The sequence below is a fragment of the Lactuca serriola genome, chromosome 7 (assembly GCF_051521515.1).
Source record: "Lactuca serriola cultivar US96UC23 chromosome 7, Lser_US96UC23_V15, whole genome shotgun sequence".
Lineage (NCBI taxonomy): Eukaryota > Viridiplantae > Streptophyta > Magnoliopsida > Asterales > Asteraceae > Lactuca > Lactuca serriola.
In genome coordinates this window covers 194,444,862-194,516,950 of record NC_136414.1, presented here as the reverse complement: position 1 = coordinate 194,516,950, position 72,089 = coordinate 194,444,862, and the positions used below count along the sequence as shown (strand labels likewise).

The 72,089-nt window shown below is 37.7% G+C and overlaps 2 protein-coding genes and 1 long non-coding RNA gene across 3 annotated transcripts; 2 read left to right on the top strand and 1 right to left on the bottom strand.

Annotated features, from left to right (window-relative positions):
• Positions 1-15,606: 15,606 nt before the first annotated feature.
• LOC145062652 (uncharacterized) lies at positions 15,607-17,351 on the top strand. The gene is made up of 3 exons (XR_013687649.1): positions 15,607-16,000; positions 16,083-16,851; positions 16,964-17,351. It is a non-coding gene; the product is annotated as an uncharacterized LOC145062652 (long non-coding RNA).
• On the top strand, positions 17,352-19,665 carry LOC145064684 (uncharacterized). The gene is made up of 7 exons (XM_079012086.1): positions 17,352-17,614; positions 17,694-17,817; positions 17,904-18,128; positions 18,239-18,364; positions 18,448-18,588; positions 18,678-18,902; positions 19,426-19,665. Exons 1-7 carry the CDS (start codon positions 17,352-17,354, stop codon positions 19,600-19,602), a joined length of 1,281 nt encoding a protein of 426 aa, XP_078868212.1. The 3' UTR covers positions 19,603-19,665.
• Positions 19,666-22,910: 3,245 nt separating this feature from the next.
• On the bottom strand, positions 22,911-24,760 carry LOC145065034 (thiamine thiazole synthase, chloroplastic-like). Its single transcript, XM_079012377.1, has 3 exons — positions 24,353-24,760; positions 23,346-23,906; positions 22,911-23,250 (listed from the first exon to the last, which is right to left on the bottom strand). The coding sequence occupies exons 1-3, from the start codon at positions 24,695-24,697 to the stop codon at positions 23,089-23,091; spliced, it is 1,068 nt and encodes a 355-aa protein (XP_078868503.1). The 5' UTR covers positions 24,698-24,760; the 3' UTR covers positions 22,911-23,088.
• Positions 24,761-72,089: the final 47,329 nt, after the last annotated feature.

Genomic DNA, 72,089 nt, shown 5'->3' with positions numbered 1-72,089 from the left:
TGACCTGAAACATATTCCAAATGATAGTTGTGGGTTCAAAATAAAAAACTTAAACTGTAAGGCTTTAAAGGCCACGAGGATCAACTGGCATGCATAGTTTTCACTGATTCTATGTTATTTGTCTATAGACACAGCAAAGTGTATCTCCCATGTTTATCTTTTTTTTTAATCTTTTGATATGTCGAAAAAAATACAGTAATGTCTTCTGATTGTTCTTTGTGCTTACAGAAGGTTATTTGAAACCTGCTTCTGGTGTACCGCCCGTTCATGGATGTGATTTCTTGGTTTCTTCCATAAATTGCTTGTGATAGTTGTCAGTTAAGTTGAATTTTATTATCTCATATAAATTTATGTTTTTTTTGTCTCATTTGCTGAACTTCCATGTAATCTACACCTATTTTTTACTCTCAGATTATAATCAAATCATGGGTTGTAATAACAGTTGAAGTCGTTAATTAGTATCATCTTCGATTACTTCAACAATATGATAGTTTTAGGGAAGACTGAAGATATCAGACTTTGGTTGCTTTGGCTGCTCTGTTAGGTCAAAAGACAAGAGACATATTGTTTTTTTTCTTCTCCTCCTTGCACTATAAATTAGACTGACAGTGGATGCTCTCTACTTCTTTACCAGCTTTCTGTATATATCATTTTGCATGTTCATTTTAGATTAGCCATTTCCTTTAATGATGTACAACCAATAAATTAGCTTGGAGTATATGCTATAGCATTGTACTTTGCTTTGTTTTTCGGAAATAGTGGAATGCCGATCCAACCCCACAACGCGGGGATACTTCACTAGTTTTATTCTAATTCTTATGACTTATGATTACATTCATTATTAAAATACAATTGAAAGGTCATTAGAGTTTCATATACATGTTCAACTATTTTGACATCAATTATGAAACTAAGAAAACAATACAAATACGTTTTAAGCTTTTAAAATTTTACTATCATATCCACATTTAGTTATTCTGACGTATTTTATCATTCAGAACTTTTCTTTCAATGTGTGTAACGAAGCATGGAATAATATTTTTATATAGGAAAAATATTTCAATTAATCATGTAATTATTTAGCATAAGTTGAAAATATGAGAGTTTCAAATGTGTGTGTGTGTGTGTGTATATATATATATATATATATATATATATATAAAAGTTATAATGTGGATGAACAACTATTGTGCAGACATATGAACAATGTAATTCTATGAGATTTACTAAGAGAATAAGTTGTTTAGTAATGTGAATACGTTCAACCTCACACAACTATTGTTATTTTAATGCATTCTCACCAATTCTTATTCATTTTTGTTCTCACGCATCGTTTTTCACTTATTTTCATTCTTATAGAATACGATTCAATAAACATTCTGACAGAATGTGAATAATTAAAAAAAGTCTATAGTAACCTTATAGACGATTTAATTAGTGAGAATGCGTGATAATGACAATAGTTATATAAGAATTGAACGTATTCATATTATCAAACAACATATTTTATTTTTTATTTTTATAAAATAGCACTGCCAACAGGTCCGCAGAATAGATGCATGTTAATCCACATTTGACCTTAGCTCTCTCTCTCTCTCTCTCTCTCTATATATATATATATATATATATATATATATATATATATATATATATATATATATATATATACCATGAAAACCAACAATTTAAAGAATTAAACTATGATATTGTATTGAAATATGTAACAATATTTATAGTTTAATGCATAAACCATGTTAATGTATTCACATTTAATAAAGGACTAATGGTCGTGGACCCGACCAAACCGAATATTTGTAAAATAGAAAACGAACCGTTTTGTATATTCGATTTGGTTTTTCCGTTCAATTTACTTACATTTATCTGAAATCGAACCAAACCTAGACCAAACCGAATTGGAAAGAAACCAAAAACTTGTGAAATAGAAAACCAAAAACCAAATTATTTTCTTGCACCAGTTATAAAGACATAATATATATATATATATATATATATATATATATATATATATATATCTAAATATTACTAAAACAGAATCCTTAATTCATCAATGAAGCAATTAGAACCCTTGAATGCATTTCAATCTTATGTTTTCCACCATTAGATTAGATTGATGACATCATCTTCTTCAAATAAAAATCAAACACAATTACATTTAATTATAGGATCTTTAATAACTATAGAATCTTTAAATTCAATAATTACATCATCAATTATACCATATTATTCTATTTATATATGAGATATTAGTTTCTCTAATTAATATTGTTTTTAATTTAACTCTCTTATTTATAGCTTCTGGTTTCAAAATTCAAACCCATTTAATTTTTTTTTTTTTTTTTTGAAAAAACTTATTAAATAAGCATATCAATAATTTGGTCATTAACCTATAAAATCTAATCTAATCCTATTAAATTAGCGAAATATTTAAGAGTAAAAAATAAAGTCTATATTATTTATAGTTTATCTCCCAGTATACCCACATAAAATGAATCAATTTGAGATAATGGTTTTGAATTTAAAACTCATTAATTAAGCAAGTCAATTAATTTGAAATTTTGATTCAATATAAATGATATCATTTTTTTCTAGATGAATAACCGAAAATCTCCAAGATAATATTTTAGGGTTCCATTTTTTTGGAAGATAATGATTTCCTTATTGAAAAACAACCTATATATACGATTACATTGAAGTTGTTCTTCTTACGATTTTGAATTGAATCGTATGATTTACAGTGCTCTTCTTTAACGGTCTTATTCTATAATTTTTTTTATAGGTTCTTTCTTTACTCTTTTCTCCTTCTTCTACAATTTCTTATATTTACTTTATTTTTATTATCTGTTATTACTATATTCCTGTTGAGAGGTCATGAAAAAATTAATCAATATACTTTTAGTATATTAGTTTCATTCATTTAGTTATAGAAATAGAAATATATCCTTTATATTAATTTTTTTTTAATATGCTGACACATGTTTGTCAAGAGAAAGCCATAAAAGTCATTTTAACATATGATAACAAAACTCGTGGAACGGACCAAAAGCAAGATGAATAAGTTTTTTGTTGTTACACTTCAACTTGCATAAACAAATACATATATCTTGTTCTAAGTTTTTTAATAATTCTTTTATACATATTATTATACTCTTTAGTTAAATTTTCTAATTTTATATTACTGTATTTGTTTATATCAATGGCTTTAGTTTTGAAATCGACATTCAAGTACAAGACTTTACCTGTGTGGTGTCACTTATATTATTTGATCGTGAAACAAAGAAACTTCTAGAAAAACTGCACAAGAGTTGCTTCAAAAGTTTAATGAGGTTATCGATATTAACTTCATTTATATAAAACTAATTTTTTACCTTTTGTCTATCTATTTTTATAACCATTTTTTTAATTTTTAGGAGGGTAATATGGAGATTTATCCATTTGCTTTGAATGTATTTTTCGATAAATAGTTGGTGTTTAAATTCAATTTTCACATTATAATTTGATGAACAAAGTTGATGATTATACGATCTCAAACTTCATTGTTGATAATACAATCAGTGTTGAATTGAAAAAAAAAATTAACATCGAACATGAAACATTCTTTTACGAAGAATACTACAAACATTACACTTATTAAATTTTGTTTTTTATATTTCAGTTGACCAACTAACATATTTCTATGTACTACAAATGTAGGCGCCAAAATCCAATTTGTTTAATGTTTTATTGGCAAAAGTCGGATCTCAAGACACATTAAATTCGAAGGTTTCAAAATATAATATAACTAAATCTAATATTTTAAAAACCTTAAAATATTATTAACTTTTAGATTGACATATGAATTTATTTTCTACATTTAGGATGTTGTTTCGTTTACTGGTGATAACGTCACGCCCGCTTCGAATCTTGATAAAAACACTACAACAAGTCCATTAACTAAGTGGACATCCTTTAAAAAAATGTATGGACATGAAGAATTAAAACGCAACTGGTAAGATGTTTACGATGTTGATAATTTGACAACCATGTCCTCAAACAAATGACCATCAACATCAATGACAAATCGTACTTCTAGAGAAGGCAAACCAAAAATGTTAATTCCAAAGCAAGATAAATAATATCTTATTTTCATGATTTTGTTTGAGTAGTTGAGTGATTTGAATATTATTCATTTCATATTTTGTTTACATACTATTTGGTTCTGGGGTTTGATTTTTGATGACTTTATTTCATACTATTCGTTTTTTGGTTAGAATTTTGATCAGTTGAATATATTTTGGGTTTTATGAAATGCTGAATTATTCATCTATTTTCCTTTTAGGTTTAAACTCAAATGAATTGAGAAATTTAATCATATTTTACTCTATTATTTCGTTTGAATGTGAATATTTCAGCATTGTTACAATGTTATTCATTACAACCTCAATATAAATATTAGAAAACTACCACTTTTTAGAAAATTGTAAACTTTTATAAATCTTTTAACCGTTATAAAACAATTATTTATATTTCTTGTGAAATTATTTATAAATTTATTAGTAATATTTACCATTGAAATATAATTATTTTTAGATATTAATGATATCATACAATTTTATAGAATTAAATAATAAAACTCATTACAATGATGCTAGAGAGAGACAAACACTAAAATGTTTATATTTACTAAATAGAAGATTGACATCTATGTTTAAAAGAGAAACTTTATTCCATCATCTAAAACAATAAAGATTTTTGATTGTGTTTTACTTATACATTTTCCACCTTTAGATCAAATTGCTTATGTCATATTGACCAATGTTTGGTCAAACACGTTGTCTATTAACGTTTCCGCTCAAACCTTCACCAATTTCCTCTATCCCTAAAATAAAATTCAAAATTCAAATCCTCTCCAAATTTAAAGTCGTAATTTATGCACTGACCATCCTATATGTTTGCAAATCAACATGATATATCTTCATAATTATTCTATTTTCATTTTCAATGTAGATCGATGGTACCAATATTCATCAAGGGAAAAACACTCATCTTGAATTTAAATCTTATTAATATAGTAAATACCTCAAGTTTTGAAAGTAATAATCGGTTTGATATATGTTAAATTACAATTGCTCGATTTCCAACTATCTAACTCAATAATTGTATGTATTTATTCTTAAATTACCCTTTTTATAATGTTATTGATTATATTTACTATATTTAAGTTTAAATTGCAGAGAATTTTACTTGAAAATGATAAGCATTAGTTGATGTTTGTATTGAAGCTTGAGGAGGATGCAAAACTCTAAATACCTTAGTAGTAATATCCTACATACTTAATAATTGAGTATTTTGAAAAAAAAATTCCATTAACTTTGATAAAAAATTTGTTGAATTAAGCATATTTTTATGCTTATAAATTTGTTTTCTCTACTCACTTGTACTTATCATCTTGAAGATGAGAAAACATTAACTATGACTATATTGAAAAGTGCCAAAAAGATCATATTGGTCATACCTTTCTGACATGATCTTCAAATGTTCTTTGCTCAATTCTTTGTTTTTTATTTATATCGTTTTTGTGTATTTGATTTGTTTATTCAAGAAACTCGGTTTTCTACTAATTTTGATAAAAAAAAATTATTGAATTAAGCATACTTTTATGACTATAAATTTTTCAATTTTCTATTAATAAATCAAGTGTAAATGAATTTGAACAATTGTTAAATTTCATATTCTATAGTAATCAATGCACTAATGAATCAAATAATAATACATGTCCAAGTGGTTGGGTACCTCTAGGACAATAAACAAACATGAAAATTATAAGCAATTTCACAATATTGTATTTTTTACTAGCTTTAAATTAACAATTACTTCTTTCATTTGCTTAAGATTATTGATTACTTATGTAGGTTTGTAATAAAATAAAATTTTGATAAATTGAAAAAGTTGTTCAACAAAACCTAATTGGTTATATATCAATTTAGGTTTCTTTTGTGTTGTCATGTTTGTTGATTTGACTATGTAGGATTAATTTGAAGTTCTATTTCTCTACAGGAATGTTAATGTTCACATTCAAGTAGAAACAATCACAATTGGTAAGTATTCCAAATGATTTTTCATTTACATTAATCAAATCTGTTACTTTAAATGGTGCGTTCTCATAGAAGTCATACCGGTTGTCACTATATAGATCTTCTAGCGGTCTATAGAAGAATCCTAGCGTCTCTATAAATAATTCTGCCGCGTCTTCAAGGAATGATCACTCTATCAACATTCGTTCTCTAAAGTTCTTTCTCTTATTTTTGATATACATGTGTGTCACAACAATAAGGCAGAAAGAGGTGTTAGTAACCATTAAAGATGAAAAGGTAAGATATAATTTAAGAATATTATATAAAGTATAAATTGTGGATTTGTGATATTTATTTGTATGAAAAATATGTTGTTTGATTGCTAGGTTATATTTCAGGGTTTTTTTTTTGTAATTTGATTTTGACAAGTTTGATCTAAATGTAATAATTGAAGCAGGTATGAAAAATATGTGCTAACGATTTTGAATTTGTATTGCCCTCCAGAAACCATTTGTAGCCTCATAGACCGTTCCTTCATATCTTGGTAGGTCTTAGCATTCCCCCAAATTTGGCTACAAAAAGTCATGGATGCACTTCTTGAATCAATCATCTAAACTGAATTTCATTTGTTAGTTGGATGCAGTGATCAAAATGCAAAATTTGTGAAAAGCCATTATTATTTATTAGTGTTAACATTTGGTAAATTATGAAACTAATATTATATTTTTATTCATAACATGTTTTTTTTTGTAATAATTTCTTTGATTAGAAGATATGTATATGTGATCGGGTGTAGCCTGAAAAATCATATTTTAATTCTTATAAGGAAAAAGTACTTTATAAATTTACCAAATTAAAATATTTGAATTTGATGTTTATGGTTTTGAAAATGCACTTAAACTGTAATCTTTATCGAAATTCTTTGCAGAATTTAATGTTGCTGGTACATATAATAACTTATTGTTGCTTTTGGTTTTACAGGGTCAATATGAAAAGAGTCATGTAAGCCTCCATGGAAGTTGGTACACCTGACAAAGTCAATTCATAACGCTACTACACAATATGTTTTAATCAAGAAGTCACATCATGTTGTGATAAAACAAAGATCACGTGGATCATTTATGTTAAAAATTATTGTATTAAAAAACTAAATTACTCTAATATAAATATTAAATATTTTTATTTAATAAGTTTGGTTCAAAAAGTCTAAAAATAATCTAACATTTTTTATTAAAATTTCACCTAAGACAATGTCACCTATTGATGTAATATGTGTTGGAATCCTAAAGTCGATGAGGACTTGGAGACCAAGCAATCTAATTTATGGAAAGTTTAGTTTATGACAAGTTGGTCATAAGTTTCCTAGTCTAATACAAGTGGGTATGTTAGGCTATATATACATGTTCATAATCGAGTTTATGATTATGAGAACAGATTGTAAAAACATTGGTTTTGAGTGATTTTCCAATTAATCAAAGAGATATTTTGGTTATTTGTTTTGCATTCTTGTTTTCAAAACTTTAATTGGTATCAGAGCTTGAGTCAAGAAGCTGTGAGATCAAATTCCTTACCTGTTGACAACATGACAGATACAGGGGGAGAAGGAGAAGCTCCGGTAAGGGTAAAGGAGGTTGGTACAACCTCAGTCTCCTGTCCGATGCTTACATCCACAAATTACACTGTATGGGCAATGCGTATGAAAGTCGTCCTGCAAATCCACAAATCCTGGACTGTGATTGATCCAGGAACCGAGGACAATGAAGAGAAAGACTGTCTCGCTGTGGGTCTACTGTACCAAGCCCTACCAGAAAACCTCATAATGCAAATCGGAGAACAGGATTCGGCCAAGAAGCTATGGGAAGCGATTAGAACACGAAATATGGGTGCTGATAGAGTTAAAGAAGCCAGATTACAAACCTTAATGTTGGAATTCGATCGATTGAAGATGCTGGAATCAGAGACAATCGACAGCTTTGCCGGAAAGCTGTCCGGAATCGCATCAAAATCAGCGGCGCTGGGAGAATCGATTGAGGAATCGAAGTTAGTCAAGAAATTTCTGAAATCGGTGCCAAGGAACTTCATCCATATTGTCGCTTCCTTGGAACAAGTACTTGACCTGAAGACAATCGGGTTCGAGGATATTGTGGGAAGACTTAAGGCATACGAGGAGAGAATTAGGGAGGACGAGACCGGCAGTGAAGGTCAGACGAGGGCCCTTTTCGTCGACCATAGTGGAAACTCGAATCGGAAGAATATAGCGTCGAAGGGCAAATGGAAAGGGGCTGGAGGATCGGGTGGGTACAATCAGCATGAAGGATCCGGGTCTGGGTCTGCTGGATCACAAAACTCAAATGGGCCAAAATTCAAAAAAAACCCACACGGAATTAACCAAAATAAAACAACACAAGCCCAAAGAGGAAAGCCCAATTCTAATTTTGAAACGAACCGCAAACCTAAAAAGGACCGCTCCAATATTATTTGTTACCGGTGCGATAAACCGGGCCATTTTGCGTCTCAATGCCCGGACCGAATCAAAAAATTACAAGAAAGTAATTTTGTTGAATATGACGATACCGACGAGGCTGTATTTTTACACGAGACCATGTTTTTGAATGAAGAGAAGGTGATACCGTCTCGATACGATCCACAAGAAAACGATGTGTGGTATTTGGATAATGGGGCGAGCAATCACATGATGGGGAACCGGTCATTTTTCTCCGAGCTTGACGAAAGCATAACCGGGAGGGTTAAATTTGGAGATAATTCGTGTGTAAAAATCAAGGGAAAAGGTGCTATAATTTTCCAAGGCAAGAAAGGTCAACAAAGGCTGATGACAGAGATTTACTACATACCGGATCTCAAGAACAACATTATAAGTCTCGGACAAGCAACTGAAGCCGGGTGTAATATTCGAATGAAAGACAACTTTTTAACCATGCACGATGCCGATAATTGCTTATTAATGAAAGTACAAAGAACTTCAAACCGCCTTTATAAAATAAAATTACAGATTGGAGTTCCTATTTGCCTACATTCAAGACTAAGTGAAGATGCGTGGCGATGGCATGCAAGACTTGGGCACATCAATTTCGAGTCAATGAAAAAGATGTCCAAAAAGGGTTTAGTCAAAGGGTTACCGAAATTAGATCATGAGAATCAATTATGTGAATCATGCTTAGTCGGCAAGCAAACGAGAAAGTCCTTCCCAACCATGACGACATACAAAGCGAAACAACCATTGGAGCTTGTTCACGGAGATTTATGCGGTCCGATCACGCCGGCAACCAAGGGTCAAAATAGGTACATTTTTACACTAATTGATGATTTTTCACGATTTATGTGGATTTATCTCATAAAAGAAAAAAGTGAGGCGTTTACACACTTCAAAAAATTCAAAGCTTTGGTGGAAAATGAAATTGGAAAGCCTTTGAAAGTGTTTAGAAGTGATCGAGGAGGTGAGTTTACCTCTCTCGAGTTTAATTCTTTTTGTGAGCAAAACGGAGTTAAACGCAATCTCACCGCCCCATACTCTCCACAACAAAACGGAATTGTGGAACGAAGAAACCGAACTCTTATGGACATGACACGAAGTATAATGAAGGCAATGCATGTTCCAAACTACTTATGGGGAGAAGCGGTAAATCACTCAACAAATCTAATCAATCGAGTTTACACAAGAGTCCTTGGTGATACAACTCCATACGAAAAGTTGTATAAAAGAAAACCGAATTTAGAAAATGTTCGTATATTTGGGTGTCTAGCACATGCAAAAGTTGAACCGGTTAATCAAAATAAGTTGGATGCAAGATCAAGACCACTAGTACATGTTGGTTCCGAACCGGGTACGAAAGCTTACCGGTTATTTAACCCGGTAACACAAAAAATAATCGTGAGTCGAGATGTTATTTTTGATGAAACCAAAGGGTGGGATTGGATTAAAGAAGCAGGAATCACCAATGAAGAACCGGGTTCATTCATAATTCCATGGGACTATCCAAGAGAAGATGTGAACAACAACCAAGGAAACGATGTAAACAATGATCCAATTGAATCGGATCAAGAGATTGGAGATGGAGCGGATGTACAAGATAATCAACAATCAAGTCCGGTAAATAATAATGTTCAACAAGGAGCTACAAGTCAAAGACCCTCGAGAGCAAGAGTACCTCCAAGACGATTTCAAGATTATGAGCTTGATCTTGACAATCTCGAAGAACTCCTTCTAACAACCAATGACGAGTCGGTATCGGTTGAAGAAGCGAAGAAAGAACCAGAATGGGTCAAGGCCATGGATGCGGAAATCAAGTCAATAAACAAAAATAATACTTGGACTCTTGTGAACAAACCTATGGGGGTGAAGCCAATTGGACTCAAGTGGGTGTTCAAATTAAAGAAAAATGCAGATGGCACCATTAATAAATACAAGGCAAGGTTGGTTGCTAAAGGTTACGTGTAACAACCCGGTATTGATTTTCAGGAAGTGTTTGCCCCGGTAGCTCGAATTGAAACTATTCGATTTCTTATAGCCTTAGCAGCTACTCATGGGTGGGAGCTTCACCACTTAGATGTAAAAACAGCATTCTTACATGGAGAATTAAAAGAAACTGTTTATGTGTCACAACCGGAAGGCTATATAAAGAAGGGCAACGAGCATAAAGTATATCGCCTTACAAAAGCACTATATGGTCTAAGACAAGCACCTCGAGCATGGAACACGAAGCTTGATGGGATTTTGAAGAATATGAAATTTCAAAAGTGCATGAAAGAACCATCGGTGTACCGGAAATGTGAAGGATCTAACTTGCTAGTTTTAGCAATTTATGTTGATGACTTATTTGTCACAGGTACAAACTTGAGCATGATCAAGAGGTTCAAATTAGAAATGTCCAAGAACTTTGAGATGTCGGATCTTGGAAGATTAACTTATTACCTTGGCATTGAAGTTAAGCAAGAAGAATCGGGGATTACTATAAACCAAGAAGCATATGTTCAACGCATTTTAAAAGAATCCGGTTTACATGATTGCAATCCGACCCACATACCGATGGAACCGGGAAATAAATTGTCGAAGGCCGAAGATGAACCCGAAATCGACCTAACACAATATCGAAAGGTGGTAGGATTTCTTAGATACCTCTTGCAAACAAGACCCGATATGACATATGCGGTTGGAGTTGTTAGCCGATATATGCAAAGTCCAAGAGAATCACATGGTGGTGCAATCAAACACATTCTAAGGTACTTACGAGGAACAACGGGATACAGAATCAAGTACGAGAGAATGGGACAAAAGCGGCTTATTGGTTATAGTGATAGTAGTCACAATGTTGACCCGGATGACGGAAGAAGCACAACCGGTCACATTTTCTACCATGGGTCATCACCAATTACATGGTGTTCACAAAAGCAAGACACCGTTGCTTTATCATCTTGTGAGGCTGAGTTCATGGCAGCCACAACGAGTGCATGTCAAGCAATATGGCTTCAAGATTTGCTTGGGGAAATAATGAACAAAGCACAAGAGAAAGTTATTCTTAGAGTTGATAACAAGTCGGCTATCGAACTAACTAAGAATCCTGTTTTTCATGGAAGGAGTAAACACATTCACACGAGGTTTCACTTCATTCGTAATTGTGTCGAAAGGGAACAAGTGGAGGTGGAAAACATTCCCGGTGGAGAACAAAGGGCGGATATTCTTACGAAACCATTAGCTCGAACCAAGTTCAAGGAAATGCGGAGCTTGATCGGGGTCGAAGAATTCTCTAGAAGGACTTAGAGATTCGGGGGTGATTGTTGGAATCCTAAAGTCGATGAGGACTTGGAGACCAAGCAATCTAATTTATGGAAAGTTTAGTTTATGGCAAGTTGGTCATAAGTTTCCTAGTCTAATACAAGTGGGTATGTTAGGCTATATATACATGTTCATAATCGAGTTTATGATTATGAGAACAGATTGTAAAAACATTGGTTTTGAGTGATTTTCCAATTAATCAAAGAGATATTTTGGTTATTTGTTTTGCATTCTTGTTTTCAAAACTTTAATATGTATTTAATTTATGTTCTCCGCGTTTAACGCGGGTCATTATATATATATATATATATATATATATATATATATATATATATATATATATATATATATATATATATATATATATCACTACTAGAAAACTAAGGGTTTTGCCACAGAAAAATAACTACGGAATATTTCTGTAGGTAATTACTTACATAATACCAACGGAATTCCTACAGAATGGGATGCCCTAAGTTAGTAACGGAATAGCTACAGAATACCTACGGAATAACAACGGACGCGCATCCGTAGGTATTCCGTTGGTAATTACCTACAGAATACCTACGGAATAACAACGGACGCACATCCGTAAGTATTCCGTTGGTAATTAGCTACAGAATAGTTACGGAATAGCGACGAAAGTAAGCTTGTAAGTATTTCGTAGGTAATTAGCTACAGAATTGCTACAAACAACCAACAGAAGAAAATAGCTACAAAATAACTACGAAATACCAACAACTTTATATTATTATTATTATTATTATTATTATTATTATTATTATTATTTCCATTATTATTGCCATTATTATTATTATTATTATTATTATTATTATTATTATTATTATTATTATTATTATTATTATTATTATGTTAATTATGGCTTAAGAACAAACATAGGTAATTTTATGTATATTATATATATAGTAATATGTTCTAATGATGCATAAGTTTGTATTTAAGTTTATGTTATATAAAAATCAGTAAAAACAAAGCAATCAAAATATTATTATTTTGTGAAAAAAATAAAACGAAAAAAACAACATTCGACCCTTGAAAAATAATAAAATAAAAAAACGGACAGTAGGTATTACCTACGGTCTTTTTTTATTTTTTTATTTTTTAAGAGTCTAATGTCGTTTTTTTCGTTTAATTTTTCACAACATAATTATACTTTAATTTGCTTGTTTTCAACAAGTTATACATAACGTAAACTTACATACAAACATATGCATTGTTAGAACCCATTACAGATTTAGAACTTTTTCTATATAAATCTAAGGTATTTTCTATACACAAATACAAATTAGTACACACATTAACATACACACCATATGTATATATTATGTTTAGTATATCATGACATTTTTTTAATGATGTTAATTGTGGCTTAGCAACAAACATAGATAGCTTTTTGTATATATATATATATATATATATATATATATATATATATATATATATATATATATATATATATATATATATATATATATATACAGTAATTGGTTCTAATGATGCATATGTTTGTATGTAAGTTTGTGTTATGTATAACTCAGTGAAAACAAAGCAATAGAAGTATAATCAAGTTGTGAAAAAAATTAAATGAAAAAAAATGATATTTGACCCTTGAAAAATAAAAAAATAAAAAAAAGATTGTAGATAATCTGTAGGTAAATACCTACGGATTACCTACAGATAAAGGTTATCTGTAGGTAATCCGTAGGTATTTACCTACAGATTATCTACGATTCTATTTTTATTTTTCTATTTTTCAATAGTTAAATGTCGTTTTTTTGTTTTATTTTTTTCACTACACAATTATACTTTGATTGGTTCATTTTCACAAAGTTATTACATACAAACGTATGTATATATTATGTTTAGAATATAATGTATTTGTTTAATAATGTTAATGTGCCTTAAGAATAAACATAAATAGCTTTTGTATACTATATATACAATAATTGGTTCTAATGATGCATATGTTTTTATGTAAGTTTGTGTTACGTATAACTTGGTGAAAACAAAGCAATCAAAATATTATTATTTGTGAAAAAATAAACGAAAAAAACGACATTAGACCCTTAAAAATAGAAAAATAAAAAAAAGACCGTAGGTAATCTGTAGGTAAATACCTACGGATTACCTACCGATTAAAGTAATCGGTAGTTAATCCGTAGGTATTACCTACAGATTACCTACAGTCTTTTTTTTTATTTTTCCATTTTTTAAGGGTCTAATGTCGTTTTTTTCGTTTAGTTTTTTCACAACATAATTATACTTTAATTTGCTTGTTTTCAACAAGTTATACATAACATAAACTTACATACAAACATATGCACTGTTAGAACCCATTACAGATTTAGAACTTTTTATATATAAATCAAAGGTATTTTCTATACACAAATATAAATTAGTACACACATTAACATATACACCATATGTATGTATTATGTTTAGTATATCATGACATTTTTTTAATGATGTTAATTGTGGCTTAGCAACAAACATAGATAGTTTTTTGTATATTATATATATACAGTACTTGGTTCTAATGATGCATATGTTTGTATGTAAGTTTGTGTTATGTATAACTTGGTGAAAACAAAGCAATAGAAGTATAATAAAGTTGTGAAAAAAATTAACTGAAAAAAAAATGATATTTGACCCTTGAAAAATAGGAAAATAAAAAAAGATTGTAGGTAATATGTAGGTAAATACCTACGGATAAAGGTAATCGGTAGGTAATCCGTAGGTATTTACCTACAGATTACCTACGGTTCTATTTTTATTTTTCTATTTTTCAATAGTTAAACGTCGTTTTTTTGTTTTATTTTTTTCACAACACAATTATACTTTGATTGCTTCATTTTCACAAAGTTATTACATACAAACGTATGTATATATTATGTTTAGAATATAATGTATTTGTTTAATAATGTTAGTGTGCCTTAAGAATAAACATAAATAGCTTTTGTATACTATATATACAATAATTGGTTCTAATGATGCATATGTTTGTATGTAAGTTTGTGTTACGTATAACTTGGTGAAAACAAAACAATCAAAATATTATTATTTGTGAAAAAATAAACGAAAAAAACGACATTAGACCCTTAAAAAATAGAAAAATAAAAAAAAAAGACCGTAGGTAATCTGTAGGTAATACCTACGGATTAACTACCGAAAACGACATTAGACCCTTAAAAATAGAAAAATAAAAAAAAGACTGTAGGTAATCTGTAGATAAATACCTACGGATTACCTACCGATTAAAGTAATCGGTAGTTAATCCGTAGGTATTACCTACAGATTACCTACGGTCGTTTTTTTAATTTTCTATTTTTTAAGGGTCTAATGTCGTTTTTTTCGTTTAGTTTTTCACAACATAATTATACTTTAATTTGCTTGTTTTCAACAAGTTATACATAACATAAACTTACATACAAACATATGCACTGTTAGAACCCATTACAGATTTAGAACTTTTTATATATAAATCAAAGGTATTTTCCATACACAAATACAAATTAGTACATACATTAACATACACACCATATGTATGTATTATGTTTAGTATATCATGACATTTTTTTAATGATGTTAATTGTGGCTTAGCAACAAACATAGATAGTTTTTTTGTATATTATATATATACAATACTTGGTTCTAATGATGCATATGTTTGTTAATGATGCATATGTTTGTATGTAAGGGTTGAAGGTTGGGCATAATAAAAAGAAGAATTAGGAACAAAGCAAGGGTTGAAGGTTCAATCGTCAATGAACATCTAGTGAATGAAATCGCTACCTATTGTTCTTTATATTTTGCCCCCACGGTTGAGACACACCATAATCAAGAGCCACGAAATTTTGCACCACAACATGACAACTCTTCAAGTGGAGATATATTAAGCGTATTTGCCTTTCCATCAAGAAGATTACATGAAAAGGGTGGAAAGAAAATACTCTTGAAACATGAAGAACTTCACAAAGCACACACTTACATCCTACTAAGCTGTGCAGAAGTTGCCCCTTTCATCCCAGAATTTGATCGAGCAGCCCAAGCATCATATCAAAATGAACCAATTTCAGTACTTAGAGATAAATACTTTGCAGAATGGTTTAAATACAAAGTAAGTAAAACCAATTCAATCATACTTGTTAATTTTTGTGTTTTTTTCAAGAAACATTTTGCATATATGCTCTTTAATGTAGGTAACGAGGGACTCAACTGATGGAAGTGCTAAACATTTAGAACCTTTAGCAAATGGCCCCTCGAACAATGCTCGGTCTTACAACGGCTACTTTGTAAATGGTTATAAGTTCCACACACAAGAATATGGTAAAGGACGTGCAACAAATAACTATGGACTATGCGTGAGGGGGGAGATATATAATGGCGAAGAGTCAGACTACTACGGATTATTGGATGAGATCCTAGAGATTGACTATTATCGCATTGGGCGCTCGACTGTTGTGCTATTCAAATGCACTTAGTTTGATAATATCCGCGGTGTAGTAGTTAACAAGAATAAATTGGTTGATGTTAAACCTACGTCTCGTATTCAAACTAATGACCCTTTTTGTTTGGCATCACAAGCGGAACAAGTATTTTATACACCATATCCTGCGGTGACAGATGAATTAAAAGATCTTTGGGCGGTTGTCAAGACAAAACCAAGAGGGGTATATGAAGTCACCGAAGCTGAAACGGAAGTTGCGCTTGATGGAAGCACTGAATCAAATGGAGTCTTTCATCTTGATGAACGGTTTGAGTTACCGAATGAAGTAAATGTTAGTGAACGTTTGAGCCTAGCGTCAAATAGAACTAACTTTGAGAAAATATCTTCCGATGAGAGTGAGGGTTCTGAAGCGGAAAACCAAGAAGATGATACAGATGAAGATGATAGAGACGAACCAGTTTATTTTAACTACTATGATCCAGATGAGGACGAATGTTAGGAAGTTTGTTTTATGTTATATGGTATATACACTTTAATATATTTGTTATCTTGTTTTACTTTTAATTTATAATATGGTATGTTATTTTTCATTATCATCTAACATATTTGACTATTTTTGTTATATAAATGCAGCATGTCGGATAAAAGCCTAGCACGTAACCTTTTTCCGGTTCGTCCTTCGTCGGGTGGTAGGCCATCGTCTTTGCCTGACCGTAGTGGCCTTCAACGCATCCCTCTTACAGGTGGTTCTCTACCAGGAGCCAGGTCATCACCTTTGCCTGATCCTAGTGGCCTTCCACGCATCCATCTCACAGGTGGTTCTGTACCAGGAGCCAACTCATCACCTTTTCCTGATCCTAGTGGCCTTCCACGCGGTGGTTTTGTATCGGGAGCCAGGTCATCGCCCAGCCCTAATGGCCTTCCACGCATCCCTTTGTCGAGTGGCCTTTCACGCACTTCAGTTAGGACAACAAGGTCAGGATTCTCAGGGAGTAGTAGCATGGGTGACATAAATACCAACATGGGCTTGACTGATGCTATAGCAGATACAAGGGTTGTACAGAATGTTGGGAATGGTATTGCATATGGTTATGAGATGACAGGCAACAATGAAGACCCTGCTAGTGATTTTTTCTATAATGGGCCTGAGCATGGGCATGTGTCTATGCATGAGCCTGAATCACCAATGGTTCAGACGCCCCATTATTCGGGTACACATGGTGGATCAAATGATGTAGATTCGAATGGCTCTCATAGGCCATTTATCACACGAAAGGGGTACAAGTAAGTCTTTTTTTAATTATTATAAATTTACTATTTTTGATGTTATAATTATCCTTATATGGTTATTTCAATATTGTAGGTTTGGGAGACAAAGTATTCATCGAGCGATCGTAAAGATATTTTGGCAGTCTATAAATGAACCTTGGATTACTTATAAAAAAATTCCGAAGGAAGTTGTCACTCAAATGTTTGAGCGTTTTAGGGTAATATATCAATTATTTATTTTTATTATCTATTTCTCATTCACTGTTATTTTGCATTTTAAACTTTTACTTTTTATTTTTTACAGACTCAATACCGGTGGGATCCAAATGAAGAAGGGTTAATTCGTGAAGGTTTTGAGAATACAGTGAAAGATCGCTACAGGGGTAGAATGAGGGATGCTAGGGAAGCATCGGTAAATTCTGCAAGAAAAGCTGGCCACGTTATCGCAGAGATTAATGATAACTTTGAGATTCTTGCAAATTACAATCCTCCTGAAATACATATAGATATTTGGCGACGTTTGTGCAGGGCAAGGAATCTAATACATTATTGCTTATTTTGTTGTTTTTTATTTTGTATTCTAATTATATATATATATATATATATATATATATATATATATATATATATATATTACAGAAATGGGACACGGATGAGTGGAAAAAGTTGTCCAAAAGCGGAAAAAACAACCGTAACACTGATTCTGGGGGGGCAGCCAGACATACGGGTGGTAGCATTGGATGTGAGGAGCATCGTCTTAAATTGGTAAATAATTCTAATTATTGATTTTAGTGATACATTTTTCTTTCAACACTAATTATATCAATTATATTGTGTCGTTTATATAGAAACAGTTGACAGGTGAAGACCCCTCATTCATTGATCTTTATTATAAGACACATCTTACCGCCGAATCAAAGAAAATATATTTTGGGGGCGATAAAGAGGCACAAGTGGATTTTGTGAATGAGACATCTAGAGTGGCAATCGTAAGTTGTCTTTATCTTTTTATATATTTACTAATATTAGTTTTTACTTTTTAGTACAATAACAAAAACTTTCTTTTGGTATGTTGTAGGAATCATATAACACAGCCCTATCTCAAAAATATGGTGATGATACGACTCAACATAATGTGAATGATCCTGAATTGTGGACCCAAACACAATTGCTTAGGAAAGGCGGGAAACAAAAAGGTCCTATCTATGGGGCAGGATACTCGGATCTTCACTTTCTGATGACGGGTGCATATTCTTATGAGTCAACTTCAGCTTCTGCTGACTTTGCAAAGTCACAACAGGAGGTACTATTATTTACATAATATATTATAGAGAAAAAAATCAAGTAAAGAGGTACTTAATATGGCTGAAAAATATATGTTCATATTGGTAAGGTACATTGTTGTCACGGGTGAAAATTAAAATATGTTGTCATTATTAATATTAGGTAAAGTGCATTGTTATTATGGTTAAAAATGATACTTTTTTGCTATTATTAAATTAGGTAAAACAAAATACTATAATGGGTGAAAATTATAGTATGTTGCTATTATTGATATTTGGTAAAGTAAATTGTTGTTATTGATAATAATTTAAATATATTGATATAATGGATTGGAAATGTAAAGTACAATGGTATAATGGATAAAAATATAGTATGTTATTAATATGCATATAAAAAGTTATTATTATGGATGTTAAAAACAATGTATATTTTTATTACTAATAGTGTGTTTTTATATTGCATTAAAAGTAAAGTACATTGCTATCATGGTTTAAAGTTTAATTACATTTACTAACTGCATGTGTTTGTCTTGCTATATTTAGGTAAATGAGTTGCGACAAAAAATGTCAAACATGGAACAAGCCATGGAAGAAAAGCAAAGTGAAATGAATTTGCAAATGCAACAAATGCGAAATGAAATGGAATTGCAAGTGCAACGACAATTGACGGCCTTTATGAAACAAATTAATCCTTCCGATAATCCACCAAGTAGTTCTTAGTTTTTGTTTTAGAACTCTAAATTAATGTTATGTTATTGACTTCTTAGTTTTTGTAATGGTATTTTGAGTATTTGAATGTATGAATGACATGTTAGTGACTATTTTAATGGTAATGAATGTAATGGTATTTGACTATTATTTTAATTATTTATTTGGTTTTTTTAGCAGAAAATTTGGATATTTTTTAAATTATAATTCTGTACGAATTATAAATTTAATATAGCAATAAAAACTGGTAAAAAGCTCATAGAAAATCTGTAGGAAATAAATATTCAGGAAATAAAATCCAATAAAATCTGTAGGTATTCTGTAGGTAAAGTAGTTGGTAGGTATTCTGTAGGAAAATTAGTTTGTAGGTAATCCGTAGGTAAAGTAGTTGGTAGGTATTCTGTAGGAAAATCAGTTTGTAGGTAATCCGTAGGTAAAGTAGTTTGTAGGTATTCTGTAGGAAAATTATTCCGTAGGTAAAGTAGTTGGTAGGTATTCTGTAGGAAAATTATTTCGTAGGTAATCCGTAGGAAAATAATCCGTATGTATTTTGTAGGAGTTCCGTAGCTAAATAACCCGTAGGTAATCTGTAAGTATTCCGTAGTTAATGAATTCTGTAGGTATTCCGTAGTTAAATTTGTAACAGAATATTCCGTAGGAAATCCGTAGGAACGTGTGTAGCTAATTTGTAGGAAAAAATTACCCACGGGGTTTTTCCCTACAACCCGTTTTTTGTAGGAAATCTGTAGATAATGCCTTTTTCCTACGGATTTCCTACCAATTCTGCTGTAGGTAATTACTTAGTTTTCTAGTAGTATATATATATATATATATATATATATATATATATATATATATATATATATATATATATATATATATATATATATATATATATATATATATATAATGCATACACCTGCATATACACACTAAACATAAAGTTGTTAAATTGTTTTATAATTTCTATTTTTGTAGGAAAAACTCGATGCTTTTTAGTCCTTTGTCTAGATATCGGAATGACGTATATTCTTGATTTTTTAATGCATCCTAGTCATACAAATAACCATCCCCTTACCTTTATTATTAGTATTTTCCGAAGAAATATACATGGACAAATGCAATAGTATGATTTATATATCAATTTATTTTATGGTGGTTAAAATAATTAATTGTGAATTAATTGAAGTGCGACAAACAAAAAGAGCTGTGAATGTGGTTTTATAGTTATTATTAAACATATGCTTGAGTTTTTTGAGACCATTCAACAGAAATTTGAAACTATAATAAGTGTTTTGAATATATTTTAAATATCAACCTTCTGTTTTGTATGTATACATTTATGTAATTTGTTTATTTTGTTTTCAATTTTGGAGTATGAATAAGTTTGCTTCAACTGATCAAATTGAAAATACGGTCATAAAACTACTTTCGACTTTAATTAGCAAAGAGTTAGAGAAACAACCATAACTCAGTAATAGACTAATTTTAATATCAATTTCTTGTGTTACATCCTATTACAACATTGTACTTTAAGAATTATTGTAGTGAATTATTTTGGATGTTGTTTAAGCAAATGCACTTATAAAAGCATAAACAGGAGTGTAGAACAACATGGATGTATGTGATGATATCTTCAACTAAAATGTATACCTGTAAATTGTAAATTGGAACAAATATACTATAAATTCTATAATTTTTTGTTATTTGTATGATGGTGTGGTTTATTTTAAACTGTGAATTTTTGTTTAATAGTGCGATTTTATGTAATGGTTATTTTTGTTTAATAGTGTGTAACTATTTAATGGTGCTAATACTTTAATGATGCGTTAAAGGTTTAATGGTGCGAAGTCAATTAATGTGCATTTTTTGTTTAATAGTACGTAATTATTTAATTGTGCGAAATATTTTTGACGTGGGTTAGTCTTAATTGGTGCGGTGTATAGATCTTCAAAAAGGTGTTTATTGGTGTGGTTATTTTATGTTTTGGTATGGTTAAAGAAACCGCATCATTGAATAATTTAATGATGCGTAATTAAACAATTTAACCTGTAGTAGTAGTGAGATATGCCACTTCAATTCTAGTTTTTCTGTTCTATTTGCTCTCCCTAATTTAATATTGTAAATGGATGGTTCTCACTATTCTTTTTTGGGGTTGATATTTGAACCATTTATAAAATCTCATTGTAACTATAAACCATTCCGAAATTAAATAAACAGATTTTTAGTGTGAATGTAGACATAATATTCAATACTAGTAGTATATTCGTATGAACCACAGAATCTGTATGTTCTTTATTTCTGGTTACATTATTACATATATGTATTTGCCGTTCAAAATCCTAACAAATTCATGAAAATTGCGTAAGGTAAACTTTGCTTACCATTTTATTCTTATTCTTGTTTAAATCATTAGAAAAAAAAAGGAGCTGATTCTTTCACTGATTTTTTTTATTCATCCACATAATTTGTTACCTAATGGACGGTTATACCCTTTATTTAAATAGATAGTGTGTTTTAGATTTTAATTATTACACGTCTTCTTTTATGCGCCTCAACCAATTAACACTCCTTCTTCCTCATGACGTTCCTTCCTACTTTGGTACTTCAATCTTCAGCCAACGTATACGTTTTGCAATCTTCGTCCCTGTAAATGTGTTGAAGGACCAAAATGCAGTGATCAGAGAGTCCACGTTTCTTAACACGACTGGTTAGTAACATATTCCCGTCACCGGTCACTCGACTATAAGGTTTACATTTACCGGGAAGACAGCCGTCCAGAACCGCATCATCAGAGCTCCGGAATGCTGTCACGTAAACTTCACAAATAACTTCTCGTCCGACTTGGTAATTTCACACACTTTTGGTTCGAGAAAGTCGGGTTCCTTCAAGACCAGTGTACTGGTAATGGATCTGAGAACATGGAGAAAAGGAAAAGTCCGCTGGAAAATTGAAAACTGAATGGAAATCACGAGGAAACGGAGGATATACGAATTGGGTTCATAGGAGCAACATGGGTTCGGAGGGGAAAAAGTGACGAGCAGTTGCCGGCTGTATTCCGTTCCGATGAGTTTATCACATTGCAGCTTTGAAGGAGGAAGATTGAGCTCTTTGTGGTTGTGCGTCGTGTTTGGAAAGAGAATCAAAACAACTCCCAAAAAACCCTTGGAATATTTAATACATTGTATAATTAAGTTAGGGGCATAATGGTCAATTACTAGCAAAAGTATGTGGATCGATAAAAAAAAGCAGTGGATTTATCAGCTCCCAAAAAAAAAAGACGGGTATACTTGTAAGCAAAACGAGTAAGAAACTAAGAATCAAAAGAAAAATAGAAACTTCCATTCATTCACAATCACATAAAAAACTCCAAACTCCAAAGTCCCTCTGACAACATACCAACAACCAAACCACCACATCCCAGTACCATTCACAAACCTCTCTCCTTATTTATTCAAACCCTAATTAAACTTCTCCCTAAATTATATACCTCATGACTTAGGCATCCACAGTCTCACCAGAATCAACAGCAGCAAGAATCATCTCTGGATGAACACTTCCCACACTTGTCCCATCCAAAGCATTCGGAAGCCCTAAAGCCCTCAAAGCCAGATGAGCAGCCTTCTGTCCAGATATCATCATAGCCCCAAACGTCGGCCCCTGTTCACATACACCATTTCCACAATCATTTTCAAGAAAAAAAAAAAGATGGATTATATTTTATAAATTATAAGTAATCGATTTTAATTAATTACCATTCTTGGAGATCCATCGATCTCTGCAACTTCCATTCCTGTAACAATCATACCAGGAACAATCTCTCTAGTCAACTTCACAATCGCATCTTCAGCAGCGTTCATGTCAAGAGCCTTCATCCCAGGAACACTCTCAATCAATCCAACGCTTCTGAGCCTTTTCACTCCTGTAGCACCCATGGGTCCATCGTGTCCACATGAACTCACAACCACTTTAGCCTCCATTACATTCGGGTCCATGCAGGATTGTGTGTCGTGGTTCATTGCGACTAAAGCCCAGTTAGTTACAACGCCACTGACTCTACCTCCCTTGATGATTAAGTCCTCGGCTGCTACTGCGTTGAAGAGCTTCACGTTTGGCCTGGCTAAGAGCTTGCTCATGATGGTGGAGGTGAAGAGAGCCGCGTGTTTGATGACTACGTAGTCTTCTTGCTCGTCGTACTCGATTTCAAGCTCGTCGAGGAAGAGGTGTGCGGGCTTGCGGACGACCATGGCGGAGAAGAGTTGACCTCCGAGCCATGCTCCACCTCCTGGGCTCACAGATTGCTCGATGATGGCGACCTGTAATTATTCAGAGTTGTAGTATAATTTTATATACGATCGTATCGTAATTAACAAATTAAATAACTTTGATACGCAGATCTTATTTTAGGAAGAAATAATGACATGATGATAAAGACATCCATGTAACCTTCGAAAATCAGAGCATCAGGTATATATACCTCGAAGCAATAAACAACAAAAAAATCATCCAGAAGAAAACAAAAAAAAATTGCTTCAAATTAAACTATGAATCGGTTGAATCGGAGTTGAATATATGATCATTTGATATGGATAGCATCAGATCGAGCATAAATATCAACAAACGGAATGGAAATGAACTTTTGTTGAATCCATAAAAATCGGAACAAAATAACACCGAATCTGCTAGAAAAAGGAACAGCATGTAATAGATCAAACATGCAGATGTTAAATATAGAGAAACAACTGTAAAAAAGATAAGGTACCTGAACGTCAGGGTTTTTGCTAAGCTCATAAGCACAGGAGAGACCAGCGGAGCCAGCGCCGACTACAACGACATCGGTATCGGCGTAGGTAATCATATCAGTCATGTACCTTCTCGTCATTTCACGAGACACGATCGCTTCCTTGATCGGACTAAAGGTGAACGATCCGAGATCATACGGGGTAGCAGACATGGTGATCGGTGTGTTCTTGCTTTGGTTCGATTTGATTGGTTGGATCCGCGTCGGAGAAGCCACCGGAACGCCATGGAACGATGATTGGTCCAGGAAAGAGGTCCTGGTCTTGGTGGAGAGAGACGAGGCAAAGGTGGTAGCCATGGACGCCATTGTTTAAGAGCTTGAAAGGTTTGTATGAAGAAGGTGAGTGAAGTGTGTCTTAAGCGGTGGTTGAGTACTTGACTTATATAGCAATAGAAAGGTAGTGAAATACTGAAATATCTCGAGAGGCACGTGAGGGTGTGGAGGAGGGATAGGGTGTGAAGGGTCTAGAATTAGTTATGGTGGGGCTCTTTCCTGCAATGTGTGGGCCATGGTGTCTTTTCTTAAAAATTTCAACTTTCATATATTAGAGGGCTGGACCACTAAATTTTCTTTTTTGAGCACTAAGTTGCCCAACTTTTAAATGGGCCCTTTTTAAATAGTTTTATCATTGTCAAACACTTTATTACAAAAATAAAATATATTATTTTAAAGGGCACTATTTTAAATTCAAAATATCTAACAACATTATGTAAGTTGTGTCTGGACCAGTTGACTGATTTGGTTGACCCAGACCCGAGAACCCAGACCCGTTAATGGAAAACCCAATTTTAAAGGGGCTGGTCCTGTTCGATTACATTAGGCCCGGTTTTGGTAAAAAAAAACCCGTCATTAGTCATCTTTTGTTTCTTTGTGAAAATTGAATATTTTTAATCTACGATATATGGTCATTTGATTCCTATTTTGACCATTTTACCTCTATGTTATGTAGAGAGTTGTTTTGGTTTAACACACCTCAAAAAGCACACTTTAAAATTGTATTCTTGACAAATTTCATGATCTTATATTTCATGTTTCATATACTTGAATCTCACATTTGTAAACTTGTCCAAATTTGTTCAACAAATTTTCATATTCTCGGTTTTCTTATCAGTCGACCATCTTATCCAAGTATTGTCATGTGACCACATAAACTACTTCGGCAGGAGTGGCACTCGCTTTTAAAAACAATTTGGTTCATGGATGGATGAAAATTCATGATTTGTGAAGTAGTGTTGTAAATAAACCGAACGTTTGGTGAACCATACAACTAGATTTCCATTTATTCAATATAAGAACTAACAAGAACAAAATTGGGTTGGTTCAGTTAAACGAACGAACATAAAAGAAATCTTGTTTGCTCACATATGTTCTTGAACCTTCGATTATGTTCGTTTATTAGCGGTTGTTTATGCTTGATCATATATGTTCGTTTATGTTCGCTCGCTTATGTTTATTTATAAAGGATACTTTTGTAAATATGTATTAGCACAATGCAATAAAACGCCAAAAGGTTAAAAGTTAAAACATTCACCGGAAGTGTAGGTTAGAATGCCTCAATGGCTCAAACTTATGAACCATTTATCAGTGTTTGGATGTTTATGTTTATTTATATTCGTTTAACATTTTCACGAATGAACATTAACAGACATTAACAAAATAATCTTTTAAATAAGGAATGTGAACAAAAAACCCCGTTTGTTTATATGTTCATGTTTCTTCTTTTGTTTGGTTAAGCTTAAATGAACGAACATGAATAAACCGTTGTTTGTGTTTGTGTTCATTTGGTTAATTTATAGTTTTACCAAGAAGAGTTGTCATTCGACCACTTTTATAATCTACCATTGACATAACTAATCAAATAAAAACATCAATTACTATATTAACAAGTCGTTCTACCATTAGACGAAGTGTTATGAAAAATAAGGAATTTGACAAACCCTTATATGCAAAGCCACAATTGGACATTAATGGTGTATACATGTCGGTTATCAAATAACGAAGGGATATCGGCCTGGCAAACATACACCGAGTAGTAACAAGAACCACAATAAGAGGCCCATCTTAAGAGAAATGACCATATCGACACAGATGTATCCAACCCGATTCATGAAGGAATAACTAACAACTATCAAAAGTAAACCCAAGAGATAATCCTAAGGTACAACGTATAAAAAGCAACATGCAAGGCATATCCCATTTTCAGGAAAAAGCAATATCTTTGGCAATAAAATAACAATTCGTGTGAGGAACAGAAAGCTATCTTTACCTAAATATTACCAAACAACCAGGTATAACCTCGTACCTAAGGATAAGGGAGAGCCTATAAACGCCTTTCCATATCAAAGAAGAAGGTAAGCATTCAAAAACCCTATCAAAACTCTTACCAATTTTGATACACCCTATGTAACTTCTAATTTAGGCATCGAAGAGCAATACTGGGGTCCAAACCTCAGTATGGCTTTCTAACCTAGTCGTTGCTCATTTATGCAGTGTACCTTTTGGGCTACTCGTTAGGAGCAAATGAGGAATTAGATCTCAACCATGTAGGAAAGAAGGGACGTAGCAACATTGGCGTCATCCGTATTGAAAAGAAATATAACACCAGTTTCCAAGTATTTGCATTGTTAGCATTGCTTTGTATTAACTTTGCATATTGGTCCCAAACGTCAGGCATTGGGAATGGAATGCTAGGCATAAGTTTGTGGACGTCATGTGATCGTACGCAAAAAACAACCCCTAATGTTTAGGGTTTGCACCCTATTTAAAGGCCATTACAGCCTCAAAACGTTTCTTATCTCCAACCTTCGTCCTTTATAGCCCTCATTTCGAAACCCTAAGTGTGTGTGAGTATTTTGAAGCCTTGTAGTAGCATTTTGGTATCATTTTAGTGTTCTTGGTGGAGAAGGAAGATCTTTGGAGTGTTAGTGTTGCTCTCTAGCCTTTGGATCTGGACTCTTGGCATCTCGGAGCACCTTTTGGAGGTATAAAGTTCAGATCTTAATGACTTCCTAATTAGATCTTGCTTAAATGTAGTTTTATGTTCTTTTTGGTCCCAAGAACTCAACTTTTGTGAGTTTGGAATGCTACAGAGGTTTGGGTTGTCCTTTCAAGCATTTTGGAGGGTTTAGAATCATAAAAATGCAAGCTTGGACCTTGATACCCTTCCATCCAAGAGTTTTGGAGCTTTAGAGTGTGATTTAAGTTAGATTTTGGTGTTGGGCTCTTTGTAGCCATGCAAAGTCATAAAGGTTGCAAGTTTATGACTTTAGACGTTCTTTTAGCATTGGATTCGAAGTTTGAACATTAGGTCTTAAGCCTTTAAGACTTTGGTTAGGGATTTGGTATTCTGTGGTTATATCGGGCGTTTGGGTTAGAACATTGGGTGTTCGGATGCCAGGCATCATCGAGTGGACGCCAGGCGTTCTCTTAGAAGCCCATTGGATTGATTTTGGGCCTTAGGCCATTTAGGGTTTTGGGCTTGGATTAGTTGGGTCTTGTAAGGAAAGGGTCAAAATGGTCTTTTGCCCTTAATATGGTGAAGGATACATGGACCATTGGTATGGGATAAAACCTTGGTTATTTATTGGAGTCGTTTATGAATTTTTTTTAGTGTGAGGAGTAGAGCTCGCAGCAGATCGAGTGTTGATTCAACTATCTTCTGAGAGGTGAATTTTCCTCACTGTATCCGTGGGTCGAAGGCACCAATGTCGTCCCACTAGATTATGCATCCTAGTTATATGATAGTGTTATGCTGGTATATGACTGATTTGGAGATCATTATGATTATCTATACTTGTTGATTTCGTGTTTATGTTTGTCTGTTACATATGTTGACATATTGTGTTTGGGTTGAGGCAGTCCTGCTTTGTGCTGAAGGCCAAGACACCCGGGGACGACCGGATAGGCTGTAGGCCTTGTGAGGTGGTCTAGTCAGGTCGGCAGTCCGTAGAGCGGTTCGGATAGGCTGTAGGCCATGTGAGGCGGTCCAGTCACGTCGAAGGCGCGTGGAGCGGTCCAGATAGGCTATAGGCCCTTTGAGGTGGTCCAGTCAGGATGAAGGCTCATATTTGCATGTTTTTTTTTTGTTATGTAGTGTGTTAGTACTTTGGGGGAACTCACTAAGCTTTTGCTTAAAGTTTCAATTTATTGTTTCAAGTACTTTTGAGGATCATGGGAAAGCGAAGGCATGATCGTGCACATCTTCCTATTTTCATGATATTGACTTTTAGGACACTCTTATATGATTTTACTTTTAAAACAATGGATTTTCTGGTAAACAATTATGGATAATGGTTGTTTTTGCAAAATTTTAAATTTTTATGATTTTTGGTATGTTACAAGTTGGTATCAAAGCCTTGGCTTGAGAATTGGATGAATATTCGTGTGAATCCTGACTCAAATTACGGAACTGCAAAAGTTTAAAATGGTTTTAATTTTTTTCAAAAGTAACTAAAGAAGGATGTGATGTGTACGATCGGCCGGAGCAAGAAAGTATACCCCAAGTTACCCGCACTGTTATTTGATACTATGTTTATGTTAGAACAACATGTTAGTGGTAGGCTAGGGATCTTCAAAAATTGCAAGATAGAATTGCTTGATATGTGATGCCCGATAGCCTAGGATTCTTTCTTGTATGGAATTGACATCAGTATTGTTGTTGTTTAGTGTATACATCATAGTTGTACATAACTAAGATTCTATAGCCTGAGAATGTTTGGTTTGGTCTTATTTCCTGTTCTTATATGATGAAGGGATTAGGGTAGAATCAAGTATTCAACTGTATGTAGGATCCAATGTTATGTATGATTAGCATACACATGTGCTACAGGTTGGTGGACGTTTCATGGATAGGTTATGTGGGAGTAGTCGGGTAGTTGAGGAATGCCTAGCCTTTCTCTAGGGAGTGAGAATAGGGTGTATGCATATTCTTGTGTGTGTTGTTAGGGTTGTTTTTATGATCTTCTGAGACAAATACAGGTAGGTGTAGAGGGTAGTATGGGCTCGTACCACCATAAGCAAAAGACTCGTACGCGTAGCAGGGAACTCACAACCCTTAGGGTTTTTTTTATTTAGAATAGCTCATTTGGTATGAAATGCATCTTGTCTGATATTTTCTGGTTTATTTTCAGTATGGTGCTCACGAGGGGATCAGGTTTAGGAGCTGGAATGGGCGGCCAGGATAGGCCATGGTTGACTGAGGATCAGATTAAGGAGTTAATTTCTGCTGAGGTTGTTACTGTTGTTTGGGGACTGATACCAGATTTGTTTGGGTTTATCAATACCACCATGATTGATCTTTTTGATGTTCATTACACGACACTTTCTGAGGCTGTTGTTGTTGTCGCTACCACGTCTGTTGTAGTTGTTGGGTTTGTGGAGAGAGGGCTTTCCAGTACCGTGGCTTTGATAATATGAAGCCCCTGGTGTTCGATGGAGTTTAGGATCTAATCATTGCGGTGATGTGGTTATCCAATGCTGAGAGGTGTTTCTCTACATGCTCCTGATCTGCTGACCAGAAGGTCAAGTGCGCCCTGAAACTTCTTCGGTCGAAAGCGAAGGACTGGAGGAGATTGGTGACTGGGTCATATACCCCTGAACAGAGGGTTGTTGTGCCGTGGGAGCAGTTTTCTGAGATGTTTCGCATGAGATATGTTCCTTTGGTAGAGAAGGGGAGGCTGGCCCAAGAGTATTTGGACCTCAGGAAGGGTTCTGAGTCGGTGACTGAGATCACCAAGATGTTTACAAAGAGAGATCTATTTTGTCCTGAGTTTGCTACTTCCGAGCAAGCTCAAATGACCTGGTACTTGAGGATGCTCAAGACGAACATCCGTCAGTTTGTGTCCACTCAGCATTATGGTACACTTGTGGAGATTTAGAAGGCCATAAGGAGGCGGGAGATTGAGATGGAGCTCTAGTCTAGGGAGAGGAGGTAGGCTCCAGTGTAGACGCAGTCTATGGTGAAGCCGTTGAAGGCCGCTGATGGGAGATCTAGGGGTCAGAGGGGCAGTACTTATGGAAAGTGCGGAAAGGCTCATGAGGATTCTTGTCGATCTTCTTTTGGGTGCCACAAATGTGACAAAGAGGCGCATTATTCTAAGGATTTTCGACAGCAGGTCCCCGCACCGACCACCAAGATTTGTTATCATTGTGAGCAAGTTGGCCATATTAAGGCCAACTGTCCTTTGCTAACTACAAAACTGGCACAGGCTCCAACACCAGCTACACTAAGGATCATAGATGGGTGTCAGGGTTAGGCGGAGCCCTCAAGGGCTCGGGGTTGCACTTTCCAGCTCACAGCAGAGGAGGCCAGGGCGACGCCGGACGTCGTTACCGATATGTTTCCATTTATCATTCTGTTAATTGTTTTATGGTATGCTTATGTTTATGCTTATGATAGGCACCTTCTTAGTGAATTATTTGTCTGCTCTTATGTTGTTCGACTCGGGTGCGAATCCTTCCTTTGTATCTTATTCTTTTAATAAGGATTTTGATATGACCCTTGGAGATATGGAGTGTCCATTGTGGGTTTCTATCGCCAATGCACTCGGGATTTCAGCATCGAGTGTTTTCCAAGATTGTGTTTTGGATATTTTTGGGGTGCCTTTCTTGATTGATCTAATCCTTATTCCCATGGGAGACGTGTGTGTGATTGTAGGGACGAACTGGATGAGTAGATTTGGGGATATGATCAATTGTGAGGGTCAATGGGTGATAGTTCGAACCCCAAGTGGGGGAGAACTGGTTATTTTTGGAGAGGGTACTAGATTAGGATCAAACTTTTGTTCTGTTGCTAGAGCTCGATATTATATTCAGCACGGGTGTATGTTTTATCTTGCTTATGTGGTTGATACCTGAGTAGGGAAGCAAAATTTGATTTTAGGGGTGTCAGTGGTTATAGATTTTGCTGATGTGTTTCCATAGGAGTTGCATGGTGTACCTCCAGAGAGGCTGGTTGAGTTCAGGATTGATTTGGTTCCGGGTGCGGCCCCTATTGCTAAGGCGTCGTACCGCTTAGCACAACTTGAGATGTAGGAGTTGTCCTCTCAGCTACAGGAGCTACTGGGCAATCAGTTTAACAGACTGAGAAGTTCAGCGTGGGGAGCACTGATTTTGTTTGTCAAGAAGAAGGATGGTTCATACCGGATGTGCATTGATTATCGGGAGTTGAACAAGCTGACGGTGAAGAACCGTTATCCCCTTCCATAGATTGATGGCCTCTTCGATCAGTTGCAGGGTGCGTCTTGGTTCTTCAAGACCGACTTGAGGTCAGGGTATCATCAAATGAGGGTCAGAGAGGAGGATGTGGAGAAGACTGTGACTCGTTATGGTCACTACGAGTTCGTGGTCATGCCATTTGGGTTCACCAATGCGCTTGCAACCTTTATGGAATTGATGAATCGGGTATGCAAGCTGATGCTCGATCGATCAGTCATTGTTTTTATTAATGATATCTTGGTGTTTTCCAAGACAAAGGAGTAGCATGAGGAGCACCTTGTTAGATGCATTTTATATGCATCTTTTAGCACGATTTCCTCGGTATTTGTCATAAAATGCTAATTAATTCCCGTCCCGATTATTATTATGTATTGTGTGTTTCGTGATTATTTTGTAGAATGCTCGTACTACTCATGTTTGTTATGATTTTTCAGGGTAATTTGGAGCACATTGATGATTACGCGAGTTCAGGATGCGTTAATGGATGCTTTGGAGCTTAACTAGAGTTTAGACTAAGGAAGGATGTCGTGGAATGATCATGAACTGCTTGGAAGGAGGAATGACGATCAAAAAGACACGGAAATGAAGACTTGCGATCCCAGGTTGTCCCTATGCGATCACAGCTATGAAGATGTGAACGCATGTTTGGTCGCAGCTTCGCTTTGAGATTTTTCGTGCCAAAAATTCACCAGGATGAGAAAAAAATACTATATGCGATTCCAGCAACAGTACCTGCGATCGCAGCTTGGCCAAAAATTCTAGAAATGGTATTGTACTTCATTTAAAAGGCCTGTGACGCGTTTTTGGTAATACATGCGATCGCAGGTTGTCCTTATGCGATCGAATGCACAACGTTTTTACAGATGGACATATAAATAGAGCCACAGACTTGTCTAGTAACCCTAACTGGCAATTCTAAGGCGATTTTCATAGACTTTCAAGTGAAAAATGCAGATACGAAGGAGATGATTCAATTTATTTTCATTTTTTAGTAAGATTTTTCGTTTAGACTCTATTTTTATTGTTTGTAATTCATTTTTATCCATGTCAGGCTAAAAACTCAGATTTCAGTTTCGCAAAGACATAACATTTTCGTATGATAAATCATTAGGCACTATGTTTGACTGTGATTGCTGTTTAGTTTGATCAATTATGTGTTAAATTGAATGTTTGATTTTGATTTCAGTTTCATTTGGCCACTTAAATTGTTTGTGAATCATTCTAGTTATCTAATTGTTTATATCTGTAATTGTCTAGACTAATTGTTAAAAAGTAACAAATATTGGATTAATTTTGTATTTAGGGTTAACTCTAATATGAATTGATCAAACAAGTTTTTACGCCTCCAAGCTTATGAGAGGTATTGAACTTTAATGGGAAATTACACTGTGTTTAATGCAACTTTTCTTTGTTAATCAAGAGCTTTTTTGGTTAATTTGGTAAAAAGTTAGGTTTAATTCAAAGAACTTATTTTGATTAAATAGTTTTTGTAATAGAGGTCATTATAGCTTGTTAATGAACTTCAGTACCAGTTTAAATAAGTGCACAGTCAAATATTATGTTGAAGGTTAATTATATGATCAAGGGAGTGACCGCGAAACTGAAATTGTTTTCTCTTATTTGAATTTTCACAACCTTTGAATTCAGTTATTCTTTTACCATTTTCGATTTTTATTAGTTTGAATTCTCATAAATAAACCCCCCTTTTTATGTTTTATTCATTTGTCAAGAATTAGTTCGTGCCTTACGCAAAGAGGCAAATACTTTAGGACGTGTCCCTGAGGATCCTACCCTGCTTACTAGTACTACCTGTTAGTGCAAAAGAGCAGTCTTATTTATATTTTTATTTTTTTAAATCATGCACGACAGCGGTTTTAACACACCTTCAAGAGCTTTTAGGAGTGTTGAGGTGAGAACGACTATAAGCCAAGTTTTCGAAGTGTGAGTTTTGATTACGAGATGTCCATTTCCTGGGACATCTCATCAACCAAAATGGGATTTTAGTTGATCCAGCCAAGATTGAGGCCATGCTGTAGTGGGAGGTTCCAAAGTCTCCCTCGAAGATCAGGAGTTTCTTGGGTTTAGCAGGATACTATCGGAGATTTATTCAAGATTTCTCCAAGATTGTAGTACCCCTCACTCGTCTGACGAGGAAGGGTGTCGATTTTCGATGGGTCCCTGAGCAGTAGGTGGTATTTGAGAATTTAAGGCAAAAATTATGTGAGGCCCAGTCACACCCCCAAACCAGATGACAAAAATGTCTGAGGGTGGAATGAGAACACGGTATCACAATAACTGAATACATTGAAATACAAGTACATAAATAACCATCATATAATATGATTAGATAAGTTACATGATACAAATGTTAATTGATATCAAAATACATTACAAGTTTTGTATGTTATCAAATAGAGTAGTTCCTGTAAAAATATCACAAAGTTCAAGCAATGATATTTGGTGTATTGTCTTCAAAAGTGGTTCTGCTGATCTGAGCTTAATTGTTTCCTGAGATTACATGCCATTTTAAAAGTCAACATAAAGTTGGAGAGTTCATAAGAGTTTAGATATAATATGTGTAACACCCAGTTTCCTAGGTATATTGATTTATGTTGTATTTCTTTAATTATGTAAGGTGACTCGACGAGTTGGTGCTTAGACTCGTCGAGTCTAGTCGCGACTGGATGACGTGGTTAATGAGGGGACTCGACGAATCAAGGAGAGTGACTCGTCGAGTTAGATCTGACGAAAGAAACCCTAATTTCTCGGGTTTGGGGCCTATTTAAAGGCCCTTATGGCCTTCATTTTCGGCTACCAGTCCATAGAGAAACCCTAGAGTGCTTGAGCATCTTGAGAGAGAAAGGAAGCCATTCTTGACCTTTGTGGTGTTGTTTAGCAAGAAGAGGAGGTCCTAGCCGAGAGGAAGCAAAGGAGGTTGCTATTCTGTGGATTTGAAGCTAAGATCATCGCATTTGAGGTATTAATTCGGCTCTTCTTCTGTTTTATGAAGAGTATATGGATTTAGGGTTTCTTGTGCCCTTTGCTAGGTTGATTTGATATCCAAATAGTCCCTTTCTGGTGATGAGGCTTTAGATCTAGATCCATAGAGGTCCAGAGAGCCTTACTCATCAAGCTTTATAAAGAACAATGGAGGTTATGACCTTGGGTTAAGGTATTTGGGGCTAAATCATCATATATGGTCATATAGATGTTGCATGTGCATCAAGATAGAGACTTTACGTGATTATTGAACTTGGGAAGGTTAGATCTAGGGATTAGAGGAATAGATCTGGCCTCAAAAGGTTGTTTGAGGTTGTGTATGAAATGAACTCGCCGAGTCCATGAGCAGACTAGCCGAGTCGGAACGGGTTGTCCCGTAACTTAGATCAGTGGATGACTCGCCGAGTTGGGTGAGTGACTCGGTGAGTCAGAAAGGATTCAAAGGACTCAAGTTCACGTATGGACTCGACGAGTCTATGCAATACTCGACGAGTCGGGTCAAAGGTTGACCGTTGAGCAACGTTGACCAGGGTTGGCTAGTGTTAACTTAATAGCGTTAGTCAACTAAGCCAGGAAAGTATTAATTAGAGATGTATTTATGATATAGGGGGGTGATAGGTCGGGGAATCGAGCACGAGTGATTATCCGACATCAAGCAAGGTGAGTCTTCTCACTATGCCATACCCGATGGGGTGATTATGTGTGACCGGAAGGTCTGATGTGTATGTTATTTATGTGATGTATGTTATATATGTGATATGTTATGATATGAGTATGATGATATGGATCGGAAGGTCAACAGAGTATGGGCCGGAAGGTCAACAGAGTTATGGGATGGAAATCCCCTGAGACACTTGGATCAGAAGATCCTATAGAGTTATGGCCTGGAAAGGCGTAGGTGTTGTATGTGGTATTTTGGGGATCTCACTAAGCATTTATGCTTACCATTTGTGTGTTATGTGTTTCAGGTACCAGTAATGATCGCGGGAAGGGGGCGGCATGATCAGTACACACTTGCAGATGATATGTTTTTGAGATCTTGGGATATGGATTATGTATTGTGTTTTTTGTGGAAATATTGGATACAAGATTTTGGAATGATTTGAAAATGAAATGTTTTTACTAAAAATTTAAATGAAAAATTGTTTGAAATTTCACAGTGTTACAAATTGGTATCAGAGCCTTGGTTTGAGGGATTCGGATGCGTATTTGAACTCAAACCGAGGATTTGAGAGATATTTTCATAAAATAAACTTTTTTTCTAAGGAGTAAAGGAATTTGAAAGATACGCAAGGAAGTAGTGTGTACGATCAGCCAGCGCCCGAACGGTGATTTCCTAAATTACCCTTACATTATGTGTAATGTGTGATGCATGCTAGAGTAGGCTAGGTATTCATATTAGGACTAAAGTGGCCTGATTTGTGATTCCTTAGCCTAGGAAGATTTCTGCTGTCGTGAGATGTTTTAGAGTGAGTAGGTAGCAGTGAGGTGCTATGATAGTCTACCGAAGGGTAGCTTATGTGTAGTAAGAGATAGAGTACTTGTGACTTGGGATCCTTGGAGGATGACTTGGGATGAATACCGGTGTGGTGTGGAAGGTAGTATTGGGCCCGTACTACTGGAAACACCAGACCAGTATGTAGTCCAAGTAGAAATCCTTAGGGTACTAGGAATCAAGTAGGGTTGGATTATCGAGTGCGAGTACACTCGAGCAAGTCCCTGATATTTTATGTTGTATTTCAGAGACATCATGGTTGGGACACGCCACAAACCTGGGACTAGCGAGGGAGAAGTGAGTGATGAGGAGTTCTGCCAGATGATTCATGATGAGGTGGCTGCTGCCATCAGGGCTGAGATACCAGAGATGTTCGGGTCTATCAAGACCAAGCTTATTGAGACCTTTGATGAGAGGTATTATGCTCTTACTGATGCTGCTGTCGCTGCAGCCACTGCAGTTGTCGCTATTGCCAGGCTGCAGGGGGTGACTCGTTGGTGTACCGGGATTTCAGCAACACGAAGCCACCCGAGTTTGATGGGACGCAGGATTTGATTGCTACGATGAGATGGATATATGACATTGAGGGATGCTTCTACACCTGTTCGTGTCCAGAGCATCTGAGGGTTCGGTTTGCACTGAACCAGCTTCGCTTGGGAGCGAAGGACTGGTAGAAGTTTGTGACGGCGCATCTTACTTCTGCGGAGATTTCAGCAGTGACCTGGGAGAGGTTCACTGTGATGTTTCAAGACGAGTACGTTCCCCCGTGGAAAGGGAACTGCTGAAATTAAAACTTAATCTTAAAGATCGATTAGATCCAAACAGGTAAATAAATACTCAACAGCAAGAACACGAAAATAAAGAACAAGTCAAGAATGAATCAAACGTGACGAATGATTAAAACAAAACCCTCAGAAGAGCTCGATTAAGAACATCAACTGTAGAGGATTAGTAGGTTTACAGGAACGATAAAGAAAGAAAACTGTAATGCTATCGTAATGCTATCGTCTTCTAGATCGTTAACCTAATATGCATGCAAGCATATACTTATATAATAAACCTAACAGGCTCTCGGTTGGACAGGCCCAAAACCGGAGCACAAAACATATGGACTAATAGCCGAGCCCAATGACGCAATCCTTGAACGAATCTTCAACCCAACAATCTCCCCCTTTGCGTCAATTGGAGCGAGATCTTCACTTGTTACTTGGGCCAGCAGCGGTGGCAGGAACTTTCTTCTTCACGGTATTAAACAGACGTGAGATAAGAGCCAGTATCGTCTGTCTAAACCTGATGTACCATTGGATCATGTCATTGAAGTACTTAACATCATCCGCTGCATTCTCTTTACACCTTTGGATGATCGACAACACGTGCTCTAGACAAGCAGTGGTGTAAAGATGTTTGTCAGCTAAAGTAAAGAGACATTTCTGTCCTTCTGCTCTAGTGAACATGACCGAATTGCGTCTCGGGTCGATCTTGCCCATTTTCATTTGATTGAGATCACTGGCCGATCCCACAGGAGCTATCTTCGGTTTCTTCTTGAAGACAGTGGCTACCTCCTGATCCATTAGGGCTACCTCCATGATGTAACAGACAATCATCCTCTTGAGATGGTCTATAATCGGACCATATTCAGCTTCATTCGTCAAGAGGATGTTATGCAAAACAATCCAATCATGAGGATTTAGGTTCGGTAGATCTGCCAGGGATATAAGATGTTCAGTTTTTGCAGATCCTCGAATCACCTTGAACCGAACATTGATGAATCTTCCTTCGGTATAAGGCTTCAATACCCGAACATTCACTATCTTCTGGGCGCTCCATGTTAGATACTGAGGACGAGCAGCCTTCAGATAGAAATCGATCAGTTCCCTATCAACCTCAGGGTTCGGATGAGGGACTTCAAAAATATTGGAGAAGGCGTGGAAGATAAACGCCTTTCGAGTCAACGGCATGTCGAACTGCGAATCGACAGAATTATAGCAGTCGAAGGAAATCACCGGCTCGAGCCATAGGATGCTGGGAGTATCTATGGCCTCCTTGATCATTCGCTCCCGAGTCCAGGCAGGGAAGAGAGTCTTCCTGCTCTCGAGGAGATCGTGGGCTTCTTTCTTCTTGCGTTCGGCTTCTTCAGCCTCTCGCGCCACACGATTGACATCTTCATCAACATTGCGACTGTTCTTTCGTTTCAACATGTCCGCAATGGTTTCTTTATCTTCATCTTCATCTTCTTCCTCAGCTATGTTCTTCCCTTTATCCTTCACACCCGAACCCGAAGTTTGACCAGTCGGAGGTGGTTCGGTTGTGTGAGTAGTTTTGGAGGAAGGAGGTGGTTTCGATCCGGACTTCATCCCTTCTCCCCCTTGTTTCGGATTGGACACGAAACTAGGTAAGCCTTCGATTTTGCTGAGAAGGTCCATGGCAAGAGAAAGTTTTTCAGCAAGGGTTCGCCTCACCGAATGGTTGAGAATCGGATCGTGTGCTTCCAGGATGTTAGATAGGGTAGCGTGTACATCCGAAACACATGTTTTTATGACCTCCCTTTCGGATCGAAGAGCTTCAAGCTGTTGTTGTGAGTTTGAAAGTTGAGTGCTCTTGACCTTGAGGGCGGTGGTCTTGCTTGCCAGAACGTCCATCAATGAGTTTTCAGCTGCGAGATCGTCTTGAAGCTTAGCGAGGCGCTCATCAATGGAGGCACGAAGGGCCGAGTTGTCGTCGCTTATGGATTGGCGAAGGGTAGCGAACGATTTCAACTCCGTTGAGACGAACGTGGCCAATTTTTGAACGATTGGTTCCAACGTTGTCTTGGTAGAATCCGCACTCTCCTGTAAGGACTTCAACAGGGAAGAGGCGTCTGAGAATAGTTTATCGACTTTTGCGGTCGCAGCCTCACAGGCTTTTGTAGAGGCGTCTATGGCGGCAGTGGCTGAAGCTACAGAATCATGCTGAGCCCTGGAGAAGGCATCAACAATCTTCTGAAGAGCGGCTTCAGATAGAGAGGATTGAGTGTTTGTGGATGACGCAAGAAGCAAATCAACCTTCTCGTTTAGCTCCTTAAAATGTTTCTTTGTCACTGGAGCATCATCCTCTTCGTCACTTTGAACCTGAAACGGACTAAAGTAGACCGAATCGAAGGTCATGTTGTCACCGCCAAGAAACGGATTATCTCCATCAGATGCATGATCTGGAGATGGTGGGGGTGGTGAAGCTGGGGGTGTGGTGGTTTTTGTAGGTTCAGGTTGAGTGTGGGTTGGGGTAGTTTCGGGTGGTGGTTGAGTGTGGGTAGGTTCGGTTGTATGCTGGGTTTCAGTTTGAGGTGGTTCGGTTACGGGTGGTGTTTCAGTTGCAGTTGTGAAAATGGGTGGTGGTATAGGGAAAGGGGTTGGAGGAATAGTGGTAGTGGGGTTTATGGTGGGAATGGAAGTAGGGATTGTTTGAGTGGGTGAAGGAATGGGTGAGTTATGGATTTCCATGTCTGGGGTAGGAGATCGGGGTGGGGTGTTGCCTCGTGGAGGGGTTTCGCCTCGTTGAGAGCCGTCCGAATCCGAACTCTCGCCTTCTGAGTCACTCGAGGAAGAAGGGATAACAAGCTTTCGCTTCGGTTGAGTCTTCCTCCTCTTCAGCTGTGGGGACTGTGCAGCTTTTGTTTGTTTCCTCTTCCTGGGAGAAGGACCTTTAGGAGCTTTGGTCACTTGCTTCCCTTTATCCGCCTTTTTGCCCCTGGGAACCGGTTTGTCAGCATCATGGATGGACTTTAGCATTTCCGGTGTAAGTTCCCTAGGACCAGACGCCTTGAACTCTTTAATCGTCCAGATGATCCTGCTATCGGATGGGACGTCGCCATACATTATCTCCGGAATAGAGCCAATGAAAGAAAACTTGGATGCATCAGAGACGATGATCTTCGTGGTATGAAAAGTACCAACCGAAGACATCGATGCACCAGCAGCAGTGGGTATATCCAACTTATCCATCGCCCATTTGGTGATAAGAATCCAGAACCGGGCAAACGACACCTCAGAATTTCGTGATGAAGAAGAAAGGCTCTGGATGAGCTGTTGCCAGAGGACCAACCCAAAGTCTAGGTTGACTCCGTTGTAAATTGCGTACATAATCGACAAGAACAGTCGACTAGCACCATCAGATCCTGAGCTCCGTTCAGATAAGCCCTTGAAGAGGACTATAAACATGCCGTTCCACTGCGGCGGCAAGCAGGATTTTTTGAACTTTGCGACGGAGACGAGCGCCTCCGTGTACCCCATGTTATAGAACATGTTATAAAGATGCCCAATCGGAATCGTCTCCGGATTAATTCTCGATGGGTCAGCAGCCAAACCTAGCAAAGTACCAAAACATTGTCGTGAGATGGAGGTCTTGTGATCAGCAACCTCGAAGAAGACGCGCTCAACTGCTTTGTCGTAATAGGCAGTCGCATACACCTGCGAGAGAATCATTATAGGCACAGATTCAATCCTGGAGAGAGAGCAGGAGCAATTTGGGAGTACTTCAGGCACTCGATGATCGGCGACATATAAGAGTCGTACGCCAGAGGGTTTAGATCGATCACCAAGCATTGTTGTGGACGAATAGGAAGGATGTGTGAGGTAGCATGGACTGAGGATGATTCTGCCATTGTTGAAGGTTGAAGAAGATGATGAACAGGAAAGCTTTTGGGAGTTTTTGTTCTCTTGAAATTTCGGATGCAGTAAAGAGGTAAATGGGAGAAGAGACTGCCTTTTATAGTGATTGTAAGGAGAGAGAAAAATCTGTTCAAATCTTCTATGGAAATACGAAAAGGTTTCCCGGAATGACAGATGCGTGACAGTTAAGGCATGCGATGATCACGTAGGAGAGAGAGTGTAAGATTCCTAGGATCACGCCGCCCAACAAGCGTCGTTTCAGAACAAACCGTTTCAAATCCTCACGCGCCTTTAAGTGCCAGAGAGGAATCGCTTGAAATTCGCACACGCGTCCATTATGTCAGTAAAATAGTGGACGTTTCAAATTCACACGCGCCCGTTTTTACCACCGGTTGAAATTCAATCCTTTTATTTCCCGCCTGAGTCAGCAACCTTTCGTCTTATCTTTTGAATCGCATCTTTTGAATAAATTGCCCACGTGGATGATTGTTGACCACGTCTTAATAATTAACCACCAATGCAATAAATCAGCCTGAAATTAATTACTAACGGATTTTTGGAAAATCAAAGATTTTCGTGCAAAGAGTGTAAAAAGAAAAGAAATAAAACAACTCTTTTTAGGAATGACTGTGATGTCAATAATGACACGAAACTAATGATCCCGGGCACGAATCTCTTCCTTCAAGATCAAGAGAGACCTCAAAGTGTTAATGTGGATTCCCGTTAAATTACGATCAAACACTTTTTAAGAAATGTTGAAAGGCTTCTTTTAATTAGGCTACTTCAGGGTGGCTTTCGCTTTGATGCAACAATTCTAATCTTGAAATAAGAAAGAAAGTGATCAAAGTACTTGTGAGACCGGTGTAGTCTGTTGAACAAGTAGGTAGTGATTAATATTAAATTGGCTTGGAAAATATAAAATCTTCGAAAAAAAAAATTAAAACTGGATCCCAAGGGAAGAAATGTTATGGTGTTTAACAATTTCATAGGAATCACACAAAATAAAATTTGAGATTTCATGAAGGTACATCCATCAATTCTTTGGTGAAAACTTGAGCAAATTAATTGTTCACCGTCAATTCAGATTTGGTGTTGAAATTTTGGGTTTCACTCAGCTCGTAGTGGCACGAAACTAAGATCATAAACACAGCTGTTGTGTAACCATAAACCTCAGTGGTAAGTTCTGAGAGTCTCAAGGGTTACGTTGATGAAACGAATGTAATGGAGAAATATAATGGAGATGGTGTAAGAAGATAAAGTACCTCTGCTGCGAAAATAAGGACCAAACAGAAAACTCTTAACTCATGTGAGAAGAGAGTGAGGTAGCTCACGATTAGAATAAATGTGGTAGCCTTATTGGGAAGACAAGGTTTGTTTATACCAGGTCATGAAGGCTATTATTCAAAATCTTATGAGGCTTGGGACACATACAGCAGCATGCTTCTAGGGACACTTAAGTAATCCAACAATTATATCCCCATAAACGAACGAACACAAACAAAATTAAAAGAGAAAAATATTTTTGGAGTTTTTTTGAAATATATAAAAAAAAAATTAAAAAAAAAATAAGCAAAGAAAATAAGACTTGGAAAGAGTAAAAAAGAAACTTTGGAAAACTTTGAAAAACCGAACCCGAACGTTCGGTTGGTTTCGGTTGGGAAAAATTTGAAAAACCGAACCCGAGCATTCGGTTGGTTTCGGTTGAAGAAAATTTTGAAAAACCGAACCCGAGCGTTCGGTTGGTTTCGGTTCAAGAAAATTTTGAAAAACCGAACCCGAGCGTTCGGTTGGTTTCGGTTCAAGAAAATTTTGAAAAACCGAACCCGAGCGTTCGGTTGGTTTCGGTTCAAGAAAATTTTGAAAAACCGAACCCGAGCGTTCGGTTGGTTTCGGTTGAAGAAAATTTTGAAAAACCGAACCCGAACCTTCGGTAGGTTTCGGTTTTGGAAAATTTTGAGAAACCGAACCCGAACCTTCGGTAGGTTTCGGTTTTGGAAAATTTTGAGAAAACCAAGGAATTGAGACATGCAATTAGAAAATATTTTTGACAATAAGATAAACAACATTGTACAGGAAATATACAACCAAGAAAACTACCTTTGTGGTGATGAGCGAGTCAGATGAGTTAACCGAACCTGAACGTTCGGTCAATTTCGCTTCTTACGTTTGAGGTTGAGAGGTAGTTTGAGGTGCTGACTCTGATTCCGTCATACCTAGCCCTTGCAGTATTCTGATGAATGATGCTTCAGGAAGAGCTTTGGTAAAGACGTCAGCCAGTTGATCAGTGGTTCTTACAAAGTGAACTTCGACATTTCCATCTTCCACGTGATCTTTGATGAAGTGATACCTCAGTGCTATGTGTTTGGTTTTAGAGTGTTGCACTGGGTTATGACAGATCCTAATTGCACTTTCAGAGTCACAATATAGTGGGATCTTCTTCATATTGAGTCCATAGTCTCGAAGTTGACTCTGGATCCAAATCACTTGAGAGGTGCAGGATGCAGCGGCTATGTATTCCGCTTCGGCAGTAGACAACGACACGCACGTTTGTTTCTTGGATTGCCAGCTAACCAACTTCCCGTCAAGGAATTGACAGCCACCAGTAGTGCTTTTTCTGTCGAGTCCACATCCTCCAAGGTCAGCATCTGAATAGGCTTGAACGAAGAAGCCTGAGTTTGAAGGATACCATAGACCTAAGGAGGTGGTTCGCTTGAGATAGCGTAAAATGTTCTTCACTGCAAGCATGTGAGGTTCGCGTGGGTTTGCCTGAAATCGAGCACAATAACACACAGAAAACATGATGTCAGGCCTGCTAGCAGTAAGATACATTAGTGAGCCTATCATTTGACAATAGAGTGTGATATCAACAGCCGGTTTGTCTAGGGATGGAGTTAGCTTGGTGCCGAATGCCATTGGGACTTTGACTTTGGAGTCTCCCATCATACCAAACTTTGCTAGGAGAGTCTTCGTGTAAGCTTCCTGATTGATAAAGATGACTTCGGGTCCCTGTCTAATATTTAAACCAAGGAAAAAGTTAATAGGACCCATTGAGCTCATTTCAAATTTAGTCTCCATCAACTTTCTGAATTCAGCTGTTAGGCTGGGATTCGTAGAGCCAAAGATGATGTCATCGACATAAATTTGAACTATCATAAGGTGGTTACCTTCCTTTTTGCGAAAGAAGGTTGGGTCAACCGAACCTTGTTTGAATTTAGACATCTTTAAGAATTTAGTTAGCGTTTCATACCAGGCTCTCGGAGCTTGTTTAAGACCATACACAACTTTATCCAGAATATAGCAATGATTTGGATACTTTTCGTTCACGAACCCAGGAGGTTGCTCCACATACACGGTTTCTTCGAGTTCTCCATTAAGAAATGCACACTTGACGTCCATTTGGAAAACTTCAAAGTTTTTGTGAGCAGCATAAGCAAGAAATATTCTTACAGATTCCAGCCTAGCTACAGGAGCGAAAGTCTCTTCATAGTCAATCCTTTCCTCCTGACAATATCCCTTTACTACCAGACGAGCTTTGTTCCTTATAACATTCCCTTCCTTGTCCATTTTATTCCTAAAGACCCATTTGAGACCAACAACCGAGGCATCTGGAGGAGTTGGAATGAGGCGCCAGACTTTGTTCCTTTCAAATTCGTTCAGTTCGTCTTGCATTGCTTGAACCCAATCGGAATGATCGAGAGCAGTGTTAACTGTCTTCGGTTCAACTTTTGATACGAATGAGTTAAACATACAAAACTCAACCTTTGAAAATAAGGATGTCTGTTTTGCCTTCAGTTGTGATCGGGTCAGAACCTTTTCGGAGACATCACCAACCACTTGAGAGATAGGATGATCTCTGGTCCATTTGGTGAGAGGAGGATAGTTTGGATCAAAGGATGGGTCTAGTTCAGCATTGATCATTTCTTCTGGCTCGGATTGGCTTTTGTAGTCAAGTGACATATCACGATGCTCCCCCTCGATTGATGAGCTATGAGAAACTTGAGGTTCAGAGGTTTCTTGTGGTGCTGGACTTTCAGGCGTTGATGCACCTTCGGTTGGAGAAGCACTTTTGGTTGGAGAAGCACTTTCAGTTGGAGAAGCACTTTCGGTTGCAGTTGTAGAGCTTGGCTCCCCCTCGACTGAAGCATCGTTAGATGGAGGTTCATCAGAATTCGATCCTCCTTCGTTCATTCTCCTGGCAGCTTCTTCGACAATTTGCTTCATGTTGTCTGCTGCGCCTGCTTCTGAGAGAGTAGATTTCTCTGGTTCGTCAAATAGCTCCAGAAACTTCTCGTATAGATTAGCGATCGAGACTGTGACTTGGCCAGTTTGAGGAAAGATTTCCCCAGTTGTGTCTTCGTTGGCCTGTAGCTTTTTGACATAGCTATCGTCAAATGTCACGTAATAGGTCTCTTCGATTTTTCTCGAACGCTTGTTTAGGACTCTGTATGCTTTGGAAGTGAGAGAGTAGCCCAGAAAGATTCCCTCGTCGGCTTTGACATCGAACTTGTTGCGGTGTTCTTTAGAGTTAAAGATGAAACACCGTGAGCCGAACACGTGGAAAAATTTCACATTGGGCTTCCTGTTGTTGAGAATCTCATAAGGTGTGAGCGTGAATCGCTTGTTGAGATATGACCTGTTCTGTGTAAAACAAGCAGCAGAAATAGCATCAGCCCAAAAATAAAGAGGTAAGGAAGCGAAACTTAGCATAGTTCGGGTAGCTTCACACAAAGATCGGTTTCGTCTTTCGACAATTCCGTTCTGTTGAGGTGTGTAGGGAGCTGAGAAGTTGTGACTTATTCCCTTTTCTGCTAGAAATTCTTCAAATTCCCTGTTCTTGAATTCCAGACCATTGTCGCTTCTGATGTTGCGAACGACCTTCTTGAGTTGTACTTCAATCTGCTTGATGAACACTTTCAGCTTATGAATCGCTTCAGATTTGAGATTTAGAAAGAACACCCATGTAAATCGTGAAAAGTCATCAACAATAACAAGAATATACTTGCTACCACCGATGCTTTCGATAGATGATGGGCCACACAAATCAATATGAAGTAATTTGAGTGGTTCAACAACTTTTGTGTTAATTACAGATGGATGACTTTGACGACTCTGCTTCCCCATTTCGCATGCAGCACACAAATGATCTCTGTCGAACTTGAGCAATGGAAGGCCTCGAACATGACCTCCAGTGACAAGTCTGTTGATATCTTTAAAGTTGAGATGAGAGAGTCTTCGGTGCCACAACCAGATTTCGTCAGATTGAGCTTTTGATAACAAGCAAATAGCTGGGTTTCCTTTGATGGGTTTAAGGTTTAGAGGAAACATTTCACCCTTACGCTCCGATTTGAGAATTACTTTCTTCGTCTTCTTCTCAATAATTTCAGAACCTTCATCGTCGAATGAGACTTTGAGACCTGTACCCCCAACAAGCTGAGATACACTGATGAGGTTGTGTTGGAGTCCTTCTACATAAGCCACCTTCCTTATAGTAAAATCACCATTAGTTATCATTCCGTATCCCTTTATGGTGCTGAAAGAATTGTTTCCAAACTTGACGTTGCCACCATTTGAAAGAGACATGTATTCCCTGAGCTCCTCTTTCCTTCCTGTCATGTGACGCGAGCAGCCACTATCTATGTACCATTCTTCGTCGAACTGATCGTCACTTATAACCTGCAAAAATTAAGCAGATTTAGGAACCCAAAGTTTCTTGGGCCCACGTGAGCTTTTCATAGGAACAGGAATAGTAAGAGAGATGTCAACAAGATATGTTCATTTTATAAGTGTTGTTTCATCTTTCTTTTTAATGGTAAAAACTTTTATTTTATTAGGATTGGGTGCGTTCAGTTTAGACTCTGGTGTGGATGTAGAAACCTTCTGTTTGCCCTTTTGTTCAGCCGACGAAAGAGATTTTTGAGAACAAACAGAATGAGCTTTAGAGCAAGATGGAGATGAATTGGAAGAATTAGAAGAATTAGATGAATGAGAAGGAGTGGGCTTAGATTGAGATGACTTCTTGGCTGGAGACTCTAGGTGACCCTTTTGCTTTTGATCATTGGTGGGACTGACCTTAGAGTTTTGATCTCTTTTGACTTCAGAAACGAACCTTTGCTTTCGGTTGGAGCAGTTCTCTGAACCGAACCTATGCTTTCGGTTGTTGTGGCTCTCATGCTTTTTGACAGGATTGTTCTCAAACTTCAGATTCTTGTCTTGATGTGAGAAATATGCATTCTGGGATTGCTAGAATTGTTTCCTTTCAGAGAGATTCTTCCTGTATCTCTGGTTCCTTTCACGTTTCTTATTCCTCATCTGCTTCGGTTGATGATGAATATTGGCTTTCATTTTCGGTTTCTCCTTGGCTGGTTCACTTTGAACTGTAGGAGTTTCACTTTGAACTGAGGAACTAGAGGGAATGTCTTCTTTTGCCGAACTTCCATTCTCTTGAGGAATTTCTTTCGTACCACTAGTACTTGGCTCATCGAAATTATCTGGCTTATTCAAGGGTTCTGGTATGTATCTACCTTTACTCATCCATGAGGTTCTTTCTGATAAGCCTACCGTTTCGTTTGCATTATCTATTGGAGCTGACCAGAAGTACTCATCGCAGCCATCAGCATTGTCTTCGTTAACAATAGCTGTGAGTTCAGCGGTCTGATGTTCGGTTACTCCAGTGACCTTGTACACTTGATTTGGAGTGGTCCTGACCTTTTGATATACAACCGCTTTCTCTGCTAAGATCAGGGACTTTTGTTGGGACAATCGAGCGAACTCCACTGAATTTTCAGAAATAAGATTCTTGTGGTTTTCAGGTTCGCTTTTCACAAATTCTGAGCAGTCAACCGTGTCCTCTACAGAAATTTCACTCATATTGTCATCCTCGTTAAGCTCAGATGCATTTTCAACATCAATTTTGTTTTCTGAGCTCAAGTTGGCATTTAAAGAGTCAAATTTTTGTATGGTTTCGGTTCTCAGTTTAAGTCTATCATTTTCATCCAAAACGTTTTTAAGCATGTCCTTGTGGTCCTTGGATTTAATGAAGGACTCAATTTTGTCCAGTCCATACATGTAGGTCGGATTGACATCATCAGATGATATCACACTCTCACAACTATAGGCTTCAGCATCGATTTCATCCTCCTTAAACTCAAGGAAAGGTAAAATCATGCGATGGATCTTTTGGCCTATTTCACAGTCCAAGTGAAGCTGGGTAATATTAGAATAAAGACGTTTTGCAATTAAACAAAAAACATTCCGCTGTTTTAACAACTTTAAATTGTCTCTTTGTAAATAAATGTTTTCGTCTTTTATTTTAACTAATTTAGACTCCTTCAACTCAATCCACATGCGCCGCTCCTCACTCTTCGAAGACACCCTGCTTAATTGATCAGTTAGGTTAGAATTGGTGACTCGAGTTTGAGTTAAACTACTATCTAGATGAGAAATTCTTGTATTAACGTTTTTTAGTTCTTTCTCATATGAGGATTGTGGTACTTTAAATGAAACGAAAACCGATTGTACCTTCTTGATCAGTTCATCGAGCTCATTGAACTGCTGGCTGAGCGGTTTGGCATTAAAGCACATATCCTGCTGTTCCTTCGGTTCATTGCTTCCACCATTAGTGTTGTATCCCCTCAACTGAGATACATCGGACACCATGAAGCACCTGCCTCCACTGCTCTCCTCTTTAGCCACACAAGCCTTTCCATGCGAAGGCTTCCTCACTTCATCGTCTTCGGAGTCGGTTGACCAAACTTCCACGCTACCGAACTCGTCATCAGCAACCGAACCCTACACAATTAGAGCATTCATGGAAGGGTTAGCGGTAGATTTCTTCTTTCTTATCTCATCAAGCCTTTTCTGCAACAAGGCTTCCTCATCCTTTTCCTCATCTTTTTCAGCCATTTTTTTGAGGACACAATCTTTAGCATAATGGTTTTTCCCACCACAGTAGTAACAGCTTACTCCAGAATCACCATCTGCCTTCGGTTCCTTCTTGGGCTCTTCAACCTTCGGTTCATTGTTAACCTTTTCTGAACTATAACTCCCATGCCAGTTTCGGTTTTTGTTGATGGGGAATCTCTTCTTAATGAACCTCTTGGGGTTAGAAACCATCATAGCATAATCCTCAGACGTGAGGTCATACTCCTCCAAGTTGAGGTCTTCATCCTCCATCACAGCTTTACTTTTTGACAGGAGGGCCAGTGAACCTAGGCTTGAAACAACGTTCTTTTCCTACAGCACAATCTTCTCCTGGGACTTGAGAATACCCACCAGTTTCGCCAAAGAGTATGATTTAAACTGCTCATGGGCTTTAACTGTTGACACCACAGCTCTCCATTCTAACCTTAGACCATTTAAGAACGTAACCTTCTGCTCGATAAGCTTCCTTTCGATGTCATGTTTGATCATCCTGCTGAGAAGATGGTTGAAGCGATCGAACGTCTGGGTCACAGTTTCTTCGGCTCCTTGCCTGAATTCTCCAAACTCAGATAAGAGCAAGGTTTGGATGGAATGTTCAAGATCCTCGTCTGTAGAGTACAGTTCGCGAAGTCTATCCCAAACTTCCTTTGCCGTTGTGCATGAGCTAACCAACCTGAAGGTTTCGGACTGAAGGGCGAATCTTATCAATCTTAACGCCTTGATATTACACTGGAATTTATCCTTCTCATCCTGCGCAATATCTTTGACATCCTTCAGCAGATCATTATACTCCTTTTGAGTTTTAATAATCCTTGACGTTGCAGAATGAGAAAAAGGTCCATTAATGATTGCTTCCCATATGAGGTATCCATTATCCTCAGATCCTATCACGTAGTCTTCGAAGTGATGCGCCCAGACTTCATAGTCATGGGTATATAGGATTGGAATCTTCGTAGTTGAACCGATGCTGTTGGAAATATTGATGGGATTTGATTGCGACTCGTCCATTATGATCGAAAAACCTGTTCAAAGATCAGACTTGTAATAAATCAGATTAGGGCAAAACAATAAATATCAAGATACGTCAATAATGAGATGACAGCTCAATAAATATCAGTAATTGCGGAAAAACCCTAATTGAAACCTTTTCACAGAAAAGATATGTATCGATTACACAGCCTCCTGCTCTGATACCAATTGCTGAGATTAAAACTTAATCTTAAAGATCGATTAGATCTCAAACAGGTAAATAAATACTCAACAGCAAGAACACGAAAATAAAGAACAAGTCAAGAATGAATCAAACGTGTCGAATGATTAAAACAAAACCCTCAGAAGAGCTCGATTAAGAACATCAACTGTAGAGGATTAGTAGGTTTACAGGAACGATAAAGAAAGAAAACTGTAGTGCTATCGTAATGCTATCGTCTTCTAGATCGTTAACCTAATATGCATGCAAGCATATACTTATATAATAAACCTAACAGGCTCTCGGTTGGACAGGCCCAAAACCGGAGCACAAAACATATGGACTAATAGCCAAGCCCAATGACGCAATCCTTGAACGAATCTTCAACCCAACAGGAACGTTTGGCCAAGGAGTTCTTGACCCTCAAGCAGGGGACTGAGTCTGTGACAGTGATTACGAGGATGTTTCTTGAGCGGGCGTTGTTTTGCCCTGAGCACGTGTCGACCGAGCAGGCACGTATGAGCCAATACCTGAGCATTCTGAGGAGAGACATTCGGGAGTTCGTGGCGAACTCATCATACCGGACTATTGCTGAGCTCCAGGCAAATGCCTGGAAGAGGGAGATTGAGCTGGAGACTCATGCCAGGGAGGAGGCCGAGTCTTAGAGTAGGGATAGGCGGTCGGCATAGTCTCAACCGGCAGCCAAGCGGGGAAAGCCCGCCGATTCGAGATCTTGGGGCCAGAAGGTTCGCACTTGCGGGAAGAGCAGTAAGGGGCATGATGGGGTTTGTCGGTCTGGTTCTTGCTAAAAGTGTGGAAAGGAGGGGCATATCGCCAAGGATTGCCCCTAGGAGTTTATGGTTTTCTTTCATTGAAACCAGACCGGACACCGGAAGGACGAGTGTCCACAGTTGAGGGGGATAGCGCAGGGGACGCCGCAGGGGCCTGCCCCTGCTGCTACACGAGCTATTGAGGGTCGGCTTGTGAAGGCCAAGGCGCCGAAGGCGCGAGGGAGAGCTTTTCAGTTGACAGCGGAGGAGGTCCGTGCAACACCCGACGTTGTGGTTGGTATGTATTTTGTTCTTATTTATTTATGCTTTAATGAGATGTTGTTTTCATATTATGTTATGCGTAGGTATTTTCCTTGTGAATTTTGTACCTGCATTGGTGTTATTTGACTCGGGTGCGAGTTGGTCATTTGTATCATTAGCATTCAGTGGGCACATCAGTATCTAGTGAGAGGTGATGAGTCGACCTCTACATGTTTTGATAGCTGACGAGCGATCAGTGTATGCCACAGATGTGATTCGGGGGTGTGTGCTTGAGATCTTCGGCGTTGGGTTTCTGATAGATCTGGTTCCGATTGCGATGGGGGACGTATGTGTTATCGTGGGCATGGATTGGTTGAGCCGATTTAGGGCGGTGATAGACTGTGGCAGCAGCTGGTGAAGATCCAAGATCCTAGTGGGGGAGTGCTGACAGTTTATGGTGAGGGAACTTGTTGTGGGTCAGCATTCTGTTCGGCTGCCAGAGCGAGGCAGAGTTTGCAGCAGGGCTGCAAGGGGTTTGTAGCCTATGTGATGGATACACGAGAGACCGCTGGGAGGCCAAGTTTAGTTTATGATGTACCGATAGTGCGTGAGTTCCCGGATGTATTTCCCGAGGAGTTGCCGGGTGTGCCTCCCGAGAGGCAGGTGGAGTTTCGCATTGATTTGATTCCCAGAGCCGCGCCTATCGCTAAGGCACCTTATCACCTTGCACCGCCAGAGATGCTAGAGCTATCCTCATAGCTTCAAGAGCTGTTGGGGAAGGGGTTCATTCGGCCGAGTAGCTCACCTTGGGGAGCACCGATCCTTTTTCTCAAGAAGAAGGATGGTTTACACCGGATGTGCATTGATTATCGGGAGTTGAACAAGTTAACGGTCAAGAACCGTTATCTGTTGCCAAGGATTGATGATTTATTTGATCAGTTGCAGGGGGCATCTTGGTTCTCCAAGATAGACTTGAGTTCTGGATATCATCAGATGAGGGTGTGTGATGAGGATATCTAGAAGACGACGTTCAGAACGCGTTATGGGCACTATGAGTTCGTGGTGATGCCTTTCGGGCTCACCAATGCGCCAACAGCGTTCATGGGTCGCATGAACCGGGTGTGCAGGCCGATGCTGGATTGATATGTGAATGTGTTCATTGATGATATTCTGGTGTATTCTAGATCCCGAGAGCAGCATGAGGAGCATCTGAGGGAGGTCCTCGGGCTGTTGTGATCGGAGAGGCTTTATGCCAAATTCTCCAAGTGTGATTTCTAGTTACGGGAGGTCCAGTTCCTGGGGCATCTCGTTAATCAGAATGGGATTTTGGTCGATCCGGCCAAGATTGAGGCGGTGATGAGCTGGGAGGTGCCGAAGTCCGCCTCCGAGATCAAGAGTTTTCTGGGATTGGCAGGTTATTATCAGAGGTTTATCAAGGATTTCTCCAAGATTGCAGTGCCACTCACTAGGTTGACCCCGAAGGGTGTTGCATTCTCATAGGGTCCAGAGCAGCAGACCTCATTTGAGACTATTCGCCAGAAGTTTTGTGAAGCCCCGGTGTTATCCCTTCCAGAGGGAGTTGATGATTTTGTGGTTTACTGCGATGCATCGATATCTGGGTTAGGCGCAGTGCTTATGCAGAGGGGGCATGTGATAGCGTATGCATCGAGGCAGTTGAAGCCTCATGAGGTGAGGCATCCTACTCATGATCTGGAGTTGGGGGCAGTAGTGTTCGCCCTTAAGATCTAGCGCCACTATCTGTATGGGTTTCAGTGTACCATATACACGGACCACAAGAGTTGGAAGTATTTGATGGATCAGCCTAACTTGAACATGTGGCAGAGGAGATGGTTGCATGTGGTAAAGGATTATGATTGTGAGATCCTATATCACCCGGGCAAGGCGAATGTGGTAGGTGATGCCCTGAGTCGGAGGGCAGAGAGTGCCCCAATCTGAGGTATGTGTATGAGGATGATTGTGATGACTCCGGTGTTGGATGCCATTCGAGAGGCCCGAGCCGAGGCTGTGAGACCGGAGAACCGTAAGAAAGAGCTGGTGATTGGGCAAGCATCTGAGTTTGTGACTGATAGTCGAGGGCTTATGACATTTCAGGGTCGTATTTGGGTGCCGTTTATTGGTGGGGCACGTAGCATCTTGATGGAGGAGGCGCATCGATCGAGGTTCTCGATCCATCCCGGGGCCACCTAGATGTATTTGGATCTGAAGAGAGATTATTGGTGGCCATGCATGAAGAGGGATGTAGCGTGGGTTGTAGAGAGGTGCTTGACTTGTCGTCAGGTTAAGGTCGAGCACCAGCGTCCGCATGGTAAGTTGCAACCACTCGAGGTTCCCCAGTGGAAGTGGGAACAGATCTCTATGGATTTCATCATCAAGTTACCCAGAACCCCAAGGGGCGTCGATGCGATTTGGGTAATAGTGGATCGACTGACGAAGAGTGCCCACTTTCTTTCTATCAGTGAGAGCTCTTATGCGGAGAAGTTGGCAGAGATGTATGTGAGGGAGATAGTGTCTCGGCATGGGGTACCGATTTCGATTGTGTCGGATCGGGATGTACGTTTTACTTCCAGGTTTTGGAAGAAGTTTCATGAGGAGTTGGGTACGAGATTTCATTTCAGCACTGCCTATCACCCTCAGACCGATGGTAAGAGTGAGCAGACTATTCAGACTCTTGAGGACATGCTTCGCACGTATGTATTGGATTTTGGAGGGAGTTGGGACACGTATCTTCCTTTGGCTAAGTTTTCCTATAACAACAGCCATCATTCGAGCATCGGTATGCCTCCTTTTGAGTTGTTATATGGGAGGAGGTGTCGGACTCCCATTTGCTGGGGAGAAGTAGGGCTGCGGGTGACGGGTAGCATAGAGATAGTACAACAGACCACCGAGCAGATTCAGCAAGTCAGACAGAGGTTGATGACAGCCTAGAGCCGTCAGAAGAGTTATGCGGATAGACGACGGTCCGATCTCGAGTTTCAGGTGGGTGATTTCGTTCTCCTGAAAGTCTCACCTTGGAAAGGTGTGATTCGATTCAGGAAGAGAGGCAAGTTGGGGCCTCGGTATATTGGTCCTTTCAGGGTGACCGCCAGGGTGGGCAGGGTAGCGTATCGTTTGGAGCTACCTGCGGAGTTAAGTCAGATTCATGATACCTTCCACGTGTCTCAGTTGAGGAAGTGTATCGCCGATGAGTCGACAGTGGTTCCATTAGACGACATTCAGGTGGATGTGAGCCTAAACTATGTTGAGAGGCCGATCGCGATTCGGGATAGGAGGATCAAGGTTTTGAGAAACAAGGAGGTATCATTGGTTCAGGTCTAGTGGCAACATCGGAAGGGCTCCAGGCTGACTTGGGAGACGGAGTTAGAGATGCGTGAGCAGTATCCAGAGTTATTTGTTGAGCGAGACTTCGAGGGTGAAGTCTGAGTCTAGTGGGGGAGAATTGTAACACCCAGTTTCCCAGGTATATTGATATATTTTGTATTTCTTTAATTATGTAAGGTGACTCGACGAGTTGGTGCTTAGACTCGTCGAGTCTGGTCGCGACTGGGTGACGTGGTTAATGAAGGGTCTCGACGAGTCAAGGAGAGTGACTCGCCGAGTCAGAGCTGACGAAAGAAACCCTAATTTCTCATATTTGGGACCTATTTAAAGGCCCTTATGGTTTTCATTTGCGGCTACCAGTCCATAGAGAGAAACCTTAGAGTGCTTGAGCGTCTTGAGAGAGAAAGGAAACCATTCTTGACCTTTGTGGTGTTGTTTAGCAAGAAGAAGGAGGTCCTAGCCGAGAGGAAGCAAAGGAGGTTGTTATTATGTGGATTTGAAGCTAAGATCATCGCATTTGAGGTATTAATTCAGCTCTTCTTCTATTTTATGAAGAGTATATGGATTTAGGGTTTCTTGTGCCCTTTGCTAGGTTGATTTGATGTCCAAATAGTCCCTTTCTGGTGATAAGGCTTTGGATCTGGATCCATAGAGGTCTAGAGAGCCTTACTCATCAAGCTTTATAAAGAACAATGGAGGTTATGACCTTGGGTTAAGGTATTTAGGGCTAAATCATCATATATGGTCATATAGATGTTGCATGTGCATCAAGATAGAGACTTTACGTGATTATTGAACTTGGGAAGGTTAGATCTAGGGATTAGAGGAATAGATCTGGCCTCAGAAGGTTTTTTGAGGTTGTGCATTTAATGAACTCGCCGAGTCCATGAGCAGACTCGACGAGTCAGAGCGGGTTGTCCCGTGACTTAGATCAGTGGATGACTCGCCGAGTTGGGTGAGTGACTCGGTGATTCAGAAAGGATTCAAAGGACTCGAGTTCACGTATGGACTCGACGAGTCTATGCAATACTCGACAAGTCGGGTCAAAGATTGATCGTTGACCAGGGTTGACTAGTGTTGACTTAATAGCATTAGTCTACTAAGCCAGGAAAGTATTAATTAGAGATGTATTACTGATATAGGGGGACGATAGGTCGGGGAATCGAGCATGAGTGATTATCTGACATCAAGCGAGGTGAGTCTTCTCACTATGCCATACCCGATGGGGTGATTATGTGTGACCGGAAGGTCTGATGCGTATGTTGTTTAAGTGATGTATGTTATATATGTGATATGTTATGATATGAGTATGATGATATGGACCGGAAGGTCAACAGAGTATAGGCCGGAAGGTCAACAGAGTTATGGGATGGAAATCCCGTGAGACACTTGGATCGGAAGATCCTATAGAGTTATGGCCTGGAAAGGCGTAGGTGTTGTATGTGGTATTTTGGGGATCTCACTAAGCATTTATGCTTACCGTTTGTGTGTTATGTGTTTCAGGTACCAGTAATGATCGCGGGAAGGGGCCGACATGATCAGTACACACTTGCAGATGATATGTTTTTGAGATCTTGGGATATGGATTATGTATTGTGTTTTTTGTGGAAATATTGGATACATGATTTTGGAATGATTTGAAAATGAAATGTTTTACTAAAAATTTAAATGAAAAATTGTTTGAAATTTCATGGTGTTACAATATGATTAGATAAGTTTCATGATCCAAATGTTAATTGATATTAAAATACACTACAAGTTTTGTATGTTATCAAATAGAGTAGTTCCTGTACAAATATCACAAAGTTCAAGCAATGATATTTGGTATATTGTCTTCAAAAGTGGTTCCACTGATCCGAGCTTAAATGTTTCCTGTGATTACATGCCATTTTAAAAGTCAACATAAAGTTGGTGAGTTCATAAGAGTTTACGTGTAGAAAAATCTGATGTTTTTCCTTATGTGTAAATCGTATCTCTATCTTGTAAAAAGTTTGCCCTACCATACAACATGGTATCAACGAAATTCTCATAAGAATTCGGCAGTGAACATAAGAGATAAGTGCTTGATCTTCATCTTCAATCCTTACATTCACACCATGTAGGTACAAGATGATCGTATTGAAGTTGTCCATATGATCCTTCACTTGGGTGCTTTCCGAAATCCTAAGAGTATACAAATATTGCTTTTGGTATAGCATGTTTATCAGAGATATGTTCTGATACTTGTCACACAATGTCTTCCAAAGCCCATCAGCACTCATTTGATCCATGTCCTCTCTCAGTACTTCGTCTATCAAACTCAAAAGAATAACGTTATGCGCTATTTCAAGAATATCCACCCTCCTTTCAGACGCCTTATCCTTTGGCAGTTTCGCTTCTCCTTCCAGTGCTGCTGCACATCCTTATTGAACCAGAAGAGCCTTCATCTTCACTTTCAACAAAGTGAAATCATTCGAACCATTGAACTTCTCCAAATCGAACTTGTGAGATGCCATATTCAATCAACAGAACACCAACAGCAGCTCTGATACCTCTTGTTAGGGAAAACAGACAATGATTGTCAAGACTCAGAATAAATCTGATGCCACTTGCCAAGTTCTGATTACCCTTGTTAGGAAGTAATGCGAAAAACAAGCAAAACTATAAGCACACAAAGACACATTATTTACGTAGTTCGGTCAAGGTGACCTACTTCTATGGGCAGGAGGGGAGTATTCTTTATTTCAAAGTTCTCAAACAGAGGTTACAAGTACAATTCACCAGATATTTGTTCTACTCACATAGGATCCAAGATACAAGACACAAGACATCTCAGATGACTCTACATGCATCCCTATTTATACTTGAGGAATCATACCTAAAACCCTAATGGGCCAATATCCATCATGGTAGCACAACATGGTGTACTACTTGATAAATACCAACTTATGAGCATCCTTGAACGATCTAGAGCATCATAGAGGATTTCATAGCTTAATTGGCTCATCAAGGGCCAAGATGGTCGAACTTGCACCTTGACGGCGCAAAAAGTGTATGAACGGCTCAACAGGATTCAAGTGTGGCACAAGAACATCAATATTGGAGCAACAACACCACGTTGGCACAACAAGAACATACATGGCACAACGAGGCCATGTATGGCGCAAGAGCATACTCCATGGCTTAATAGGAGTACCCCATGGCGCAATAGGAGCATAATGGAACAGGAAGGAATGCCCTTGGCGCAACAACATCCTTCTTGGCCCATCCCTTTGTAACACCCGGATTAGGTATGTATTATCTTTAATAGTGCGAAGTTATAAGTTTCAGTAATTGCCCTGCTCACGACGTGAAGATTGCCTTTTCATGTCATGAGGATTGATCTGGACGCGTGCAGCATTTAAAAGTCCGCGACATGAGCAATATAGTGCTCACGACGTGAAGGCGGATGACAACCAAAAACTCTAAGTTTTTGGTATTGAAAGGAATGAGAGGGCTAGGGTTTCTCACCCTCAACCTCTATCACTATCTAAGCCTCCAGAAACCCTAATCTTACCTGTCCTTAAGATCCTTTGTCATTTGGGTGACCTTCTAGCTTGTAGGAAGAAGAAAAGAAGAAAAAGCAAGTACTCTAGTGTTGGTGTGGGCAAAGATTCAGTATCATCATCATCTTTTCTTGCTTTTGCACCCTTGTAAGTATCAAAGGCTCCAACTTTATTACTTAGCATGGGTAGATATTGAGTTTTGTCCATTTTATTGATGTTATTGCTTGATCGAGTGGAGTAGATACATAAAGTTGGCAACTTTATGGATTCTAAGAGTCTCAAAAACCCCCATAGTGTTTAGATCTGGAAGTTGGTATAGATTTGAGGCATGCATGTAAGTTTGAAGCTCATTTATTCCCTTTTTGTCCTAGAAAATGGATTATCATGTTTGGTGCATGTATGGAAATAAAGGAAACACTTTTATGGACCGTAGGGGTCCTCTTTAGCTTCTGGAAGAAGTGGAATTGAAGACTTAATGGAATAAGGACTTAAAATGGTGATTTTTAGCCTCAAACAACGCTCGCGACGTGGGGTGTGAGATCCCACGAAGTGAGAAGCAGAGCAGTCCTGTTTCTATTAGGACCCATGGAGGTTACGACATGAAAATGGATGCTCACGTTGTGATGCCAGTTCAGGTGGTTTCTTTGACTGATTTGACCTATTTGGGTCAAGTCGAGTGGGAATTGGATTGGGTTCGTTGTCGCGGCGTGACCAAGGCCTGGCCATGATCTGAGGATAGCTGACTTTGACTTTGACCAAGTTTAACCTTGAGTGTATATTGGGTATTTTAGGATTTTGATGGAATTGGTCAATTGGTGGGAATAAGTGTCGATTAGAGAGATGAGATTTGGATTCGAGACCTCATCATCTTCTGTTCAGTTTGCGAGGTGAGTTTTTCTCAGTGTACTTTTGGGTCAAAGGCACCAAGGTCGGCCCTTTGGATTTTTATCCTGATTTGTCGCATGATTGTATGTTGCAGTCATTGGTTAGATCTGTATCTTGGTATTTAGGATCATGTTATGCTTAGTGATCTATTAGATATGTATGACTGTCTGTATATGGTAGCTAAGGTTGATATGATATATGTTGATATGTGATGGTGTGTTGAGTTGAGGCGGTCTTGCTTTTTGCTAAAGGCCAAGAAACCTAGGGCGACTCGGATAGAGTGAAGGCCCATGAGGCAGACCAGTCCCGAAGAACGCTCCAAATAGGTTGAAGGGCCGGTGAGGCGGTCCAATCATGTTGAAGGTTCTGTGAGCTACCAGATAGTCTGTAGGCCTACGAGGTAGTCCAGTCAGGCTGAAGGCTTTGTCTGCATGTTCTATGTAATTGTATATGTTATTTGCTTGTGTTTGTACTTTGGGGGATCTCACTAAGCATTGGCATACAGTTTTGGGTTATGTTTCAGGTATTACGGATGATCGCATGACGGCGAAGGCGTGACCGTACCCATCCTCATGTGTTGACTTATGATTTTGGGACTCTGATGTTGAACATGTTTTGAAAACTATGTTGTAAGTAATTTGTGAAACTGGTTGGTTTTAAAAAGTTTAAATTTATCATAATTTTATGAGTGTTACAAGTTGGTATCAGAGCCTTGGTTTTAGTGAATTGGAGGAACACACGTGCGAATCCAATCTCAAACTAAGGAAAAAGATTATTAAAACAATTTTCCAATGGTTTTCAAAATAATCAAGGAGGATGCAATGTGTATGATCAGCCGAAGCCAGTAAGTAGACCCCAAATTACCACACATTTATTTGAGATTACGTTGTAATATGTTATAACAACATGCTAGTAACAGGATATGGATCTTTAGGAACTGTATGATAGAATTTCTTGATATATGATGCCTTATATCTTATAGAATACATGATTGATTATTGTATAACTCTTTCACGTGTGTACTGAATATTGAGTGAATACGCTAAGTCACATGCTTCATGGGTTAAACGATCTTAGGGTCAGGGATTTGGTCTTGCAACGCAACTCTTGTCTAGTCCAACCGTTGTAGGATTGAATATTTTAGTCTACGATTGTTTAAGTCGTGAGGCATGTGATTGTATTCATTTGATAGTTACACCAATGGTGGGTCGTGTGGAAGTTAGTGGTATGGTGAGTTATGTGGGGTTAGCCGGCCAATTGCATTATGTTTAGTCTTCCTCTAGGAAGTGAGGATAAAGTGTATGATTATGCTAGTGATATTGCCATATTTATACATATTTTTAGGCAATATTTAAGTACATTTTTATATATTTTGGTCATTTGCATAGAATAATGGTACTTATAAGGTTAAATTATATTTTACAGCCAAAAAGAAGACATTTTGAAGAAAAGGGACTAAAAGCGTTAAAGAATGGAACTTTGGAGGTTGAAGGCTTGAAAGACAAGAAAAACACCCAAAAAAGACGTACTCACAACGTGAACAGGTGATGGTTCACGACATGAGTAGAAAGAGTTAGAAGATAAGCATCCGGGTGAAGGAATTCTTGCCGATCACGATTACCTCGAGTTCACGACGTGAGTTTTAAATTCTCACGACGTGAACGGTAAATTTGAAGAGAATAAAAATATCTTTGCCCATTACGATTGGAAGGACTTTTGGCTGGCTTAGAAGGGTTCCTGGAGACGAAATTCATAAGAAAAGAAGATCTGGAAGCTGGTTTTAACACCAAAGAAAAAGAAGTTCATAATTTGGTTTATAGACTGGTACACTTAAACATGTCTTTGATTATAGTTTTTGTTTGTTTAGCTGTTAGTATGTCCAACTAAATCTAGTTGCTTCTGTTAGCTAGATGAAGTTGGAACTCATGGTTTTAATGCATTAGATTTGACTTTACTTGTTGGTGATACGCTTGTGTTGATTGATTTTACTTAGCATGCTTTAATTAATTATTTGATTGCTTTAAATTCTTGTTCTGTGTAGTTAGTGAACACAAATCTGCATGAATTTGAATACCTAATAATATAGTGAACACTAGTTTATTAGAGTTAAGATCAAACCAATCTTAGATAAGTAATTGAATCATTGAATTAAGCTGTGTTAGAGAACTCATATTATGACTGTAATTGTGTTTTGATTAATCAATCTTTCATGGCTCCAATATTATTTAATAATTGATTCTTTGTTAACTATTGTGTGACCATACATAGATTTACATGAATTGATTAATAATTAGTAGATTTAGAACTAAATTGCTAATACTTCTTTAATTGGTAACCAACAGTAATAGTCCTAGCTAATGTATAAGCATTGAGTGAAAGCGGATTCGAACTAATAAAAGTGTTTTGTTTATTGATTTAGTTTTTGTTAAAGAATTAAGTTAGTCTGATCTTGTAAAATCAGATAAAAACCCCTTTTTAGCTCATTAGTAATTATGTTAGTTTAGTAATAAATAAATTAATTAGTCAACACTGTTCCCTGTGATTGACACCCGAATTACCAAACTATTTTATAATTCGACTAGGTTCACTGCCTAAGTGCATTTTAGTTAGTTAGTTAGTTAGGTTATAAATTATAAAACTAGTGGGTACTTTCGTGCACATCAGCTAGTGTGCAGGTATTGGTAGGGTTGGTGTGGAAGGTAGTATGGGCCCTTACTACTGAAAGCACAGGACCCGTACGCGTAGCAAGGAAGTCACAACCTCTTGGGCCTTGTTGGGAGTTAGATCCCCTGGTATGATATGTGTTTCATTTGATATCTCGCTGGTTTATGTTCAGTTTGGTGATGACGAGGTGATTGGAGGCTGGATCTGGATCGGGATCAGGAACTAATGGCCAGGATAGGCCAATGTTGTCCATCGATCAGATGCGGGAGATGATTGTCGTGGAGGTTTTTATATTTTGCAAGAAGAATTATATGGTGTCGTAAATCGGATCACTGGTAGGGTAATTGCCAGGATCACTGAGCAAACTGTAGCTTTGCAGACTGTGAGAGGTGCTGCTAATAAGATGACTACTGGAGGAGATCTGGTTGTGGGGATACAAATAAGAAAGAGGAGGAGGGCCCTTTCAGCAGAGGACGAGGAGACTGAGGCTGCTGACCTGGGTACTGGAATTCAAGAGAATCATGAGGTGTATGGAAAGTGTGGGGGAACTCACGGATTTACTTGTCATAAGTTCAGCTGTTTCAAGTGTGGGGAAAGAGGGCATGTGCAACGGGATTGTAAGAAGGATCGTATTTTCTTTCACTGTCACCATGTCATTTCAGGTCCAACTATCCTGCTTTGGAGGTGGAGGGAATTCAGGTACCAACGCTCATCGTTCCTCAGGAGGTCAAGGTTGAGCCGCAAGAAATCTTTGGTATGTAATTTGAACCCCAATTCGGTATTGATTTTATGGCGAAATTGTTCTTGATCGGTGTTGTATCTGCCTTGGAATCTTGTTGGGTATTGGTAAGTAGTATCGTTGGGTTAGTTCTCTGTTTTTCCTGATTTATGTATTATGAATCTTCATATGCCATTTTGCATGCCAAGAGTCATCGGTGGGATGTATCTTGATAGGAGGGATTTAGTGGTTTAGTGGATTGTTCTGGTTCCTTTAGTAGGTCCAGTTCAGGGGTATGGATTGGAAGATCTATTGTCAAAGTAACAGGAATAGTTCATCAATTAAGTTGGAGTTTGGGCATGATAGCATTCGTTCAGTTAGGACCGGCAGTTGTCCATGAGAGAACCTTTAGGTTCAATCGCTACCGTTGCTAGGGAAGGAGCGGTAGCAAGGAGTTGGTGTTGTCGGTCACATGATTCGTTTGGTCTTTGGAAGTGCCAGGGGAATTTATAATCACCAAGGATTGTAGGTGGTTAGAATTCAGAGATTCATTTGAGGATGAGAAGTTAGGGTAAAGATTTGACAATTCAGAGCAAGGGTTATGGTCTTAGTCACTAGCATAAAGGGTTTAAGGATTTGGTGGAGTATCATGATAAGTGATTGGGATTACCATACTTGCTAGGTTCGGGGAGCATTCTTTGGGAATTCAAGAGTTGGACAATCATCGAGATCGTCTAGTATTGGAACGCTATTAGTAGTAGATGCAGGTCATAGTTGGTTCATGAGGATAAGATGGGTCGGGAACCTAACAAATTTTGTGAAATGGGAGAGCTTCGGAGAATCCAAGTGGGGGAGAATCGATCAAAATCTTCAGGAGCTGACTCGGGTGTGGAACTAGGGTAAGTTTCACATCCCAGTGAAGAGGGAAGCGATGCAAGTGGTTGTCTGGATTGAGGTTGTTTAAGTTGGGATTTCAGGAAACTTCCAATAACAGGTCAACGTTTCTTCTATGATGTATAGTAGGCTTGTGGATAGATCCAATTTGAGGGTTGTGTTAGAGCCTTGCTGTCTGTTGTGGTTTAATGAAGGCTTTGGGGGTTTGAAGCATGACCCAAACACCTGATCGGATGCAGTTGGATACTGGTTTCGACTCAGGGTGAGTAGGGTTGTGATGGTATGGGTGCGGTAAGACCTTGGGTGGTTGGAAGTGTTGTAAGACTGTGATGGGATCGTAACATTCACCAGTTTGAGGTAGGCAATCGTTTAAGGTGGTCATGAGTATAAAAGGGGGTTAGTTCATGCCTTGGTCACGACAGGAAGGGTTGTTGGAGATCATTCCTTTGTTTCAGGTTGAGGATCGTTCGGGTCCGAGGCGGAGTCAGTCCTATGTAGCTCTAGAAGGGTGGGACATGTGGGCAAGGCCATATGTATATGAAAATTCAGGTGGGACCTATTAGAGACCGTAAGGTCGAGGTTTTGGATCTTGGGTTGCATGATTTATTGCGTGGTCAATAAGTGGCGCAGGGGGATGCTTAGGTTAGGATATCCTTGTCTTTCGGGCTCTTGGGAACCTGGTGGCTGGACCAGGTGTGAGATTAGTAGTCCGAATGATGGTTAGGGGAAAACGTTATATCTAACTTTAGTGAGGGGTTGCCGTGAATCAGAAGATTTCAGGTGAAATGCAAGTGTAGGTCCTTGGATCTCGGGTTATGAGTTAGGTACCAAGTTGGTTTTGGTGGGAACTTACGTTGGGAATCATGGGTGTTTATGTGCAAGGTATTCATTTTAGTAGAGTATGAATTAAGGAATATGTATGCCAAGGGTATCAGTTGAAGGGTTCCGGGATAAAGTGTGGTATCATTTTTGATGGCATATCAGATTCATGTGATTAAGGTTTGGTTTGGTTCTAACTATGTGGGGGTTAGGCAAGTATGGGGTTTCGGAATTCCAGCAGTGGTATGTTGGTTCGGGAGTTAAAGGAAGCAGAGTCTTGTTTAATACTAGAAGGTTCATCTCCCAGTTTGTCTCATGTTGTTCATTATATTCATGGGAAATTGTTGTCATTGGGATGAGCTTTCCCTTGAAGGAATATATGTCCCTTTGCTTAAGTGAAAGGCTTTCAACAACAACGTATGGTCTGTGAATCTTTCTTCTAGTGGGAACTTCCGGTTATCATAAGTTGAGTAGTCGTTTGGGGGATAAGTAGAATGGAATTAGCAACAGTATAGTATGGGCGGTCTGTCAGGGAGTCAGACCAATTTGAGATTTTAGATTTCAGGTTGAGTAGACGTAGTTATTTTGCATGAGATTGTTTGAGGCTGAGCATGATTCGTCCAACTTCGGGGTGGAGATCCCTACTAGGGTTGGTTTCGATTGCCTTAGGAAGGCTATGGTATGCTCGGGGTTGTGGTCGTGTTGCTTAGGTTTGATCTACCTGAGGAGCTCAGTTAGATTCATAACACTTTCCATGTCTCTCAGTTGTGGAAGTGTGTGTTGGATAGTGAGGTAGTGGTTACGTTGAATGATATTCAGGTCGATGAGCGCCTGAACTATGTTGAGAGGCTGGTAGCTTTTATAGAAAAGAAGATGAAGGTCCTGTGCAACAAGGAGATACCTTTGGTAAAGGTACATTAGCAGCAGCAGAGAGGTTCTGAGTGGACCTGGGAGCCGAAGGCTGAGATGCGGGAGCATTACCCGGAGTTGTTCGCAACAGTTGACTTCGAGGATGAAGTCTGATTTAAGTTGGGGGAGAGTTGTAACACCCAGATCAAGTATGCCTTATCTTTAATAGTGCGAAGTTATAAGTTTAAGTAATTTCCCTACTCACGACGTGAAGATTACCTTTTCACATCGTGAGGATTGATCTGGATGCGTGCATCATTTAAAAGTCCACGGCGTGAGAAGTATAGTGCTCACGACGTGAAGGCGACTAATGACTAAAAACCCTAAGTTTTTGGTATTTAAGGGAATGATAGGGATAGGGTATCTCACCCTCAACCTCTATCACTCTATAAGCCTCCAGAAACCCTAATCTTACCACTCCATAAGATCCTTTGTCATTTGGGTGCGTTTTTAGCTTGTGGGAAGAAGAAAAGAAGAAGAAGGAAGTACTCTAGTTTTGGTGTGGGCAAAGAATCAGCATCATCATCATCTTTTCTTGCTTTTGGACCCTTGTAAGTATCCAAGGTTCCAACTTTATTGCTTAGCATGGGTAGATCTTGAGTTTTTTCCATTTTATTGATGTTATTGATTGATTGAGTGGAGTAGATCCATAAAGTCAGAAACTTTATGGATTTTAAGATTCCCAAGAACCTTATAGTGTTTAGATAGAAGTTGGTATAGATTTGAGGCATGTATGCAAGTTTGAAGCCCATTTCTTCCTTTTTTGTCCTAGAAAATGGATGATCATGTTTGGTGCATGCATGGCCATAAAGAAAACATTTTTATGAACCTTAGGGTTCCCCTTAGCTTCTGGAAGAAATGGAATCGAAGACTTAATGGAATAAGGAATTAAAATGGTGATTTTTAGCCTTAGACAGCGCTCACGACGTAGGGTGTGAGATCCCACGACGTGAGAAGCGGAGCAGTCCCGTTTCTATTAGAACCCTTAAAGGTCATGACGTGAGAATGGATGTTCATGTCATGATGCCAGTTCAAGTGGTTTCTTTGATTGATTTGACCAGTTTGGGTCGAGTCGAGTGGGAATCAGATCGGGTTCTCTATCACGATGTGACCAAGGCCTGTCCAGGACGTGAGGATAGTTGACTTTGACTTTGACCAAGTTTGACCTTGAGGGTATTTTGGGATTTTGATGGAATTGGTCAATTGGTGGGAATAGGTGTCAGTTAGAGAGCTAAGATTCGGAGTCGAGACCTCATCAACTTCTGTTCAGTTTGCGAGGTGAGTTTTCCTCACTATACTTTTGGGCCGAAGGCACCAAGGCCGGCCCTTTGGATTGTTATCCTGATTTTTCGCATGATTGTATGTAGTAATGATCGGTTAGATCTGTATCTTGGTATATAGGATGATGTTATGCTTAGTGATCTGTTAGATTTGTATGACTGTCTATATATGCTACCAAGGGTGGATATGATATATGTTGATATGTGATGGTGTGTTGGGTTGAGGTGGTCTTGCTTTGTGCTAAAGTCCAAGAAACCCAGGGCGGCCCGGATAGATTGAAGGTATGTGAGGCGGACCAGTCAGGCCGAAGGCCCCGAGAATGGTCCAGATAGGCTGAAGGTGCGATGAGGGGGTCCAGTCATGTTGAAGGTTCTGTGAGCGGTCCAAATAGTATATAGGCCTACGAGGCGGTCTTGTCAGGCTGAAGGCTCTGTCTGTATGCTATCTTTTACTGTATATATTATTTGCTTGTTTTGGTACTTTGGGGGATCTCACTAAGCGTTGGCTTACAGTTTTGGGTTATGTTTCAGGTACTACGGATGATCGCGGGAAGGCGAAGGTGTGACCGAACACATCTTCATGTTTTGACTTATGATTTTAGGAGACACTGATGCTGAACATGTTTTGAAAACTATGTTGTAAATAATTTGTGAAATTGGTTGGTTTTAAAAATTTTAAATTTATCATGGTTTCATGAGTGTTACACCTTTCAACATATGGCACAACAAGGTCCCTTTGTTGCTCCATATCACTCCTAAGTGCTCCAAACCTCTTCTAGATGCTCCAAACCCCCTTTTGTACGGTCCGTTCCTTTGTCACTTGATCTGTTCCTTTGTTAGATGATCCATTCCTTTCTCAGATGATCGGTTCCTTTGTCACATGCTCCATGAACCCCAAGTGCTCCATTGAGTTCCAAGTGATCCAAATTCTCCATGCACATGATCCAAACTCTCGAGTCAACTTTAACATAGAATGATTAAAAGAGAAAAATTAAATGCATACCTGGATGAAGAACTGATAGCACGAGCAACTGATTACAAGCTTTTCATATGGAGCTCATATGACAAAGTGCAAGAACAACTTCTGGAAAGAAAGACCATCTTATGCACATACAAGAAAAATCAAAGACATGCTTAAATAACCCATATGGAAATGACACAAAATCATCCAACTTAGGAAGAGGACCAAGAGCTAAAGGAGGCAAAGACTATTGATATCCACCCAACAAAACCTGCTTTTCCATCTGCCATTCATACTAGGCAAATCGGGAGAGAGAGGAAAATGACGACTGCTAAAATAATACCAGTCGTAGTATTTTTTTTCAAATGGTAGAAGTATCAAAACAATAAAACGTGGAGAGGAACGTGAAGACCAGCACAATAAGATTCGAAAGCTATAACTTTGGACACAACATTTGGACAAAGTTACACAGGATGAATATCGTAAAAACACAGAACTTCCAAGAAGAAGGATGATGGATGAAGCCTCAACCCACATGCAAGGTGCCGAAGGTAAAAACCTACATTGCCATTGGGAGCATCAAGAATGTAGGCTGATGATGACGAAATGTTGACACCATACACCTCATAAAGTTGGTACTCATGCATGTACCGATCTAAGGTAAAGCTGTCAACATCACAAAAAATTGATGACGTGTCAACATCAAAAAGTTGGTACTCATGAATGTACCGATCTAAGGTAAAGCTTTCAACATCACAAACAATGGATGACCTGTCACAAGCCATGACAAAATCACTATGAAGAAAATATACAGATCAAAAGAATGGAAGATTCTAAAATAGTGTTTACCCGTTAAATAATAAAGATAACAAGGAAGAGCATTAAATAAGAAAATCCAATCATATACATAGATGTGACTGATTGACGGTAGGGGCATTTAATGCAAACTAACAATAGACACACACGAGACGTTTTGTTACCCAAGAAGCTTTTTAAGTCTGAACGGAAAAATAATTTTTCGCGCCATTATTTAACCCTTCAGACTGTGGGGCTTAATGGTGTACCCATGCCGATTATCAAATAAGGAAAAGATACCAGCCTGACATACATAGATCGGGCAATAACAGGAATCGTAGTAAGAGACCCAACTTAGGAGAAAAGACCTTATCAACCTAGATATATCCAACCCGATTGATGAAAGAATAACCAACAACTGTCTAAAGTAAACCTAATAGATAATCCTAAGCACAACGTATAAAAAGCAACATACAAGTTATATCCCATATTTCGGGAAAAAGAGATCTTTGGCGATAAAATAACAATTCGTGCAAGGGACAGAAAGTTGTCTTTACCCAGATATTACCAAACGACCAGGTATAACCTCGTACTTAAGGATAAGGGAGAGCCAATAAAAGCCTTTCCATATTAAAGAAGAAGGTAATCATTCAAAAACCCTTTCAAAACTCTTAGTAATTCTGATAGACCCTATACAACTTCTAACTTAGGCATCGGAGAGCAATATTAGGGTCCAACCCTCGATATGGCTTTCTAACCTAGTCGTTGCTCATTTATGCAGCATACCTTCTGGACTACTCGTTAGGAGCAAATAAGGAATTCGATCTACACCATGTAGGCAATAAGGGACATAGCTACAGCCATATTCTTATATTTGTATAATAACTCATATGATAAATCCAAAAAATGCAAAGCCATAGTAAAACCTTCCAATATTTTGGTTGGCGGCACAATCAGATTTTGTTTGTTGGTATTGCGGTTGTACTTATGGCATCCTCATAGTACATTGCTATTTCCATGTAGGCATTTTCAAGGGTTTTGATATATATATATATATATATATATATATATATATATATATATATATATATATATATATATATAGGTTCAGGTTCATTTGAGACCATTCTAATTTTGTGAGACTGTGAGACCAAATCTAAAAATAATTTTAAAATGCAAAATAAATGGAAAAATCCAAAAACTCTTTTTTTAAATGTTATTTTCGGAACTTGAATTAACTAAAAAAAATATAAAAAAAATATAAAAAAAAATAAAAAAAATTCCGTTTTTTTTTTTTGAAAAATACGTGAAATATTCTAAATAGAATATTTCACTGACATATTCTAAAAAATAATTTTAAAATGCAAAATAAATGGAAAAATCTAAAAATTCTTTTTTTTAAATATTATTTTCGGAACTTGAATTAACTAAAAAAATAAAAAAAAATTAAAAAAAAATTAAAAAAAAATTCTATTTTTTTTTAAAAAATACGTGAAATATTCTAAATAGAATATTACACTGTACATATTCTAAAAATAATTTTAAAATGCAAAATAAATGGAAAAATCAAAAAATTCTTTTTTTAAATATTATTTTCGGAACATGAATTAACTAAAAAAAATAAAAAATAAATAAAAAAAAATAAACAAATGCGTCTCACGGTCTCACAAAATATAAGTGGTCTCAAATGAACCTAACCCTATATATATATATATATATATATATATATATATATATATATATATATATATATATATATATATATATATATATATATATATATATATATATAGAGAGAGAGAGAGAGAGAGAGAGAGAGAGAGAGAGAGAGAGTATCCATCAATTAGGGGGAATGTAGTTTGTAGATTTCGAATTGATGAAGCTTCCATTATCATGAATGAATAAAAGCTTCATAAACACTAAGTCGTCATTGTAGTTAAACACCAAACACGACAATACTTTAATTTCTTGGTTTCTGAGGTATGATTTTTGGTTGAACGTAGATGCCAAATTAATGGAACTTCCATTTATTTGTATATTGAATCGATAGATTTTTTTAACCCTTTTAAAAAAAACAAGAAGAAAAAGAAGAAAAAGAAGAAATCAGAACGTCATGACTTTTCATTTTAGTTTTAGACTTTTAGTTGTACATTTGGTTCTTAGGGGTTTGATTAGATTTGATTTATATGCAGCTTTTGAGAAGATAAATGAGGTAAAAGAAACAATGATAAACCGTCATTTAAACGTTTTTAACGGTCAGACGATTCAGACGGTTAGGTTAGATAGCCGAGAAATTAGAAAATTAAAAAGAATAACTTACAATAAAAAAAAAAACAAACAAAACAAAAAAATAAAACAAAAACAATAACAATAAGTCAAAATACAAATCATACCCATAAAGAAAAATATATTAAAGGAACATTTTATACTTCATTACAAGGGAAATAAGAAGAAATGAGGGCCCGAAGTGAAAGGGTCTAGTCTAAGACCCCTGGCCGCACCCACAGCCGGCGGGGACCATGGTGTTAGTGCGTAACTTTATTTGGATTTAGTTAGCAAAAAAGGTTCATGGTTTTGTCATTTGATGCAATCATTGAATAAGACTGTACTTCAAAATAATGTAACTTTTTATTTTTATTAGATTACTTTATATTTTTGACGTAAGCAATAGTGTTAAAGTAGATTTGCCAAAATATTTTGGATCAAATCAGTAATTTTTAATTTGGTTGATAGTCATAGGCTCATTAATATTTTACTTTTAATTTTTGTAGATGTTTAATTTATTACTAAACTTAAAAAGTATATTTTTAATAAATATATTTGTAGTTTTAAAAGGTGTATATCTACACCGCTTTTTAACTTATTTTATATTATACTATATTGTCTATCTTAGCTAACTGTTTTAAATTTATTGGCTCGTTAATTCATATTTAATTAACTATAATCCATTTTTATGTTTTAACATAAGCATACGTATTGATAGGGTTGTCAAAAGTACTCAAACCTAAAGGAAAAAACTTAACAGAAACTTATGGGACGAGTAAATTGTTATGGGTGGGTATGAGATTTGCTTTCTATATATATTTGTGAGTTTGAAATGGTTATGGTATTAGAGTTATATCCGGTTGATTATCCGATCTCATACTCGGTCCCCTTTACCCGTCCGTGAACCTTTTATATTTTTATAATACTTATATTTTTATTATTAATATATATGATATAAAATTATATTATAATATTATGTGATTTTAGAAATAGAAAGTATAATTACTACTTCTTAAAGTGAAAATTGATGATATTGTCTTTTTATATTTATGTTATGATATTGATTAGTTTGTCATGAAATTCATATATTATAAGTTTGTATTGTGATTATTATATATAAAAGGGTAAATTAGACGAATGTAAGGATGTCAAAAATATCCAAACCCGATTTGAAAAAACCAAACTTGACACTTTTGGGATGCGTAATAGCTATGAGACTGAGTATGAGATTTTTTCTAAATATATTTGTTGGTTTAATATTGTTATAGGAGAAAATTGCAAATTTAGCCTAATACACTAATTACTTTGTGGAAAATAGCCAAAAAAAAAAACCCAAATTGCATTTTTAGCCACTAAAATCGCAAATGGGTATAAGTCATCTGCGAACATACAAGTGGCTAAAGCACATATGTGCTTTAACCACTTGTACGTTCGCAGGTGGTTTTTTTTCGTTGTATATATACCCTTTTTCCAGCTTAAAATCGCAGATGGACTATGTCAATTTGCGATTTCCTCTCGTTTCACCTGTGATTTTATGAATTTTTTTTGTTTTTTTTTACTATGAAATTTATAGGGTTTGACTACGAAATAACCTTATTATATATAAATTTTTTCAAGAAGTTATCATTTTTGTTGTTATTTCGCTGTATATATGCCCCTTTTCGGGATTGTTGATGAAATCGTTCATTATGTATCTAAGGAAATCACTAGGAGAGAGTTTCTCTTAAAAATTAGTGAAAAATGAAGAAAAAAAAACCTTTTTTATACTAAAACTCTATGAAATCACAGATGGACTGTTCCATATGCGAACGTACAAGTACCTAAAACATAGATGTGATTTAGGCACTTGTACGTTCGCAGATAGAAATGCGAAATCGCAGATGGGTTTAATTCATCTGCGATTTTAAGGGTTAAATTTGTAATTTAGGTTTTTTTTGGGTATTTTCTACAAAATAATTAGTTTATTTGGCTGAATTTATAATTTTCTTCTGTTATGGCACTAGAGATATAAATCCGATTATTCGGTCCCATATACCAGACCATTTGTATTTTTATTACTAAGATATATGATTTCAAACTATATTATAATATTATATGTGATGTTTCGTGTTATATAATCACTACTTTTTATAATGGAAATTGATGATATTGT

Excerpts from the sequence above, each read along its gene's own strand:
- LOC145065034 (XM_079012377.1), bottom strand. The coding sequence starts at position 24,697 with ATGGCGTCCATGGCTACCACCTTTGCCTCGTCTCTCTCCACCAAGACC. Across the intron at positions 23,907-24,352 it reads GCAAAAACCCTGACGTTCAG|GTCGCCATCATCGAGCAATC; the intron begins GTACCTTATCTT and ends GAATAATTACAG. Across the intron at positions 23,251-23,345 it reads TCGATGGATCTCCAAGAATG|GGGCCGACGTTTGGGGCTAT; the intron begins GTAATTAATTAA and ends GTATGTGAACAG.
- LOC145064684 (XM_079012086.1), top strand. The coding sequence starts at position 17,352 with ATGGGCTTGACTGATGCTATAGCAGATACAAGGGTTGTACAGAATGTT. Across the intron at positions 18,129-18,238 it reads TTTGGCGACGTTTGTGCAGG|AAATGGGACACGGATGAGTG; the intron begins GCAAGGAATCTA and ends TATATATTACAG. Across the intron at positions 18,903-19,425 it reads TTGCAAAGTCACAACAGGAG|GTAAATGAGTTGCGACAAAA; the intron begins GTACTATTATTT and ends TGCTATATTTAG.